The following is a 72,089-nucleotide window of genomic DNA, read 5'->3' as shown; positions in this document are numbered from 1 at the left end:
CCCATCAAGCAACATCAGTTGGCTGGGGACAGTAACAAAGCAAGGGAGAGATATGTGCGGACATTTCGACACGAGTTGGCTGTAACATCAGATGTCATGATTGTTGAGGAGTGACCTCCAAAGAATCCTCGGTACGAGAGTGAGTCACTTACTTTCACAGAGGATGATGTTGGACACGTGAGGTATCCTCATAATGATCCGCTCATCATTATAATCCAGATTGCAAACATGAAAGTAAAGAGGTGCCTAGTTGATACGGGAAGCTCCATGGATATTATCAATAAGTCATCTTTTGAAAAGATGAAGTTGTCTGTCAATGACTTGAAGCCATGCTCTAAAGTTATTTATGGGTTCACTGGAGAAGGTTTGTCACTGTCCGGAACAATCAAGTTACCAGTCACAGTAGGAGACGCTCCTAGGCACGAGACAGTCATGACAAAAAATTTGATAGTAGATTGCTCGTCGGCATATAATGTGTTGATTAGTTGACCACTACTCGTGGCTCTACATGCAGCGGTGTCTATATGGCACCTTTCTATGAAATTCCTGACCAGTGCAGGCATAGGATGTGTCCAAGGAAACTAGAGAGAAGCCAGGGAGTGCTAAAATGCTTTAGTGGTAAGGCACGAAGGGGAGTCAACAAGAATAACATGATTGTGTGTGGAGATAAAGAAGTAGTAGATGAGATGGATATCGACCAATACGACATTGTGAATTTTACAGACCAAGGTAAAGTTTAAAAGTTATCGACTAGGAAATGACTCCTAGTGTTGTTGAGCAGCAAACCCCATCCGGTGATGAAGTCACCAAATACAGCGTTGCCCAAAGTGAGGGAACAGACATTGATCCTTGCTTTGTGGATTTTGATTGTGAAGAAGGACCTACAAAAGATTTAGAGGAGGTTCTGGTAGATGAGAATGAACTAACCAGAGTGGTCAAAGTTGGAAAGAATTTAAAAGTGGAAGAGAGAGCACAGCTGGTAGAATTTTTGCTAAGAAATCAAGATGTCTTCGTCTGGTCTCACAAAGGTATGGTGGGTATCTTACCAACTTTGATCAGCCACATGCTCAACGTGGATGAAAACTACCCAGCAATGCAACAGAAGAGAAGGTTGCTTGACAAGGAACGACGAAAGCTCTAAAAGAAGAAGTCGAGCGTCTGAAGGAAAATGGGTTTATCAGGGAGGCTTATTACACAGCCTGGGTTTCTAACCCAGTGTTAGTACCCAAGTCCAAAGGGAAGTGGAGAACCTATGTGGACTTCACCGATTTGAATAAAGCATGTCCCAAGGACTGTTTTCCTCTTCCCAGGATAGACCAGTTTGTTGACGCAACTTCTAGTCATGAAATTTTGTCCTTCAAGTATGCTTACTCTGGGTATAATAAATTAAGTATGCACCATCCCGACGAGGAGCACACTATCTTTTGGAAAGATATAGGATTATACTGTTATAAGGTTATGCAATTCAGCTTGAAGAATACAGGTGCCATGTAATGACCCACTAATCTAGACTAATTGGACCATTATCGAAACTATACATAAAACTTACATTTTTACAAAATACCATAATTTATTGAGTAACTTGAAAAATAAGAGTTATTTACAAAGAAACAGAATACTAAGAAGGATTATGGGATCCCATTATTTTTAAAACAAAACATGATTTAAAATAAAAGACATTACATAATAATGCGGAAAATACACATAAAAACCATAAAACATAAAAGGAGACTATATCCTCGAATCGAATAACGCTCGGCCCCTTGACTCCATTCATCATCGATACACATTCTCCAAGCGTCACGAATCTTTCCGCCTCTAAACTTATTTTCCTGCACATAAACAGAAAGGAGTGAGCCTAATGCCCAGCAAGGAAAAATCTAACACAAAATCATATAAATTCATAAGAAAACATAAAGACTAACATAACACATATAACATACACTTATTATAATGGCCATTATTACTTGGGGTCCCATAGACTAAACAAGCTTATGCCCATGAGATTAGTGGGGTCCTACCAGCTAAATAGGCATATGCCCACAACCTTTTTGGGGTCTTGTTAGTCAAATAGTGCATAAGCCCAAGCCTACAACAAACACATGCATAACAAATTCATAACACATTCATAACATATCATAACATAACACATATGATAACATAAACATAAACATATAGATTCTAGCCTATTTTCCTTACCAAAGTTACCGAGATTATGGACTGAGTTGGGATTGTTGGAACACTCCTAAAACCATAAGAAAGAGTAAGTCTAAAGAAAGGAGGTGAAATAAAAGAGATGGAAAGACTAAACCATAGAAAACATACTTACCGACTTATATGCTTAAAAGCTTGGATTCCCTAACCAAAATAAGAACAAGGTTAGGGGACTGAGTAGAAGGTTTTGAGAAAGGAAATAACATAAAAATACAGAAAAGAACTAGAGTTTTGGGTTTACCTCAAAGATTGCAAGATCAATCTAACATCCACCGAAATACTATAGCACTCACTTCCCAAAGTGTTTGATAAGCTTATGATGTTTAAGCTTATAGTTTTTCCCCAAACCAAGTGTTTACACTCTCACACTCACTTAACACTAGCAGCCTCTGAACTTAGAGCAAATGGTGAATAATGGCTGGGTACTAGGTCCTATTTATAGAGTTTGGGAATGAAAATATCTTGATTTTACTTGAATAAAAATAATGGCTTTTTAAGTGAAAATCATTTGAATAATCGTTCAGCAGAGGCTGAAGACTCGTTCAAAAGATGTTGGACTGTTGAAGGAGTTTGAATGGCTGAAGGGAAAAGAATTCAAAAGTATTTGAATTCATGCTGGTGGAGGCGATATATCGCCCCCTATAGGCGATATATCGCCTGGACCTTTGTTCCCGAGGCGACCGTGCATCGATTCGTGTTTTCCGTATCTACGTGCTGCGGCATATCGCCCCTTATAGTTGCGATATATCGGCATACGCTGAATATTTAAACACGAATTTACACATTTTTAGCTAAGTTTGAATGGATTAAACAGCCTTGACTAAGCCCTCAACGTACTCAAGGCTGCTGACTGACCCTATAACATTCAAATTTCACCCTTATTTAATTTAATCCTCAAAAATACTTAATCCTTAATTACCATTCATAACATGTGCTTAAAATCCTATTGGTTGATGTCTAAACATTATAATATAATAATATAATCCTTAATATCAGTCACATTAATCAAACCTTAGGTTATACTTAATATTCTTAAACTATAGGTTAAACTTAGAAAATCTATAAGTACTACTATGAGTGTCCAACTAACTCCCGGTCTGAACCAAAAATCCAAAGTAACAATGATAACACTAAACATACTATAATACTACTAAACAATTAGCTAAGTAAAGTTCTTGGACTCTACACAGAACACAAATATGGGTTTTTCTCAAGAACAACACACTTTCTCTCTCTATAATACAGATTCACTCTCGATTTTGCCCAAAAAATCCCTTACGATTCTCCCAAGTCCCTATTTATAGACCTGGGTTCTCAACTGATATCCCCTTTTGATAGGGATATTCTATTATTTACCTAATATTTATATTACAAAATAAACATTCAAAATATAACTGATCCCTAATTTCGAGTGAGGATTGAGTGATTCCCGGATGCTTGGACCAATTCTCACTGAAGTAGTTTCGGGCAGTTTGACGTAGCTCCTCAATTGTAGAGTCCAAGAACTTTACTTAGCTAAGATAGATAATAGTATGATAGTATTTATGGCATTATCTTTGTTACTGTGGATTTTTGGTTCAGACCGGGAATTATTTGGACACTCATAGTAGTACTTATAGATTTTCTAAGTTTAATCTATAGTTTAAGAATATTAAGTACAACCTAAGGTTTGATTAAAGTGACTGATATTAAGGATTATATTTATTATATTATAAGGTTTAGACATCAACCAATAGGATTTTAAACACATGTTATGAATGGTGATTAAGGATTAAGTATTTTTGGGGATTAAATCAAATAAGGAGTAAAGTTTGAATGTTATAGGGTCAGTCAGCAGCTTTAAGTACGTTGAGGGCTTAGTCAAGGCTGTTTACTCCATTCAAACTTAGCTAAAAATGTGTAATTTCGTGTTTAAATATTCAGCGAGTGCCGATATATCGCAGCTATAGGGGGCGATATGTCGCAGCACGTAGATACGGAAAACACGAAACGATGCACGGTCGCCTCGGGCATACTGGCCTAGGCGATATATCGCCTACAGGGGGCGATATATCGCCTCCTTCAGCATATGTTCAATTGTTTTTGAATTCTTTTCCTTTCAGCCATTCAAACTTCTTCATAAGTCCAGCATCTTTTGAACGAGTCTTCAGCCTCTGCTGAACGATTATTCAAATGATTTTCACCTAAAAAGCCATTATTTTTATTCAAGTAAAATCAAGATCTTTTCATCTCCAAACTCTATAAATAGGACCTAGTACCCAGCCATTATTCACCATTTTCTCTAAGTTCAGAAGCTGCTAGTGTTAAGTGAGTGTGAGAGTGTAAACACCTGGTTTGGGGAAAAACTATAAGCTTAAACATCATAAGCTTATCAAACACTTTGGAAAGTGAGTTCTATAGTATTTCGGTGGAGGTTAGATTGATCTTGCAAATCTTTGAGGTAACCAAAACTCTAGTTCCATTCTGTATTATGTTTCCTTTCTCTTAGTCTTCTACTCAATTTCCTAACCTCATTCTTATTTTGGTTAGGGAATCCAAGTTCTTAAAAGCACTTAAGTTGTGGTAAGCATATTTTCTTTTAATGGTTTAGTCTTCCTATTCTCTTTCATTTCATCTCTTTCCTTCTTTCAACTCACTCTTGTTCATTATGGTTTTAGGAGTGTTCCAAAAGTCCCAACTCAGTCCATTATATCCCGGTAACTTTGGTAAGGAAAATAGGCTAGAATCTATATGTTTATGTTTATGTTATCTTATGTGTTATGTTATGATATGTTATGAATGTGTTATGAATTTGTTATGCATGTGTTTGTTGTAGGCTTGGGCTTATGCCCTATTTGACTAACAAGACCCCAAAAAGATTGTGGGCATATGCCTATTTAGCTGGTAGGACCCCACTAATCTCATGGGCATAAGCTTGTTTAGTCTATGGGACCCCAAGTAATAATGGCCATTATAATAAGTGAATTATGTGTTATGATATGTCTTTACGTTATTATGAAATTATGTTTATGTTTATGACTATGTGTTAGATTTTTCCTTGCTGGGCATTAGGCTCATTCCTTTCTGTTTATGTGCAGGAAATAAGCTTTAGAGGCGGAAAGATTCGTGACGCTTAGAGGATGTGTATCGATGGTGAATGGAGTCAAGGGGCCGAGCGTTATTCGATTCGAGGATGTAGTCTTATTTATGTTTTTATGGTTTTAAATGTATTTTCCGCATTTTCTATGTAACTCTTTTTAGTTTTTAAGTTATTTTTGTTTTAAAGACAATGGGTACCCATATCCTACTTATTTTATGAAAGTAAACTTTGTTTCTACAAGTTTCTGATAAATTATGGTATTTTCGCAAAAATGTAAGTTTTATGTATAGTTTCGTTAATGGTCCAAAAAGTCTAGAGTAGTGGGTCGTTACAGTACGCTGAATATATCGGCATACGCTGAATATTTAAACACGAATTTACACATTTTTAGCTGAGTTTGAATGGATTAAACAGCCTTGACTAAGCCCTCAACGTACTCAAGGCTGCTGACTGACCCTATAACATTCAAATTTTACCCTTATTTAATTTAATCCTCAAAAATACATAATCCTTAATTACCATTCATAACATGTGCTTAAAATCCTATTGGTTGATGTCTAAACCTTATAATATAATAATATAATCCTTAATATCAGTCACATTAATCAAACCTTAGGTTATACTTAATATTCTTAAACTATAGGTTAAACTTAGAAAATCTATAAGTACTACTATGAGTGTCCAAATAACTCCCGGTCTGAACCAAAAATCCAAAGTAACAATGATAACACTAAACATACTATAATACTACTAAACAATTAGCTAAGTAAAGTTCTTGGACTCTACAATTCTCCCCTACTAAAAATAATTTCGTCCTCGAAATTTACTTACCAAATAACTCCGGATACCGGCTCTGCATGTCCTCTTCCAACTCCCACGTTGCCTCGCGTTCAGAACTATTGCTCCATAGGACTTTAACTATAGGAAAGCTCTTGGACCGTAACTGCTTCATCCCCCTATCTAGGATGCTAACCGGTCGTTCCTCGTAACTTAAGTCTTTCTGGAGTGCTATGGTGTCGTACTTGAGGACGTGAGATGGGTCTGACACATACTTGCGTAACATCGAGATGTGGAAGACGTTGTGACTATCGGCTAGTGCTGGCGGTAGGGCTAGTCTATACGCAACTGGTCCCACTTTGTCCAATATCTCAAAAGGACCTAAGAATCGGGGACTGAGCTTGCCTTTCTTCCCGAACCGCTTGACACCCTTCATAGGAGATATCTTCAGGAAGACTTGATCTCCAACTTGGAACTCCACATCGCGTCGCTTAGTATTTGCATAGCTTTTCTGTCGGCTTTGAGCAGCAAGCATACGCTGTCTAATAAGCGTTACTGCTTCTTGAGCTTGCCTAACAGCTTCGGGCCCTAGAAGCTGCCTTTCTCCTACCTCGTCCCAGTGCAACGGTGATCGGCACCTTCTTCCATATAGCAACTCATAAGGTGCCATCTCGATCGTCGACTGGTAGCTGTTGTTGTACGAGAACTCGATCAGCGGTAAGTACTTGTTCCACGATCCTCCGAAATCAAGTAGACACGCGCGTAGCATATCCTCTAAAATCTGAATCGTACGCTCGGACTGCCCATCTGTCTGAGGATGGAAAGCTGTACTAAGACTTAACTTAGTACCCATGGCTTGCTGTAAGCTTCTCCAAAATCTTGACGTAAACACTGATCCTCTATCTGATACTATCGTCTTGGGGATTCCATGCAATCGTACAATCTCTTGGATGTAGATGTCTGCATATTGGTCTGCCGTATAAGAAGTCTTAACAGGTAGAAAATGAGCCGACTTGGTTAGTCTATCTATGACTATCCAAGCAGAATCATGCTGCTTATTTGTCTTTGGCAGACCCGTCACGAAGTCCATGGCTATATCGTCCCACTTCCACTCCGGTATGCTAAGCGGTTGCAATAATCCTGCAGGCCACTGATGCTCTGCTTTCACTTGCTGGCATACTAGACACTTAGATACATACTCCGCTATGTCCTTCTTCATCCCTGGCCACCAATAGACTGCCTTGATGTCATGAGTCATCTTGGTAGACCCTGGATGAACCGAGTATGGGGTGTTGTGCGCTTCTTCTAGGATCGTCTTCTTAATACTCTGATTGTCTGGCACGCATACCCGATCCTTATATCTCAATAAACCTTGACTGGATATTGAGAAATCTGTAGTCTTGCCTTCTCTGACTGCATCCATGTGCGTTGCTAGTGAATCATCATGTCTCTGACCATTCCGTATGTCTTCTAGCATATTCGATTGGATAGACAAGTTAGCCAGCTTGCCTACAACCACTTCTATTCCGGCACTGATAAGCTTCTGTTGCAGTGGCTTTTCTATTCCGGATAAGGCTGCTAAGGTCCCATAACTTTTTCAGCTAAGTGCATCGACAACTACGTTTGCCTTCCCCGGGTGGTATAGGATTTCTCAGTCGTAATCCTTTACTAATTCCAACCACCGGCGCTGCCTCATGTTAAGCTCCTTCTGAGTAAAGAAGTATTTTAAACTTTTGTGGTCCGTATAAATCTCGCACCGTTCTCCGTAAAGATAATGGCCAGATTTTTAACGCAAAGACCACCGCTGCCAACTCCATATCGTGAGTTGGATAGCGTTTTTCATACTCCTTTAACTGACGTGAGGCGTAGGCTATCACCTTGTCATTCTGCATCAGTACGCATCCCAATCCTAACTTTGATGCATCACAGTAGACAACGAACTTGTCGTTGGGTGTTGGGACACTAAGTACTGGTGTTGAGCAAAGCTTATCCTTAAGCAACTGGAAGCTTTCCTCACACTTATCATTCCAGTTAAACTTTTGTTGCTTCCGGGTCAGGTTGGTGAGTGGAGTGGCTATCTTAGAAAAACCCTCTACAAACTTTCTATAGTAACCTGCTAGCCCTAACAAGCTTCTTACTTCCGACGCGTTCTTTGGTCTAGGCCAATCCTTCACGGCCTCTACCTTCGATGGATCTACTGCAACTCCGTCTTTCGATATGATGTGCCCAAGGAACGCCACTTGTGAGAGCCAAAACTCGCATTTCTTGAACTTCGCGTAGAGTTGGTGCTCCTTCAATCGCGTCAAAGTCATCCTCAAGTGTTCCTCGTGCTCCACTTCATCCTTGGAGTAAATTAAAATGTCGTCGATAAACACAACGACGAATTTATCCAAGTAGTCCTTGAAGACCCTATTCATTAAGTCCATAAACGCGGCTGGTGCGTTAGTAAGACCAAAAGACATAACCAAGAACTCGTAATGTCCATAACGAGTCCTAAAGGCTGTCTTAGGGATATCTTCTCCCTTTACCTTGAGATGATGATACCCGGACCGTAGATCGATCTTAGAAAATACAGTTGCGCCTCGGAGTTGATCAAACAAATCATCAATCCGAGGTAGCGGGTATTTGTTCTTAATCGTTACTTTATTCAGCTCACGGTAGTCTATGCACATGCGCATGCTTCCGTCCTTCTTCTTCACGAATAGTACCGGAGCTCCCCATGGTGAATGGCTTGGCCTAATGAAACCCAAGTCTAGGAGTTCTTGTAGCTGCGTCTTTAACTCCTTGAGTTCCGTAGGTGCCATCCGGTATGGTGCCTTAGAGATAGGCTCGGTGCCCGGTACTAATTCTATCGTGAAGTCTATTTCTCTAGTTGGCGGCAATCCTGGCAAGTCATCGGGAAATACTTCTGGAAATTCTTGTATGACTCGAACATCTCCAACCTTAAGTGATGTCTCCTTCTCCACATTCGTGATGTTGGCTAAGAATGCTTGACATCCTTTCTCCATCATTCTCAAAGCTTTGAGAGATGATACTAACGGTGTGCGTAGTCCTGCAGCTTGTCCCATGAAGCACAGTTTCTGGCCGTCAGGAGTCTCGAACACCACCTTCTTGCGTCTGCAGTCGATCGTTGCGCCATGCCGTGCTAGCCAATCCATGCCTAGTATGACGTCGAAGTCTTTGATCACCAGCTCTATCAGGTCTCCTTCTAGTTCCTTGTCCTCAATCTTGATTGGTACGCCTCGTACAATTCGTGATGATAGAACTACTTTGCCCGAAGGCAACTCGGTTGCAAACCTAGTTCTAAATCTTTCACTAGGTTTGTCTAGTTTATCTATCATTCCTAACGAAATATACGAATGAGTGGCTCCCGAATCAAATAATACATGATATAATTTATTGAGGATGGAAACCTGACCTGTGACCACCTTGTTGCTAGCATCCGCCTCTCCTTGGGTTAAAGCAAAAACCCGAGCAGGAACCATCTTTTCGTCCTTCTTTCCTTCCGGCTTTTGCTGAGGACAATCTTTCTTGTGATGCCCCTCTTGACCACAATTGAAACACTCCTTGGTGTTGGCACGGCATTCTCCGGGGTGCTTCTTCTGACATTTGGCACAGGACGGGTATTCCACGTAGTTTGACTTATTTCCCCCATTATTTGGTCGTTCCCTTTTATTGTTGTCGGCTTGCTTGTTGTCAGGATGCCTTCTCTTCTGTCCGTTGCCGTTGTTGTTGAACTGACTGTTGCTGGACTGATTGTTGTTCCGACTGGCCTGAGGTTGGCTCTGCTGTCTAGGTTCCGGCTTGCTGGCTTCTTCTTTGCTCACGTTGGCCTGCAACCTTTCTACTTCAATTGCCGTCTCAAGAACGTTGGCATATGAAGTGTTTCCCGGGTTCGCTAGTTTAACCCCCATCTCGATCTTCGGGCGAAGTCCTCTAACAAACTTGTTCACCCTTAGATAGTCGGTTGGAACCAACTCTGCTGCGAACTTGGCTAAGCGATCGAACTGACGAGCATATTCCGCCACTGTTAAATTCCCTTGCTTCAGATTGGTGAACTCCTCAACTCTCGTAGCAAGCACTGCTGAATTGTAGTACTTCTTGTGGAAGAGCTCCACAAATCGGGTCCACGTCATAGTGGCAGCATCGTGGGATTGCTGGACCAAATCCCACCATATCCTGGCATCTTTCTTGAGTAAAGATGAGACGCAGGATATGCGGTCAGCATTATTGAGGTTCATGTGGGCTAGGATCGGCTCCACATTCCTTAGCCATTCTTCTGCTTCAAAGGGGTCCGTAGTCCCTTCGAAGTTCGCAGCGTGCTGCTTGCGGAACCTTTCGTACACTGGCTCCATGTGCTGTACAGGATAAGGAGCGTAGTTCGTCATAGGCCATCCCCCATACGGACCAACTTGTTGGGGTGCTGGGGCCATTGGCTGTGGCTGCGGCTGTGGCTGCGGCTGTGGCGGAGGCTGAGGCTGAGATTGAGCCTGTTGGCGTTGTTGCTGCAGAAGTTCCTCGACTTGCTGTCGTAGTCTGGCAATCTCTGCAGTGTTGTCAGCTGGCTGTGCCGGTGCGTTGCGGCGAGCAGTAACACGCACTCTCCTTCGGCGAACGGTAGGGACCGCATTGGTCGCTGGAACATCGCTGGAGGCGTTTCCGTTGGTGCGAGCAGATCTTCGGAGAGACATCGTAGCAGAGTTCTAACAGTTGAAAGAAACATGTTAGAACTTTTCCTAATAGGCTCTAAGGCAAAAACTTATTCTAAACAAACATATCTCGGACCTATTTATTATGACTTCTTATGAAAAATTATATAGGCCTTTATTTATTATTAGAGCGGGTTTCTATACTTAGAAAAACAAGTCATCTTTATTTTCTAAGTGTGTTTCTAATAATCCTATATGACTTAATTCTCAGGCTCGAAACTTATCTTTGTTCCAAAGTTAACCATATTGAGGGAGGGCTGGGATCAGTAAAATCGTTCCCACTACTAAGGCCCCCTAACTCTCAATAAGGAAACCAGGTTCATTGATTTGTATCCACCCTCACCGAACTCAGTCATTATTCATTTTATTTATTATTTATTATGATTGAGAAAAAAAAAGAATCAAACTTACACATGATATTCAAATAGCATGTTTATTCATTTGGAAAACAATTTCACTTATTACAATCATAACATAAAAGTAAATAAAACAAATAAAAACTACTAATCTAAAAATCGGGATCTTCTACATCCGATCCGTAATCTAACATATCATCATCTATTGCCTCATAGTCATCATTATCATGAGCATCAAAATGCCCTCTAGGAAGGTTTGTGAGAATCCTATTCTTTTGCTCATTGGTGAATTGAAATTCAAATTTTGCGGTGAACCTAACTAAAAGGAAATAGTATCTCATTGCTAATGGTGATTCATCCACATCATTCATTTCTTCCCATATTTCTTCTAAGGCTGCTATTACAGGATGGAAATCTTTAAACAACCTAATTACTAATACATATTGTTCCGTTGATCTTAGCATTATTTGTTTAGCCTCTTGAAGGCCACCTATTGCTTGGTGAAACAAAAGCAACCTTCGAGTAATCCTTTCTAGGGCTCCTACGGTGTTTCTTGGCTCCCTTATTCTTTTTAAGGCCTTAATGGCTCGGATATCTTGGTAGGTTAAAGCTCCATTCATTTTTAACTGAAACATAAACACTAAAGTTGTTAGCTATACACATAGACAAAGTAACTTGTAACTTGTAACTTAAACACTTACTTGGCGGTCCGATTCGGAGCTTTGAGCATGTGTATCGAGGAGAACTTCATGCGAAGGAACCGTTTTCTCTGATACCAACTGTAATGACCCACTAATCTAGACTAATTGGACCATTATCAAAACTATACATAAAACTTACATTTTTACAAAATACCATAATTTATTGAGTAACTTGAAAAATAAGAGTTATTTACAAAGAAACAGAATACTAAGAAGGATTATGGGATCCCATTATTTTTAAAACAAAACATGATTTAAAATAAAAGACATTACATAATAATGCGGAAAATACACATAAAAACCATAAAACATAAAAGGAGACTATATCCTCGAATCGAATAACGCTCGGCCCCTTGACTCCATTCATCATCGATACACATTCTCCAAGCGTCACGAATCTTTCCGCCTCTAAACTTATTTTCCTGCACATAAACAGAAAGGAGTGAGCCTAATGCCCAGCAAGGAAAAATCTAACACAAAATCATATAAATTCATAAGAAAACATAAAGACTAACATAACACATATAACATACACTTATTATAATGGCCATTATTACTTGGGGTCCCATAGACTAAACAAGCTTATGCCCATGAGATTAGTGGGGTCCTACTAGCTAAATAGGCATATGCCCACAACCTTTTTGGGGTCTTGTTAGTCAAATAGGGCATAAGCCCAAGCCTACAACAAACACATGCATAACAAATTCATAACACATTCATAACATATCATAACATAACACATATGATAACATAAACATAAACATATAGATTCTAGCCTATTTTCCTTACCAAAGTTACCGAGATTATGGACTGAGTTGGGATTGTTGGAACACTCCTAAAACCATAAGAAAGAGTAAGTCTAAAGAAAGGAGGTGAAATAAAAGAGATGGAAAGACTAAACCATAGAAAACATACTTACCGACTTATATGCTTAAAAGCTTGGATTCCCTAACCAAAATAAGAACAAGGTTAGGGGACTGAGTAGAAGGTTTTGAGAAAGGAAATAACATAAAAATACAGAAAAGAACTAGAGTTTTGGGTTTACCTCAAAGATTGCAAGATCAATCTAACATCCACCGAAATACTATAGCACTCACTTCCCAAAGTGTTTGATAAGCTTATGATGTTTAAGCTTATATTTTTTCCCCAAACCAAGTGTTTACACTCTCACACTCACTTAACACTAGCAGCCTCTGAACTTAGAGCAAATGGTGAATAATGGCTGGGTACTAGGTCCTATTTATAGAGTTTGGGAATGAAAATATCTTGATTTTACTTGAATAAAAATAATGGCTTTTTAAGTGAAAATCATTTGAATAATCGTTCAGCAGAGGCTGAAGACTCGTTCAAAAGATGCTGGACTGTTGAAGGAGTTTGAATGGCTGAAGGGAAAAGAATTCAAAAGTATTTGAATTCATGCTGGTGGAGGCGATATATCGCCCCCTATAGGCGATATATCGCCTGGACCTTTGTTCCCGAGGCGACCGTGCATCGATTCGTGTTTTCCGTATCTACGTGCTGCGACATATCGCCCCTTATAGTTGCGATATATCGGCATACGCTGAATATTTAAACACGAATTTACACATTTTTAGCTAAGTTTGAATGGATTAAACAGCCTTGACTAAGCCCTCAACGTACTCAAGGCTGCTGACTGACCCTATAACATTCAAATTTCACCCTTATTTAATTTAATCCTCAAAAATACTTAATCCTTAATTACCATTCATAACATGTGCTTAAAATCCTATTGGTTGATGTCTAAACCTTATAATATAATAATATAATCCTTAATATCAGTCACATTAATCAAACCTTAGGTTATACTTAATATTCTTAAACTATAGGTTAAACTTAGAAAATCTATAAGTACTACTATGAGTGTCCAAATAACTCCCGGTCTGAACCAAAAATCCAAAGTAACAATGATAACACTAAACATACTATAATACTACTAAACAATTAGCTAAGTAAAGTTCTTGGACTCTACATGCCACCTACCAGCGTTTAGTGAATGGCATGTTCCGTGACTTGATCGACAAAAATATGGAGGTATATGCTGATGACATGCTAGTCAAGTAAAAAGAAGTTGTGGGGGCATGTAGGAGATCTAGAGGAGTGCTTTACAATACTAAGAAAGCATCGCATGAAGTTGAACCCCCTTAAATGCTCGTTTGGAGTAAGTTCAGGGAAGTTTCTTGGAGTTATTGTTAACTCACGTGGGATAGAGGCCATTTCTGATAAGAATAAGGCACTTATAGATATGAAGTCCCCGACCAGAACTAAATATGTGTAGAGTTTGACTAGGCTGATTGCTACTCTATATAGGTTTATTTGTAAGTCAACGGACAAGTGTGTCCCATTTTTTAACTTACTAAGAGGAAGCAAGAAATTTGAATGTACGGAGGAATGTGAGCAAGCTTTCCAAGCCATAAAGAAACATTTGGCCCATCCTCCGGTTCTCTCAAAACCCGTAGATGGGGAAGACCTCTTCATTTAATTAGCAGTCACAGAGCATGTTGTTAGCGCTGCTCTAATATGAGAAGAAAACAAAGTGCAACATCTAGTCTACTACGTCAGCAAGCGGTAGATAGGAACGGAATTAAGATACTCGTTGATCAAAAAGTTGGCATACTATTTAGTGATTGCATCTCGACAAACTACAGCCATACTTTCAAGCCCATCCCATTAAAGTGTTCACCGACTAGCCCTTATGTCATGTTTTACAAAAGCCGAAAACTTCTGGTTGGTTACTTAAATGGACTGTTGAATTAGGCCAATTCCAAATCAAGTATCAACCCCGATCGACCATTAAAGGACTAGCTTTGGCCGACTTTATTGCTGAATGCACCAGAATTCCTGATGTTCCCAACCAGCCAGAAAATGTAGCTGGAAAGAGAAAAACTTTTCCTACCTGGAAGCTTTATGTGGATAGATCCTCGAATGAACATCATTCAAGAGCAGGGCTTATATTGATCATACCTGAGCAATATCGAATCCATTGCGCGTTACGGTTCAGAATCAATGCTTCCAATAATGAGGAGTATGAAGCCCTCCTAGCAGGATTACAACTGGCTAGAGATGTTCATGCCCGGTCAGTCAAAGTAAATAGTGATTCTCAGTTGGTGGTCTACAAAATTTTAGGGGAATATTAGGCAAGAGGTTTATAAAGCTAAGGACTTTCTAGTGCAGTTTTGATGAGTACACAATCAAGCTAGTGCCAGAGAGCAAAACTCCAACGCAGACGCCTTGGAAAAGTTGCCCAATGCAAAAGATGTTGACATATTGAATATAGTACCAGTCGAATACTTGGCAAAACCAAGTATCACCGAGCATGAAGCAACGCCCATCACAATAGCTAACACTTGGATGACACCCATGGCTGCATACCTCGAATAAGGCACCTTACTAGACAACCGCAATGATGAAAAAAAGTTAATGAGACAAATGTCATGATAGATGGGGTATTATATAGAACAGGGTACTCTATGCCATTACTTAGATACATGACACCTAACCAGTCGAGAAACTTGCTGGCTGAAGGGCATGAAGGATTTTGCGGAGATCACGCTGGGGGGGCAAAGTCTTTCTAAAAATATTTTTGCGACAAGAATTTTTCTGGCCTACAATGAACGAAGACTCCATGGAATATGTGAAAAGATGTGATAAATGTCAGAGATTATCTAAGATTCCCATAGCACCTCCAAATGTTTTGAAGCAAATTCAAAGTACCTATCCTTTTGCAGTATGGGGAATTGATTTGATAGGGAGACTACCCAACGGAAAAGGAAGAGTACAGTTCGCGGTAGTTGCTGTGGATTATTTCACTAAATGGATTGAAGTTGAACCACTAGCAACGATCACCTCGAAGAAAGTTTTAGATTTTGTAGTGAAAAATATCATATGTCGCTATGGTCTTCCAAAGAATATAGTATCTAACAATGGTACTCAATTTGATAGCGATTTTTTTATTGATTTTTGTGCTAAAGATGGCATCACAAAGATTTTCTCCTCGGTGGCTCACCCGCAGGCGAATGAACAAGTTGAAGCAATAAAAAAAATGTTGAAAGACACTCTAAAGAAGAGACTCGAATAAGCTAAAGGTTTCTGGGTAAAAGAATTACCAGAGGTCCTCTAGTCGTACAGAACCACTGCTCGGACAATGACTGGTCATACTCCTTTTTCATTAGTGTATGGTTATGAAGCTATGATATCAGTCGTGGTTGACCCCCCATCCCATCGGAGAAGCACATACGACCACGCAAAGAAAAATCAATTACAAGCTGAATCTTTGGATTTTATTGAAGAAAATTGAGAAAAGGTGAGCTTGAGAGTTGCTGCCCATCAACAAAAGTTGGCCCGCCATTTTAATTTCAGAATTAAAGAGTGAAAGTTCCAGGTCAGAGATTTGGTCCTCAGAAAGGTGTTTATCAAAGACCCAGCAGCTGGAGTGCTAGGACCAAATTTGGAAGGACCATATCTGTAGAGTCCAAGAACTTTACTTAGCTAGTTAGATAGTAGTATAATAGTAATAGTAGTATTATTGTTATGACTGTGGATTTTTGGTTCAGACCGGGATTTATTTGGACACTCATAGTAATTCTTGTAGATTTTCTAAGTTTAACCTATAGTTTAAGAATATTAATTTTAACCAAAGGTTTGATTAATATGACTGATATTGAGGGTAATATTTATTATATTATATGGTTTAGATAAGACCCAATAAGATTATAGCACATGTCATGTGTATGTTTAATGATGATTAAGTATTTTGAGGAATAAATTTATTAAGGTTAAAATTTGAATATCCTAGGGTCAATCAGCAGCTTTGAAAACGTTAGAGGGCTTAGTCAAGGCTGTTTACTCAATTCAAATTAAGCAAAAAATGTGTAATTTCGTGTTTAAATATTCAGCGTATGCCGATATATCGCACCTATAGGGGGCGATATATCGCAGCACGGAAAAAAAAAAAAAACGTCACATGATTGCCTCGGGCATACTGGCCCATGTGATATATCGCCTAAAGGGGGCGATATATCGCCTCCTTTAGGTCATTTTGAAACATTTTGAAAATGTTCTCCATTCAAATCTTCAACCTCTTTATAAGTCCAGCATCTTTCTGAATGAGTCTTCAACCTCTGCTGAACGATTATTCAAATATTTTTCACTTAAAAAGCCATTACTTTTATTCAAGTTAAATGAAGATCTTTTCATTCCTAAACTCTATAAATAGGACCTATAACCCAGCCATTTATTCATCTATTACTCTAAGTTTAGAGGCTGCAAGTTGCTAGGTTATTATATTGAGAGTGTAAACACTTGGGTTGGGAATTATAAGCTTACCAAACACTTGGGAAGTAACGTTTATAGCATATCGATTCAAGGTTTAGATTGGCTATAGAAGCATTCAAGGTATTCCACACTCTAGTTCATTTGGTATTATATTCTTTAAGTTCTTATAGTCTTCTACTCAGCATTCTAACCTTATTCTTTATTCTTGGTTAGGAAACCTAAGGTCTTGAACATAAGTTTTTGGTAAGTATATTCTCAATGGTATAGTTCTTCCATTATTTTCATCTCATTCTCTTTAGTATACTCACTCTCCCATTTATGGTTTTTAGGAGTGTTCCAAAGTCCCAAAATCTGTTCTCATATCCCGGTAATTTGGTAAGGAAAATAGGATAGGATTTATGTGTTATATGATTTTATATGTTATCTTATTATTATGTGTTATGTAATATGCTATGTTAAGTATGTTTGTAGACTTGGGCATATGACCTGTACAACTAACAAGCCCCAAATAGATTATGGGCATATGACTTGCTTAGCTAGCAAGCCCCACTAATCTAATGGGCATATGACTTGTTTAGTTTATGGGACCCCAAGTAATAATGGGCATTATAGTATGTATGTGACATAAGTGTTATGATATATTTTATGTTACATTATGAATTTTATGTATATGGTTATATGTTAGATTTTCCTTGCTGGGCATTAGGCTCACTCCTTTTTGTTTATATGTACAGGAAAATAGCTTTAGTGGCGGGAAAGGTTCTTGGAAGCTTGGGGAATGTGTATTGAGGCAGAATGGATTCAAAGAGCCGAGAGTTTCGATTCGAGGATGAAGTCTTTACTTATGGTTTTATGTGTATTTTTCCGCACTTATTTATGTAAACTTTTTTAATTACAATTATGTTATGTTTTTATTTTAAAACAATGGGATCCCATATCCTACTTTGAGTGTTATGTAAGATTAACATTTGTTTTTACAAGTTTTTAATAAAGTTATGATCATTTCACTTGTAAGTGTTATTAAGGATTAGTGTCTATGTATAGTTTTTGTTAATGGTCCAAAGTCTAGAGTAGTTGGGTCTTTACAGTTGGTATCAGAGCAACGGTTCCTTCGCATGAAGTTCTCCTCGATACACACACTAAAAAGCTCCGAATCTGACCGCCAAGTAAGTATTTAAGTTATAGTTACTTTGTTTATGTGTATACCTAACGATTTTTAGTATTTATGTTTTCAGTTAAGTATGAATGGAGCATTAACTTATGAGGATATCCGAGCCATTAAGGCTTTAAAGAGTATAAGAGAACCAAGAAACACCATAGGAACACTAGAAAGAATCACTCGGAGACTGCTCTTGTTCCACCGAGAGATAGGTCACCTCCAAGAGTCTAAGCAAATCATGATGAGAGCAACGGAGCAGTATGTTTTAATAATTAGACTATTTAGAGATTTCTACCTCGTAATTGAAGCCTTAGAGGAAATATGGGAAACAATGGATGATGAGGATGAACTACCAGCAACAATGCGATATTACTTTCTTCTAAATAGGTTCACTTCAAAATCCGAATTTCAGTTTACCAATGAGAAAAAACATAGGATTTTCACAAACCTTCCTAGAGGACATTTTGATGCACATGACAATGAGGATTATGAAGAACTGGATGATGATATGTTAGATGAAGGGTCGGATGTAGAAGATCCTGATTTTTAGAATAGTAGTTTTTCATTGTTTGTTTTATTTATTTCTTTGTTTTATGGTTGTAATAAGTAAAAAACTTTTTTTTTCCAAATGAATATCATGTTATTTCATAATCATGTATGAGTTCGATTTTTTTTTAATTTTTGCAATCATAATAAATAATAAGTAAAATAAATAATGACTAAGTTCGGTGAGGGTGGATACAAATCAATGAACCAAGTTTCTATATTGAGAGTTAGGGGGCCATAGTAGTGGGAACGATTTTACTGATCCCAGCCCTCCCTCAATATGGTTAACTTTGGAACAAAGATGAGTTTCGAGCCTGAGAATTAAGTCATATAGGATAATTAGAAACAGACTTAGAAAATAAAGATGGCTTGTTTTTCTAAGTATAGAAACCCACTCTAAATAATAAATAAAGACTTATATAATTTTTCATAAGAATTTATAATAAATAGGTACGAGATATGTTTGTTTTAGAATAAGTTTTTACCTTATAGCCTATTAGGTAAAGTTCTAACATGCTTCTTTCAACTGTTAGAACTCTGCTACGATGTCGCTCCGAAGATCTGCATGCACCAACAGAAATGCCTCCAACGCTGTTCCAGCGAACAATGACGCCCCTCCAGTTCGCAGAAGGGGAGTGCGTGCTACTGCTAGCCGCAACGCGCCAGTACCGCCAACTGACAACACTGCGGAGATTGCCAGACTGCGACAACAAGTCGAGGAACTTTTGCAGCAAAAACGCCAACAGGCTCAGACTCAGACACAGCGTCAGCCTCCACCGCAGCCACAGCAAATGGCCTCAGCACCCGAACAAGTTGGTCCATATGGGGGATGGCCAATGGCGAATTACGTGCCGTATCTAGTACAGCACATGGAGCCAGTGTATGAGAGGTTCCGCAAACAGCACGCTCCAAACTTCGAAGGGACTACAGACCCCTTTGAGGCAGAAGAGTGGCTAAGGAATGTGGAACCAATTCTGACGCACATGAATCTCAATAATGCGGACCGCATATCCCGCGTCTCTTCATTACTCAAGAAGGATACCAGGATATGGTGGGACTTGGTCCAGCAATCGCATGATGTTTCCACCATGACATGGACTTGATTTGTGGAGCTGTTCCACAAGAAGTACGACAATTCGGCTGTACTCGCTTCAAGAGTTGAGGAGTTTGCCAACTTAAAGCAAGGAAATTTATCGGTGGCAGAGTATGCTCGCCAGTTCAATCGCTTAGCTAAGTTCGCATGTGAGATGGTTCCAACCGATTTTCTGAGGGTGAACAAATTTGTTAGAGGACTTTGACCAAAGATCAAGATGGGGGTTAAGTTAGCAAACCCGAGAAATACTACGTATGCCGACATTCTTGAAATGACAATAGAAGTAGAAAGGTTGCAGGCCAATGTAAGTAAAGAGGAAGCCAGTAAGCCTGAACCTAGACAGCAGAATCAACCTCAGATCAATCGGAACAACAACCATAATGGCAACAATCAGTTCAGCAACAACGGTAACAGCCAGAAAAGACGGCATCTGGATAACAAGCAATTCGACAGCGATAAGAGGGCACGGACGAATAATGGGGGAAATAGGGTGGGTTACATGGAATACCCGCCATGTGCTAAGTGTCAGAAAAAACATCCTGGAGAATGCTGCGCAAACACCAAGGAATATTTTAACTGTGGTCAGGAAGGACACCGGAAAAGAGATTGTCCCCAGCGCAAGCCAGAAGGGAAGAAGGACAACAAGATGGTTCCTGCTAGTGTTTTTTCCTTAACCCAAGGAGAGGCTGATGCCAGCAATAAGGTGGTCAGAGGTCAGGTTTCTATCCTCAATAACTTATGCTCTGTATTATTTGATTCGGGAGCCACTCATTCGTATATCTCGTTAGGAATGATAGAAAAACTAGACAAACCTTGTGAAAGATTTAGAACTAGGTTTGTAACCGAGTTGCCTTCGGGAAAAGTAGTTCTATCATCACAGATAGTACGATGCGTACCGATCAAGATTGAGGACATAGAACTAGAAGGAGACCTGATAGAACTGGAGATCAAGGACTTCGACGTGATACTAGGCATGGACTGGCTAGCATGGCATGGCGCAACCATCGACGCAAACGCAAGAAAGTGACGTTCGATACTCCTAACGGCCAGAGACTATGCTTCATGGGACAAGCTTCAAGACTACGCACCCCACTAGTATCATCTCTCAAAGCTCAGAGAATGATGGAGAAAGGATGTCAAGCATTCTTAGCCAGCATCACAAATGTGGAAAGGGAGACACCACTTAAGGTTGGAGATGTCCGCATTATAGGAGAATTTCCAGAGGTATTTCCCGATAACTTGCCAGGATTACCGCTAACTCGGGAAATAGACTTCACGATAGAATTAGTATCGGGCACCGAGCCTGTCTCTAAGGCACCATACCGGATGGCACCTACAGAACTCAAGGAGTTAAAGACGCAGCTACAAGAACTCCTAGACTTGGGTTTTATCAGGCCAAGCCATTCGCCATGGGGAGCTCCAGTACTATTCGTGAAGAAGAAGGACGGAAGTATGCAGATGTGTATAGACTATCGCGAGCTGAACAAGGTAACGATTAAGAACAAATACCCGCTACCTCGGATCGACGACTTGTTTGATCCACTCCGAGGCGCGACTGTATTTTCAAAGATCAATTTACGGTTCGGGTATCATCAGCTCAAGGTAAAGGGAGAAGATATTCCTAAGACAGCCTTTAGGACTCGTTGTGGACATTACGAGTTCTTGGTTATGTCCTTTGGTCTTACTAACGCACCAGCCGCATTTATGGACTTAATGAATAGGTTCTTCAAGGATTACTTAGATAAATTCATTGTTGTGTTCATCGACGATATCTTAGTATACTCCATGGATTAAGTAGAGCACGAGGAACATTTGAGGTTGATTTTGACGCAATTGAAGGAGCATCAACTCTACGCAAAGTTCAAGAAATGCGAGTTTTGGCTTTCGCAAGTGGCGTTCCTCGGGCACATTATATCGAAAGATGGGGTTGCAGTAGACCCATCAAAGGTAGAGGCCGTGAAGGATTTGCCCAGACCAAAGAACGCATCTAAAGTAAGAAGCTTTCTAGGGTTAGCAAGTTATTATAGGAAGTTTGTAGAGGGCTTTTCAAAGATAGCCACTCTGCTCACCAACCTGACCCAGAAACAACAAAGATTTAACTGGAATGATAAGTGTGAAGAAAGCTTCTAGTTGCTTAAGGATAAGCTTTGCTCAGCACCAGTACTTTGTGTACCAACACCCAACGATAAGTTCGTAGTCTACTGCGATGCATCAAAGCAAGGATTGGGTTGCGTGGTGATGCAAAATGACAAGGTGATAGCCCACGCCTCACGGCAGTTGAAGGAGTACGAGCAGCGCTATCCAACTCACGATATGGAGTTGGCAGCGGTGGTCTTTGCATTAAAAATCTGGCGCCATTATCTTTACGGAGAACGATGTGATATTTATACGGACCACAAGAGTTTAAAATACTTCTTTACTCAGAAAGAACTCAACATGAGGCAGCGCATGTGGTTAGAATTAGTGAAGGATTACGACTGTGAAATCCTATACCACCTGGGGAAGGCGAACGTAGTTGCCGATGCGCTTAGTAGGAAAAGTTATGGAAATTTGGCAGCTCTAGCTAGAATAGAAAAGCCGCTACAGCAGGAGCTTATCAGTGCCGGAATAAAGGTAGTTGTAGGCAAGCTAGCTAACTTGTCTATCCAATCGAATCTGCTAGAGGATATACGGATTGGTCAGGTACATGACGATACACTAGCAGCACATATTGATGCAGTCAGAGAAGGCAAAGCTATAGATTTCTCAATAATTAGCCAAGGTTTATTGAGATATAAGGATCGGGTATGCGTGCCAAATGATCAAAGTATTAAGAAGATGATTCTAGAAGAAGCGCACAGTACCCCATACTCAGTTCACCCAGAATCAACCAAGATGACTCATGATGTTAAGGCAGATATTGGTGGCCAGGGATGAAGAAGGACATAGCAGAGTTTGTATCTAAGTGTCTTATATGCCAGCAAGTGAAGCAGAGCATCAGCGGCCTGCAGGTTTATTGCAACCGCTTAGCGTACCAGAATGGAAGTTGGACGATATAGCTATGGACTTCATGACGGGTTTGCCAAGGACGAATAAGCAGCATGATTCTGCTTGGATAGTAATAGATAGACTAACCAAGTCGGCTCATTTCTTTCATGTTAAGACTTCATGCACGGCAGACCAATATGCAAACATCTATATCCAAGAGATAATACGATTGCATGGAATCCCCAAGACAATAGTGTCAGATAGAGGGTCGGTGTTTACATCGAGATTTTGGGGAAGTTTATAGCAAGCTATGGGTACTAAGTTAAGTCTTAGTACAGCTTTTCATCCTCAGACAGATGGGTAGTCCGAGCGTACGATTCAGATTTTAGAGGATATGCTACGCGCGTGTGTACTTGATTTTGGAGGATCATGGAATAAGTACTTACCGTTGATAGAGTTCTCCTACAACAACATCTACCAGTCAACGAACAGGATGGTACCTTATGAGTTGCTATATGGAAGAAGGTGCCGATCACCGTTGCACTGGGACGAGGTAGGAGAAAGGCAGATACTAGATCCTGAAGCTATTAGACAAGCTCAAGAATCAGTAGCGCTTATTAGACATCGTATGCTTACTGCTCAAAGCTGTCAAAAAAGCTATGCGGATGCCAAGCGACGCGATGTGGAATTCCAAGTCAGAGATCAAGTCTTCTTGAAGATATCTCCTATGAAAGGTGTAAAGCGGTTTGGGAAGAAAGGCAAACTTAGTCCCCGATTCATAGGTCCTTTTGAGATATTGGACAAAGTGGGAGCAGTTACGTATAGACTAGCCCTACCGCCAGCACTAGCAGATAGTCACAACATGTTCCACATCTCGATGCTACGCAAATATGTGCCAGACCAGTGAGACTTAAGTATGATACGATACGATACGATAACACTCTAGAAGATATCTCACGTCCTCAAGTACGATACGATAGCACTCTAGAAAGACTTAAGTTACGAGGAACGACCAGTGAGCATCCTGGATAGGGGGATGAAGCAGTTACGGTCCAAGAGCTTTCCTATAGTAAAAGTCCTATGGATTAATAGTTCTGAACGAGAGGCAATATGGGAGTTGGAGGAGGACATGCAAGGCGGGTATCCGGAGTTATTTGGTAAGTAAATTTCGAGGACAAAATTCTTTTTAGTAGGGGAGAATTGTAGAGTCCAAGAACATTACTTAGCTAGTTAGATAGTAGTATTATTGTTATTAAGGATTAGTGTCTATGTATAGTTTTTGTTAATGGTCCAAAGTCTAGAGTAGTTGGGTCTTTACAATATCAGATTGAGCACGTCATACCACCCGACACTTATAAAATTTCTCTGTTGAATTGTGAGATGATCAAAAACTACAGGACTGACGACCACTAGAGGAAATATTATTTATAAATATTGCTTACAAAATGGTAGCTTGGATTCTAGTGTTTTACTTGTTATTTAAGTATGGTTATGAGCTGCTTATTTGCTGACCGGTTATTTATTTTTGAACAATTTTTGTTTGTTTGAGAATTGTTATTAGACACGTTTTGTCCATTTATAATTTACGAATAATGAAAGAGATCATGTGCAGCGCGATCAGACCTTGCTACAAATTATGCATATGTGTTGATTATTCTTTACTCGAACAGTGTTCAACTGACTGGTATTCACCTGGCCAGGCAGACTGACAGTGTTTAACTAGTCAGGTATTCTAGCAGTGTTCAACTGCTCAGATATTTTCTTTATATTCAATGTGTTTTATGAGTAACAATTGCTCGAAAAGATTCGATCAAGTAGCAAGTGACCAAGGACCTTTAACCTTCGATCACTTGGGGGCTCATAGGGTATACTGGTATATAGTTCAACATAGGCAATGAGAGCACGAGTTAATATATTTGTTTTTAGGCTGACTTGTAAATTTTTGAAGTCAAAAAGGGCCATTAAGCTAACTTGTTTAACAAAGCCTAAGTAACTTGGAATTTTTCAAGTTTCAAAGTTTGAAGCAGATATTCGTGTGAAAATACATGTTATGCTAATAAAATGTTGGAGCAATAAGAGTGTGAGAAAGTTTACTTAGGAAGGACTTATGAAATGTCTATAATTTTCAAGTAGAAAACTAAGTACTCATGCGAAAATATAAGGCATAAATCAAAGAGACTTTACTATTCACAAAAGACATAGAATGTTTTAAGAAAAGTAAAGAGTAAATGTCAAATAGCTCGGCCGTACGAGCAAACTATCAAAGTTGATAAGCGGTGGTTGTCTCAACAAAAGTATAAAGAAAACAAGTAAACTATTGGCTGGAACATCCTCTGGTCGAAATGATAGAGCAAGAGAAGCAGGCATAGTGCCAGCTGGGAGATTTGCCTCCTCGATGACCTTGGCTTCACATTTGGCAAGCTCTTTGGTCCTTGCCTCTTCAAAGTGAAAGTTGTGGTTAAGAGGCTTCTTTAACTTCCATATCTGATAGAACCAGTTGAAGCAGATTTCTTCGTAACGATAAGATTATTTTCTTTGTCTTGTTTCAGCTCCTCATTCTCTTGAGTTTTCTCAACCAGCTGATCGGTCAACCTCTTGTTGGCCTGAATTTTCTTGTTGTTCTCATCAGCGAACTCTTTGAGAGATCTGTCCCAGTCAGTAACTGCTTTCTCTGCCTGCTCAGTCTTTTCTTGGAGATCTTTCTCAGACTTAGTCAGAATATCAATCTTTGTCTGGGCTTCCACCAATTGATCATTCAAGACCTTGACCAGCTCCTCATAGTCAACTGCTCGATGCTGAGCATGACTAATAGTGATGAGTCCCTAGAATATATAATCAGAAAAGTATTCAAAATAAGAACAATTGATAAGAAAGTGAGTGCTTTTTATGATAAGATGCTTACAGTCATTATTTCAGCGAGGCCTTTGTGAAGGACAACTTCAACGATTTGTCGGGGTAGAGTCTCATAGGTCTGTGTTGTCATTGTGTGGTGAAGAGTGTGGTCCGGTAACTCTTTTCCATACTCATCAGCAATGCAAAAGGGTTCACTTAAGCTGGTTGACCAGATAGTTTGTAGGCTGGCAGAAGGTGAAATAGATGGAGGAGTCAAGCGTGGGATAGTGACTAACTGGTCAGACGGTCTCCCCTGGTTGGGCGGTGTAGTCCTCACAACCTTGCTTGGAGGATTTAAGCTACTACCTTCACCAGTCTTCCTCTTTTGGGCAGAGGGAGTGTTTAACTGCTTGATAATGTCTGGATCTGCATAAAAGTAAAGCAAAAACCTGGTTAGTGGAAACGAGAAATAAACATAAGTAAATAAAAATTCTACAGAATTTCATCACAATCATTCTCAAAAAGTAACTATGGGTACTATTAGTAGAAAAACCTAAGTTCAGAATTTCATCAAAAATATTGTCCTTGTCTTCTGACAATGACCTATCTTCTCTGAGGAGCTCAATACTTTTGCCATTTCCAAGTCTGGTAGGGAACGGGGGTCGGTGAGGATTTTCAAGAAAAGGTTCTCTAATGATAAGATCACCTGGTCGGCGTGGCAGAGGAGATGGTTCAGGAGAGAACTGGTCGGTAACTACTTCAGTATCTACATTTGACTGGTCAGTTGTGTTTGCTTCATCAGTAGTGCTGCCCACAGTAATGTCTTGGTTGTTCTATAACAACCCCTCCAATTGAAGATTCTCCAAGGTTACCAACCGCTCAACATCCTTCTCCTCAATGGGCATCTTAGCAAGATCCTCTGCCCGAGAATGCATTTCCTTGGTTAGGAGAGGTTGATAAAAAGGGCCCGCATGCGTAAAAGCAAGGCCGTTTGCTTTAATGTCTGGAGTAAGAAAGTATTCCATATAATAATTTCCAGGATTTGATTTATGGGCAATACTGTGAAGTTACTTAACCTATTTCTGCCTATGAAAAAGGTAGAGAAACTTGTATTCTTGTTGCTTGGATTGGTCCGAAAATCGAACAAATAGTGTACCTCATGAAGGGTAGGTGAGCTCCAACCCTTGAAGTGGTAGAGAATGTATAGAGAAGATAGGGCTTGTATCCCGTTTGGAGCAATCTGGAAGGGAGAAACGTTAAAGTAATCCGCTATTGATCAAAAGAAAGAATGCAAAGTGATAGTTGCTCCTGCATAAATGTGATACCTAGACCAGGCACAATAGGCTCCACAAGGATTATTGGCTCTCTGGTTTGGGTGCAGACACACAACATTCACTCCTCCAAGGCCCAAAGTCTGAATGTGTCTATCGAGCATTTTGGAGTTCAGCTTAGAAGCCTTTGCTACGAACCATGAAGGCACGCGATCTTCTTCTTTCCTCGGTTTGAGTGTAGCAGATTGTTGGATTTCTGTGGCAAACGTCTGGGTAGCCTTTCTCTTGGGTTTACCAGTTTTTTTAACTTGGCAAGGAGGTTTTGAAGAGGCTTCAGTGTCTGTTTCTTCTAATAAATTTTCTCCCACAAAAGGCACTCATTCCACTATCTTTTGTGTTGTTCTATGAGCTAAATGGGGATATTGACCCCGAGGGAGACGATTGGACCTTTTCACCCTGATTGGTTAGAGTTGACGTTGCCTTTAAGGAACTACTCTTCGTGAAGGAAGTATAAAGCTGATCGAGGAAGAATTTTCTTTAGACGAAAAAGACAGTCTTTGAGAGTTCATTTGCTTTATACTTCATCAAAAAGGGGAATTTCAAAATTTTCATGAAAACTCCAAGAGTTCATACAAACCCATGAACCCGAATGTATGTTTGAAGATGGGAAATTTTTCTCTAAAATTTATTGAAATTTGAAGTAAAATTTGCTAACCCAAAGCCTAAACTACATTAAAATAGCCACAAAAGTAATATCCTTCAAAAGATTCATAACAAAAATTCCAAATAGAGCATTCCCAAAAGAGGGTTTCGCCCACCACACGTTTTAGCAAAATGTGTGCAAAAATTGAAAGCTTCAAAATTCTTAAAGGTCAATATTAAGAAGAGAAAACTCACCCAAATGGATGGAAGAGACTTTGATTTCTTGAGAGTTGCCTTTGAGTTACTTGAAGAAAATGGGGCACTCTTGGAAGCCTTGAGGGAGAATCGGCCACAACAAGGGGATGCGTTTTTGTGATATATTTTTTGGCTTGAGAAGGCTAGGCATGTGTGGGTTTATTTATAGGGAAAGAGGGAAACCCTCAATTACCCTTCAACTCCTAGTATATCCTCTCTCCCATTATCTCATTATCCCACCATTTGGGAAACTGATAACTACCTTTTTCATGGACTGAGAAGTTCAATCGTAGGTCTATTTGAAAAAGGCGAGAGAATGAAAAAGGTCATATTTGGAATTTTGAGACAAGAAAATTATTAAATTTTCTTGTGGGTCATCATGTCGAGGTAATTGTTGTGGTATTCGCTCAATCTCTAATTAGTTACTTAATTTTTGGGATTTAACTAGTCGGATTTTTATTATGCTTTTGGACGACCAGAATAACTACCACTCTGTGAAATAGTTTATCATATGAGAAAATCATATAATAAACTTGGGGGGCAAATGTTATCCCCAAAATTTCACTTCAATGACGTGGCAATCAAAAGTGACACGTGGCAATGCATGGTCATCAAGTGGCATAATAATGGCCAATGAACGTATTGGCCAAGGGAAGTGTAAGGATTAGAAGATGACCTACAAAGTCTTCATTTCACTGGTCGGAAGAACATTGGCCAAAAGATGGTTTTATCTAGTCAGGAGGTGATTTACTTGACCATGTATGAATTTATCTGGATAGGGAGTGCCTTACCCGACCAACAACATCAAAAGGGAGGGTTACTCGACCAGCAACATCAGAACGGAGGTTCACCTGACCAGCTACATTAAAAGGAAGATTTAGCCTATCGGGTATGTCAGAGTCTCAAGAGTTAGCTTCCCAGTGACTTTTTTACAAATCTCAGTAACAACTACAACTTGAATTTCCTATAACTACCGCGCGAATCTATCAGATATCCCGAAGTAATAGCCATATTGTTGTAATCTGAATTTGTTTATTATTTTATTAATTAAAATTGGTTAGAACAACCAAGGACTCCGTCAAAACGAGAGACATTTCATGTACGATCCATGAGCTTATAATTAAAGAGCTCATGGCATCATTGGAGGGGACTTTTTGAACTTTTACTGGGAGAATTCTTGGGACATTTTCTCAGAGAACTTACAGAGAGTAACATTGTATTTTTTGACTTATTCTTAAGAAACTCAGTTGGCTCAGGTTTATCTGATCTTAAGTATAAGTTCATATATCACAACTCAAAGTGGATTAGGCTATTACCAATAAACTAGGGCTGAATCACTATAAAATTGGTCGTGTAGTTTATTTCCTGTTCAAGGCTATTAGGATTATTGTTGTTTTTGCGTCTACTCACAGTTGGCCAAAATCGTGGTCAACGATAAGCATGATGAGTTGATGTATTTTATTGTAAAAAATGTAACATGATTTAGTTTGTATAATTTTGATTGTGTATTCTTCCAAAGCTTTGTTTTGAGGTTTGTGTTCTTCAAATGATTTAATAATTGGTGCATGCTAATTGTATTTTTTTAATGCAAGAAATTATAGAAACATGCTAGGTTAATAAGTTTGGTTTATATGTAATGTTAATTTGTCAATGTTTTTTAAAAGATGCACAATTTATGTCTTAAAATTCATATTTTAGAAGTAATATAACTAAAATGTGAATTTTCACACTTTAATAATGTATTTTCTTCAATAATATACATGCAGATTTTTATTGTTTAAAGATTGAGAAAAACTGTTTGTAAAAGATTTTTAGAAATTGGTTTATTAAAAAATGTGAGTAATATTAGTCCTTCTACCAACCTTTAAGTAATTATAAAATAATGAATTTTGTGACATGGAAATTTTATTTTTCTTTAAAGGGTTGATTTATGTAACATTTTCTTTAGTACTATTTATTTAATTCTGCCAAATTAGAAATAATACTTTTATGAAAATAATTTATTTTTCCAAATTATTATTTTATGGGAAATTATAATATTGTCACATTTCATGGACATTAAATAATAAATGAAATTATTATTTGGTACAATTATAGCTAAATGATATATTAATAAAATAACTTTTGTAATAAGATTTGTAAGTGGAATTTTATGATTTTAAATAAGTAATATGGTAATAATCAAGTTGGTAAATTATGTATGCTTGCTGAATTTTATGAAATTGACAAGAAGTAAAAGAATAATATTTACCAACTTTGAAGCGAGTTTTAAGAACCCTCCTACGTATGCATGTTACCTGCAAACTTATTTTTACATTCAATTATACATCATTTAATCAAAAGCTTGATTCTTGTTATGAAAACATTGAGGATTAACTAGTACAATTGATATTATTCTTTTATGATTTTAGGTGAATTTGTTGTATGTTTAAGTTGTGGTACAACTTGTGCCACGTGTGCATGGCCCATGCACACGAGGGGTATATTTGAAAGGTGTGTTTAATTTTATTTGATATTAAGACAAGTATTTGATTGGCTTTCTATACTCTTTGTGAAAGTCATCTAACATTTTGTAAGCTTGGACTGAGGTAAGGAAGTTAGCTAGATTTCTATTTTGTTTATGAATGGACTCTAGTTATGAAATATGTATGAATTTTTTTGTGTTTGCTTAACGTAGTGCTGCAACATTATTAAAGGCAGACATGCCTAAAGTCTTCACAATAGGGGTGCTAGGTAAAACATGGATAACAAGGGTGCCATGTAAGTGACCAAAAGGAGAGTCACACGTGACCTTGGACAATATGGGGTGCCATGATCTTATGTTGTATGCGTATGCTTATATGACATGGAAAATAGGGGTACCATGATCATATGTTGTATGTTAATGCTTATGTTTTATATAATCTCATGTTTATGTTTATGTTTATGTTTATGATCTTATGATAAACGATTATGCTTATGTCACAAATAATCTTATGTTGTGATTATGACTTACGTTGTTATGGTTATGTTTTCACATGAAGTGACATGGACAATAGGGGTGCCATGACCATATGATGTATTTTAATGCTTATGTTATATATTTATGAATATGATCTTGTGATTTATGTTAAGGTTATGTTGCATATAAACTTATGTTTATTACTATGATTTTATGATGCACGATTATGCTTATGTTACAAATATTCTTATGTGTATGATTATGCTTTATGATGATAATGTTTGATATAAGAATAGTATGTAAAGAATTTTGCTTATGCTTTTATGGTTTTACTTTTCTTCTTTGTTGGTACTTCCTTACCGAGCTTTTAGCTCAAACTCTTACTTTTCCCCCTTTCAGGTAGATGTTAGGTTCTATTTGGCATGCATGGTGATGTGGGGCATTCCGGGGTCTAAATATGTATGTTTTGGGGTGCAGATGAACGGAAAACAATCTAAAAATACCAATGAACGTTTTTAGAGATTGTTATGCTAATTATATTCTCAGTGGGACCTTACTATTTTATTTTAAGGTTGCATGAAAGAGTTTATATTTTACTTTCAACAAATGAGCCCATAATGCATGTTTTCATAAGGCCCCATTGAACCGTTTGAACAATTGTGGTATTTTTCTAAATAAGTAACGATTAGTAGTCGTTTGCAAAAGTTAGTAGAAAAGGATGTTTTACATAAATCATGTTCCCAGCCATTCATTATATTGAATTTCCAAAAGAAAAGTCAATAGCCTCATTATACTAAGAAACCTTAACGAGTTAATCAAAAGATCCAATCATGACTTCTAAGGATTTAGACTAATCTACAAATGATCATCTATTATGATAAGAATTAAATCTTTATCGCAAAGAGTAAGTTTATATTACCAAATGGGTTGAATTCAACCGTAGCCAATCCCAATTTTAAATTTCTTGGTTCGGCAGTGAAAGACAGATAAAGGTTATCAATTTGTTTCCATTCTTCACAATCTGAAGGTTCCCTAAGCACACCATCATCTTTGGGCCTCTTAGAATAATGCCACCGCATGCCTTCTACTAAATCTCTAGAATTGTAGAGCCTCTTCAATCTTGGGGTGATCGAGAAGTACCGAACAACTTTATGAGGAATCTTTTTCTCTTTACCACTGTTATTCTGTCATCTACTTTCCACATAAATAGGAAAATCACATGTTCAAAGAGATGATCGGTGTAAACATGGAGGTATATGTTGATGACATGCTGGTTAAGACGAAGAAGGCAGAAGAATACATCGGGGGACCTACAAGAGTGCTTCAACGTCTTAAACAAATATAAGATGAAGTTGAATCCCCTTAAGTGTTCCTTCGGAGTTGGATCAGGGAAATTCTTGGGATTTATAGTGAACTCATGAGGTGTGGATGCCAATAATCTACCCAGGAAAAAAATCCCTAGTACGTGGTGAAAATACAAGGCTAAAGGTCACTTAGTCACACTATCAGGCCCAGACCTATAAGTCTTGTGAGATCGGGAGATTTTCCCAAGGGATGCATCACTTAGTGGGCCATGAAGTGTGGCCTTTGTGGATGCCCAATATCCCATACCCATAAAAGAACCAAGCCCCGCGAAACGCCCCCGGGTACCCAAACTCACGCCCCAGCAGCATCGGCCTCGCGTCCGAGCGAGGCCCCTGATGCGCACGTCTTGCGTCCGAGCGAGCCCCCGCCTCGCGACCGAGTGAGGCCCCTGGTGCACTCGCCTCGCATCCGAGCGAGGCCCCTGATGCGCACACCTCGCGTCCGAGCGAGCCCCCGCCTCGCATCCGAGCGATGCCCCTGACGCGCGCACGCCTCGCGTCCGAGCGAGGCCCCTGCTGCACACGTCTTGCGTCCGAGCGAGCCCCCCGCCTCGCGTCCGAGCGAGGCCCCTGGTGCGTTCGCCTCGCGTCCGAGCAAGGCCCCTGGTGCGCCTGCATCGCGAGGCCCCTGACGCGCGCGCCTCGCATCCGAGCGAGGCCCCTGACGCGCGCGCGCCTCACGTCCTCACGAGGCCCCTGGTGCGCCCGCCTCACGAGGCCCCTGACGCGCGCGCCTTGCGTCTGAGTGAGCCCCGCCTCGCGTCCGAACGAGGCCCTTGGTGCGCCCGCCTCGCGTCCGAGCGAGCCCCTTGATACGCGCGCGCCGCCTCGCGTCCGAGCGAGGGCCATGATGCGCGCGCCCCCTTCGCCCCCCGAGCGAACCGCACCATCTCATGGCCACGCATGAGGAAGGAAGCCTCGTGACGCATGGCCTTGCCATGTAGGGCCTCGCGTGGCCTCATAAGAGGATAGGAGCCTCGTGAGCAGCTAGGGAGCCGAGTCACCAAGGGGGTCGCAAGGAGGGCGTCTCGCCACGCATCCTTAGACGTCCACCAAGGCCACATGCCTATCAACCGGACTCATGAGTGACCTCGGGAGGCTTAAGGAATCTCATGCCAAGGATCCAAGATCTCCACCTCACGCTGGGACCATAACACATGCCCAAGGTCCCATTCCTTACACCTTGAGACCCCTATGCTTAGAGGCTCCAGTACGAGTCGAATGGGACACATTTGTACGACCTAGTACTGAGTACGGATACCAGTGCCAGTGGGACTGCTGGGACCAGAGTCATGGTCCATACGTCTACGGCCATAGGTCAGAGCCGACACTGCTACCTCCTGCGCCACTACGCCTGCCACCACTCATCAAACATGGGTACAGACAAGTAGTGGAGGCATTCTCCAGACACCTGCTCCAGTGCTGGATGTACAACCCCAACCTCTGAAGCCACTATCCTGCCAGAGTACTTATGTACCACTTGGTCTCCTGGACCACCATGTTTCCCAGGCCATCAGAGCCTACTATAAAAAGGACCCTTCTCCCACATGGGAGGGGGTTGGAAAATTCATTGTAAGAAAAGGTTGTTGAGAAATATACCAAGGCTTGCTCTATCATTTATCTGTGTTTACCTTTCCTTAAAGTTTATTCACAGTTCTTATATAGACATCACCTGACTTACCTTTGAGTTTTCCGATCTAATTTCGTTGACGAGATTTCACCGTCAACAGTTTGGCGCTGTCTGTGGGAAGAACAAGCATCAAGCCAGTGTTCTTCCATCACTTCCAAAAAAGAAAGATGCTAAGACGTTCAAAACGCCTACGGCAAATACAAGAGGTTGAGGCTCACCGAGACGAAGTAGAGCGAAGGGCCTCCAAGAAAGACTCCCCTCCGCCCGGGCATGGAGGTGGGCCGGAAGAACCTCTTCCCCTAGGGGAGGAGAGGGAAGCATCGTCCCCAGCTATCCAGCCCGACGGAGGTCATTCAGAGCCACTAGTGTATCCACTTAACCGGCCCTGGTTAACCCTGCGCTCAGGCCACCAGGACCCCGGTCCCTCGACGCACTGGCCATGCAAGGGTCCCGGGGTACGCTCGGTAAGTGCCAGCTCAAGGACGCACTTCTACAAGGATGAGATTCACGAGTTGCATAAAAAGACTCGAAGGCTGGAAACCATGATAGAGAACATGCAGGAGGTTTTAGACGACCTACTGCAAGGGAAGTCAAACACACCCCTCCCTAAGCGTAAAGGGAAGGGGCATGAAAAAGGGGAAAGCACTGTCCCTGTAGACGATGGGAGGACCCAAATTTCCACCAGTAAAACCCCCCAGGCAAAGTACCAGGGGGACCTAGGCCAACGAAATGTCCCCAGGAGCAAAGGCGGAGGGAAGGGGATGGTCGTAAGAATGAGGCCGAGGTCCCCTCAAAAGAAGCACCCCCTGGCCTAAGAAAAGAGCCCCGTGGAGAGAGGTCAGAAGTAAGAGATGTACCCCCCGTGGATCCCCCGAGGGACACAACCAAGGCAAGGGACCAGCCCGAGAACCCGCAAAACTCCTTATGCAAAAAGAGGAGGGGACTAGACACCAAAATGCGAAGCCCTCGATGCAAGATCACCACTACACTTGGGGGGCACATGGATGACGAAGAAATCGACCGTGATTCACCCTTCACAAGGGAGATTCAGGCTGAGCAAATGCCCACTGGCTTTAGAGAGCCACGCATGACCCCGTACGAGGGAACTACAGACCCAAAATATCACTTAGACTCCTTCAATAACTTGATGAGGTTAAGAGGGGTCAACAATAGGGCAAAGTGTCATTGCTTCGTCGTTACGCTTAAAGGAGTGGCGTACAAGTGGTTCAAGAGGTTAAGGCCAGGAACAATCAAATCATGGGAGCAACTCTCTAATGAATTCCTTCAGCAGCACCATGCAGCCTGTGACTACGTCATGCCGACTACCAACCTCGCTAACATAAAACAAGGCGAAAATGAAAGTTTGAGGGACTACATCCATAGGTTCAATATAGAAGCAACAAAGGTGGGAGATTTAAACAAAGCGGAGCTCAAGATGGCTATTACAGCCGGAGTTCGTCCAGGAAGCAAGTTATGGAGTAACATGCTCAAAAGGGAAGTTCCAGATTTGGACGACTTCGAGAGAGAGCACAGAGTTACATACGTGTGGAAGAGGGCCATAAGAACTTCCAGGTCGAAGAAAGCGAACCTTCCTCCAGTGGCCATACTCCCAATATGTCTGGGGATTCCATATAGAAGGGGGGCATCGTGCTAGAGGGGTCGCTGGCCAAGTTGGAGATCGAACGAAGACCCTCTAGCCGTTAAAGTCCCCACCTGAGGGGAAACCACCTCAAAAGCAAACGCCTTCAAAAAGGGTCTCTAAAGTAGACACCTCCAAAAAGGGTCTCCAACGTAGACACCTCCAAAAAGGGTCCCCAAAGTAGACGCCTCCAAAAAGGGTCTCCAAAGTAGACGCCTCCAAAAAGGGTCTCCAAAGTAGACGCTATCAAAAAGGGTCTCAAAGTAGACGCTTCCAAAAAGGGTCTCAAAGAAGACGCTTGCAAAAAGGGTCTCAAAGAAGACGCTTGCAAAAAGGGTCTCAAAGAAGACGCTTGCAAAAACAGTACTATGCCTAATGACGAGAAGGATGCTTCTCGCAAGATATAACAAGCGCGCGCAAAAATATATAAAAGGATAACTAGAACCCAAGGGGTCAACATATCCTTATAGATACGATCAAGGTGCACCAAAGAGAGATCTACCGAACCCCCTTTCACGTGGGTTCCAAAGGACCTTGAACGTGATAAATATAATAAAAAAATAAAAAAAAAGAGAGAGAAAAAGAAGGAGAATAAGAGAGTGACAAAAAGGATGAGAAGAGTCTACAAGGACGCCTAAAGACCTCCCTGTAGACTGGGGGGCAAGTGTGGATGCCAAAAATCCACCCAGGAAAAAAATCCCTAGTACGTGGTGAAAATACAAGGCTAAAGGTCACTTAGTCACACTATCAGGCCTATAAGTCTTGTGAGACCGGGAGATTTTCCCAAGGGAAGCATCACTTAGTGGGCCATGAAGTGTGGCCTTTGTGGATGCCCAATATCCCATGCCCATAAAAGAACCAAGCCCTGCGAAACGCCCCCGGGTACCCAAACTCACGCCCCTGTAGCATCGGCCTCGCGTGGCCTCGCGTCCGAGCGAGGCCCCTGATGCGCACGTCTTGCGTCCGAGCGAGCCCCCGCCTCGCGATCGAGTGAGGCCCCTGGTGCGCTCGCCTCGCATCCGAGCGAGGCCCCTGATGCGCACACCTCGCGTCCGAGTGAGCCCCCGCCTTGCATCCGAGCGAGGCCCCTGACGCGCGCACGCCTCGCGTCCGAGCGAGGCCCCTGTTGCACACGTCTTGCGTCCGAGCGAGCCCCCCGCCTCGCGTCCGAGCGAGCCCCCCACCTCGCGTCCGAGCGAGGCCCCTGGTGCGTTCGCCTCGCGTCCGAGCAAGACCCCTGGTGCGCCTGCCTCGCGAGGCCCCTGACGTGCGCGCCTCGCATCCGAGCGAGGCCCCTGACGCGCGCGCCTCACGTCCGAGCGAGGCCCCTGGTGCGCTCGCCTCACATCCGAGCGAGGCCCCTGGTGCGCCCGCCTCACGAGGCCCCTGACACGCGTGCCTTGCGTCTGAGTGAGCCCCCGCCTCGCGTCCGAGCGAGGCCCTTGGTGCGCCCGCCTCACGTCCGAGCGAGCCCCTTGATACGCGCGCGCCGCCTCACGTCCGAGCGAGGGCCATGATGCGCGCGCCCCCTTCGCCCCCCGAGCGAACCGCACCATCGCATGGCCACGCATGTGGAAGGAAGCCTCGTGACGCATGGCCTTGCCATGTAGGGCCTCGCGTGGCCTCATAAGAGGAGAGGAGCCTCGTGAGCAGCTAGGGAGCCGAGTCACCAAGGAGGTCGCAAGGAGGGCGTCTCGCCACGCATCCTTAGACGTCCACCAAGGCCACATGCCTATCAACCGGACTCATGAGTGACCTCAGGAGGCTTAAGGAATCTCATGCCAAGGATCCAAGATCTCCACCTCACGCTGGGACCATAACACATGCCCAAGGTCCCATTCCTTACACCTTGAGACCCCTATGCTTAGAGGCTCCAGTACGAGTCGAATGGGACACATTTGTACGACCTAGTACTGAGTACGGATACCAGTGCCAGTGGGACTGCTGGGACCAGAGTCATGGTCCGTACGTCTACGGCCATAGGTCAGAGCCGACACTGCTACCTCCTGCGCCACTACGCCTGCCACCACTCATCAGACATGGGTACAGACAAGTAGTGGAGGCATTCTCCTGACACCTACTCCAGTGCTGGATGTACAACCCCAACCTCTGAAGCCACTATCCTGCCAGAGTACTTATGTACCACTTGGTCTCCTGGACCACCATGTATCCCAGGCCATCAGAGCCTACTATAAAAAGGACCCTTCTCCCACATGGGAGGGGGTTGGAAAATTCATTGTAAGAAAAGGTTGTTGAGAAATATACCAAGGCTTGCTCTATCATTTATCTGTGTTTACCTTTCCTTAAAGTTTATTCACAGTTCTTATATAAACATCACCTGACTTACCTTTGAGTTTTCCGATCTAATTTCGTTGACGAGATTTCACCGTCAACATGAGGTATCAAAGCTAATCCTAATAAAATAAAGGCCCTAGTTAAGATGAAGTCTCAAACAAAGATAAAAGATGTTCAAAGCTTAACCAGGAGGATTGCCACTTTAAGTAGATTTATCTCCAAATCTACGGACAAGTGGATTCCATTTTTTAATCTTCTTAGGGGTAATAAGAAATTTGAGTGGACGAAAAAGTGCGAGCAGGCTTTCCAGGCCCTAAATTCTCATATGTCGCAACCACCGATTTTATCCAAGCTGTTTGAAAAGGAAACTTTGTTCATCTATTTGGCAGTCACAGAATATGATGCTAGTGCTGTCCTGGTAAGAGAGGAGGAACATATGAAAAAAGCTGTGTATTATATAAGCAAGAGGCTAATAAGGGCAGAACTACGATATACGCCCATAGAGAAACTAGCCTATTGCTTGATCTTAGCCTCCAGAAAGTTGCGACAATAATTCCAAGCTCTTTTCATCGCAGTACCCACCGACCAGCCACTACTACAAGTCCTGCAGAAACCGGAAGTCACTGGTCGATTATTGAAATGGGTTGTTGAACTTGGACAGTTCGATATTTCTTACTTACCACGAGTTGTTGTGAAGGGACAAGATCTAACAGATTTTGTCGCAGAACTTACTGGGCTCCAAGACATTGAGCCGACAGAAGAGCCTAAACCTCAAAGCCAAACTCCCTCTTGGAAGTTTTTTGTAGATGGCTCTTCTAACGAGCACATGCTGGAGCAGGTGTGATTTTAGTCACGCCTGAAGGACATCGATTCCACTGCGCAATCAGATTCGACCTCACAACGTCCAATAACGAAGCCGAGTATGAAGCTTTGCTCACAGGATTAAGATTAGCCAAGGATATGAACATAAAGTCGCTTGAAATCTATAGTGACTTCTAGTTAGTGGTTAATAAAATTACTGGAGAATATCAAGCTCACGGCCTGAAGATGGTTGCTTATTTAAACAAAGCAAAAGATTTGTTGGCACAATTTGAAAAATATACTCTCTAGCAGGTAATCAAAGCAAGAGCCCTCCAGAGGCAATCGGCTCGGTTCATCCTGGTCGACAAAATTTTATACAGAAGGGGTTACTCAATGCCACTCTTAAGGTGTGTTACAAAGGAAAAAGTCAAAGAATTAATGCGAGAAGTCCATGAAGGTTTCTGCGAGGATCATGCTGGGGGGCAGATTTTATCAAAAAGATCCTAAGGCAGGGATACTTCTGGCCAATGGTGAATGAAGACTATGTGGATTCTGTTCAAAAGTGCGACAAGTGCCAAAGATTCTCCAAGATACCTTGAGCAGCCCCTAATGAGCTAAAACAGATGCAAAGCCCTTGGCCATTCGCAGTATGGGGGATAGATTTGATCAGGTCTTTGTCCACGGGAAAAGGCAACATCAAGTATGCCATGGTTGCTGTTGATTACTTCACAGAGTAGGCCGAAGTTGAGCCACTTACAACAATAACGACCAAGATGGTTCTGAATTTTGTGGTCAAGAACATTGTGTGTCGCTATGGGATGCCAAGAAAAATTGTCTCAGATAATGTCACACAGTTTGACAGCGATCTATTCTCATATTTTTGCAATAAGCACGGGATTATAAAGAGTTTTTCTTCAGTAGCTCATCCACAGGAAAATGGATAGGTTGAGGCTGTCAACAAGACACTGAAGGATACAATGAAGAAAAGGCTCGAAGAAGCAAAGGGAGCATGGCTAAAACAGTTACCTGAAGTCCTTTGGTCATATAGAACATCCCACCGAACACCAACAGTACATACTCTATTTTCCTTGGCCTATGGGTATGAAGCTATGTTGCCTGTTGAATTACATCCACCATCGCATCGAAGGTTGGCATACAATAAAGATGTTAATAGTCAGTTATTGATGTAATCTCTGGATTTGGTCGATGAAAGGCACGAGCAATCTCAACTCCAAGTAACAGCTTACCAGCAAAAGGTCGCTCGGTATTTCAACTCTAAAGTACACGAAAGAAAGTTTAATGTGGGAGATCTGGTACTTAGAATATTTTTCCTCAACACCTGTGATTAAGTTGCTGGAGTGCTTGGACCTAACTAGGAAGGGCCATACCAAAACTAAGAAGTCATTCAACCAGGCACCTATAAACTTGCTCGCCTGAATGGAAATCTCATTCCTTGTTATTGAAATGGAGAACACCTGCGCAAGTATTATCAATAAACAGTTCTTTTTAATGAATTGGCTTGTATTAATTTCATTTTTTTACAAGTTTATGAACAAGGGTTAGTCAGCTATATGACTAATCGCTTATAAGTGTAAGATCAAATTTTTGATCACTCGTACAGACACGATTGTCCAATTATTAAGAGAAATAAAAGGAACTGTGCGTAGCCAGTTATTCTTGCAAATTATTGTATTTATTACAAGTATTTGCCCATTATGTGTGTTGTTTTACTCTATTATCATTTTTATAAGTATTTATTACGAGTAGTAATGTTCAAACAGGTCTTGGTCAAGGCAAGTGACCGAGGACCTTAAACTCCTCAATCACTTGGGGGGCATATAAGGTCCTAAGTAAGCAAAGCATATCAACAAGTATATGTAAACACACGAGCAAAATAAGGGAAAGCATGCTACGGTACTTAGAGTATTTTTCAAAATTTTATTTAAATTTTGTTAAATCAAAACAAAGTGCTATGATAAGTTTCTGTTGCTGCTTGGATGTAATTGTCGATTAAAAGGAAAAGCAATAAAATAAATTTTCTTGGCATCACGAACCGTAGTTCGTGTGTCTTAAGTTACAAATTAAAATTAAAAAAAAAAATTATTATTATGAAGCAGCAGAAGGATCCTGCTGAAGCTCTTGTGGCTGCTAGTCGATTGTGGCCCCAGAATCTCAATGCCTATTGCCAAAGATATCTTAGGGGATCCCTGAGCCTTCTCATCCTCTTCTAGGTGAGCAATACACTTTTCCAGCTTAGCCTTCCTTATATGGTCTGACAGATAGGTAAAGTCTGCCTTGGGGTTGCTTTTCCAAAACATATAGAAGCATTGGAACGCCGTTCCCTCTTACTTCTCTAGGTTGCGGGCGTTGGTCTCCTCGAGGTCGGCAGTTTCTTTACGGCTGATCTCCAACTCCGTTTGAAGTTTGTTGGCTTCTCGATAGTTTATTAGCGAGGCCTCCTTATACCTCTCCTTGGAGGCAGTGATTCCAGCAACTGACTCCTCCTTCTTCTTCAGTTCCTCCTCGAGATTGGCGATCTTAACCTCAACTACTCGCAACTCCTCAGCATGCTTGGCCTCGACCACCTTGTGCTGCTCGGTGAGCCTTTCCTCGACCGCCTTGATCTCTTTAGCATGCTTGGCGACCATCTCCTCCGAGAGGCGCCAACCGGTACTCACGGTCAGAATTCCCCGCGGTCAAAAATTTTAGGTGTATATGTCTGGTGAAGACGATACCCAAGAAAGGTTATTTAGGCTTAAACAATATCTTGAGTTATCATCAGCTTCTCATTCTTCAAGGACTATCACCGATAATCCACTCTTTCAATGTCTTGCTCCACAAGTTATTCCGGTTAAAGTGCCATTACCGTCTAACAATGAATCTAATTCTGACCATTCAGTTCGATCCTATAGAACAATGGCCCAGCAAAGGACATTGAAAGAGTTAGCAACGCCCGATCTGGACCAACAACCGCTTTGCATCCAGTATCCACCATTGGATGTAGGCTTTGAGCTGAAGTCGAGCCTCATCCACTTATTGAAGGAGTTTCATATTGTATGTTCTAGTATGAAACCTGCTTCAGTGACTGAAGAACAAATTAGGCTGCGAGCTTTTCCTTTCTCCCTGAAGGATGCAGCTAAAGAGTGGTTGTACTATCTTCAACCTGGTACTGTTGAAACATGGAATGGTATGAAGACTATGTTCCTAGAACAATATTTTCCAACATCTAAAGTTGGAAGCATCAGGAAAGAGATCTGTGGTATAAGGCAATATATAGGAGAGTCTTTGTATGGATATTGAGAGAGATTTAAGCGGTTGTGTGCTAGTTACCCTCATCATCAGATAAGTGAACAACTCCTCATCCAGTACTTTTATGAAGGATTAAAATCATTGGATAGGAGTATGATTGATGCAGCCAGTAGGGGTGCACTAGTTGATAAGACCCCTGCTGCAGCCAGAAGCTTGATTTCTAATATGGCTGCTAATTCACAATAGTTTGGCATTCGCCAAGATCCTACTCCGCCACCCAAATTATCTAATGAAGTGAGCACCTCTAATGCTAATCATCTTGGTCAACAATTGGCTCAATTAACTGCAGTGGTACAACAACTTGCTTTAGGCCAACAGGTGCAGCCATGTGGAATCTATCAGGTTGTGGGGCATGCTATTGATACTTGCCCTACTTTATTTGAGGGAGAAACTGAGGGTGTTAATGCTGTAGGAAATTTCCCTGGTCAATTACGTCAGATGTACTATGAACCTTTTCCACAAACTTATAATCCTGACTGGCGTGATCATCCAAATCTTCGTTATGGGAATCAGCAACAAGTTGCTCCACAGTCTACACCTGCGAGACCACCTGGTTTCACTTTTCAACAACGGTCTCAACAGAATTTTGTACCCAAACCATCGCAAGCACCACAAGCTGCTCCACCACCAAGTGCCAAACCTTCCACTGAAGATTTAATCAATGCAATTGCTACAAATATGCTACAAATATGCTTCAGTTCAGCTGGCAAATTGCACTAATGTTTATCCTTTAGGGTTAGTTGAAGATGTGTTGGTAAAGGTTGATGGACTTGTCTTTCCAGCAGATTTCTATATACTTGAAATGGGGGATGCATCAATACCCAATCCGACACCAGTTTTATTTGGGAGGCCATTCTTGATGACAACAAATACAAAGCTGGATGTTAGAGCAGGAACACTGACAATGGAATTTGATGGTGAAGTTATCAAATTCAATGTGTTTGATTCTCCTGGTAAGATCAAAGGGAAGGAGACTTCATTGAAATACCCAACATAAAGATCTTGAGAGTGGCATTCAGTCAAGCTAACAACTTTAAACAAAGCGTACTTGAGGGAGTTTTCTTTTCCTAATCTTTCGTTTTATTTTCATTGAGGACAATGTATTGTTTAAGTGTGGGGAAAGGAAAAACAACTGTTTTATTTTTATTTATTTTATTTTCTATTTTGTTATGTTGTTGTTAATTTTCTGTTATTTTCGTTCTATTTAGTGTCTGTCTTTAATTTTAGTTCAGTTGTGTTGGCCTTGTTGAAAGCATTGGTTGATGATGAAACTTTGAATTGTGCTTAAAGTGATGTTAGAAAATGAGGACTTTTGTATGATTTGTGTGCTTGAACCCTATGTGAATTGCTATTTTGATTTATGTTGTTTTTCACTCTATGCACGATTGAATTCACCACTTAAATGTATTGGAAAAGATTTATGCTTGTTGAAAAAAAAATTGAAGTCCCAACCACTCTAGAAATCGTTGATCAATTGTTTGAGGCGAAGTCATAAGTACACATGATTAGGAAGATGATTAACGCAGTTCTTTGGATCGTTTGAGCTGTTCAAGCCAACCTATTATATGATAATCCCTAGTTTCCCATGTGTTGAGCCATGATGACTGTTACTTTTCTTCTATGAACCAAAATTTTTGACCCTATACCTCATTAAAAAAATATTTCTTTTTTGTAACCCATTGCACCATGGTTATATATATGACTTTTTATTTTGTGGGATGGTTTGTAAAAAAAAGGGAAATACTTGTGGGTTATTTATTTGGTTGTAATTTGTGTATGATCTCTATTTCTCTCACTGAAATATTATTAAAAAAAAAGAAGGAAAAAAAACAAAAGAAAAAAAATGATGATTTGCAATGAAAAAAAAATGCATTTATACAAATTTTGCAGAAGTATAAGCGTGGGGGAAATAGTGAGATCATTATAGAAAGAAGAGTAAGAAAAAATAGGTATTTCTTGAATTGTATGGGAAAATTTGGGGCAAGTTCAAAGAATGGAATTGATGTATGCTATGGTGTGATTTGAGCTTAAATGTATCTTTCTCAACTACCTTTAACCTTAGCCTTACATTACAAGCATATAAAGACCTTTTGATTTTTTTTATCAGTGTGTGTTTATATTAGTGCAGAATGATTGGCTAATGTCTATGGAATGGATATTTTTCATTGAAAAACATTTTGGTATATAGGGACTGATTTAAAAGAAAATGATTTGGCAAGTATGGATTAAATTTGATGCATTTGAGTTGGTGTTGTGCTTAAGTGCTTAGTAAATTATTTTTGAAAATCAAATGGTGAATTACATATGGAGTTGAAATTCTAAAGAGCATGAAAATCTGATTTGTTTTGGCATTACTTATTTGTGTGATTCTCAAAGACATTCAAGCTTTTGACAAGACTTTGTTTAGTGAGTCAAGATTAGTTTGTATTATTTTCATTTTTAGTTTTGTTATATTTGTGTTTTGCTAAGGGACTAGCAAAATTCAAGTGTGGGGGAATTTGATAAGGTCATTTTTATATTAATATTTGTTAAGTTTTTTCATGCTTAGATGGTGTTATGATAGCATTTTTAGTAGTTTTAACTTAGTTTCGTGACTTTAAACATATTTTCTACATTGCATTTTATGATGATAAATCTGACATTTTGATGGAAAGTGTAGTTTTTGAATCATAGGTTGTAAAAGACTCACTAGATAAGGTTAAAATGAGGTTTTTGAAGCATTCTAGGCTTTCGAGATTGAAATGTTGAAGTAGCAGAAGTGTACAATCCTTCTAAGGTCGAGAAATGAAGAAATTGAAGATAGGTCGCGGCCTATAAAATTCAGGCCGCGACCCTTTAGTTGGAATTGACATTTCATATTTTCTGTTCCAGACAGGTCGCTGCCTACTGTGAAGAAAAGTGAGTTGGGTCGCTGCCTGTGTGACCAATTTCTGCACATATTTTGTTTTGGGTTGTGCCACGCATTTTTCAGGTCGCGACCTGCGACGCTGTTCTTAGATTTTTATTTACATTTTAAATTTAATTTAAAGGAGACTATAAAAGATTTATTAGGGTTAATTTGGGAGGTTTTTATTACGGTTTAGGAGAGAAAAAGACTCAGAAAGGGCTGGAGAGAAGAATACAAGACTACAACACTATTGTTCATCAATCTAGTTTCTTTTCTTCCCTTAATCTCTTTAATCTTAATTATAATTATGTTTGTGATTATGATTACTATTATGGAGTAGGTTAAGGGTTGATTCAAAACCCAAGACATGAATTCTTTATTGTTGATAATGAGTATTATTCTTTAATTTCTCTCCATATTAAATTGTTTCTATTTGTCCAATTGAATGTTATGAATTTTTTGATTTCTTGTTAGGTGACAAACTAATTAAGGTTTTTTATTATTCAATTGTCATCTTAGAATTACTACTCACCTAATAGTTTAGAATTCTAAGTGTATGTGATAAATTGCAATTCATAGTGATGTATAAAGAGTTGTTGATTGTGATGAAAAATAGAACCTAGGTTAAATGAATTATATACTTCATTAATTTATTGCCTAGATTAACTTGTCTTCATAGGACTTAATGCTTTATCTAAGTTAAATAGATTGTATGCTTCATAGATTTATTGCTTAGCTAAAAGAGTTAATTATTGAGCGCTTCGCCTTGATTACTTATAATAGGGAGAATGGGATAATTGTCTGCTTTAGCGTTATCTGCGAGGTTAATAGTTTAATTGAGAAATTTGAATAATATTTATTATTAGTGATTAGGAATGATTGTTGAGGGTGGAGATTAACCCTTAACTGTTTCTTAATATCGTAATATCAATTTTTATTTGCTTTTTAGTTTATGTAATTTAATTTTGAGTTCAAAATCTAAATCCCCATTTTAAGTTTTAGTGTTAATTATTGAATAATAAAGTGAACGATAGTCCTCGCGGGTTTGACCTGTGCTTGCTATTATACTAAAATAATTGGAAGTATTGAAAGAAAAATCATTGTTAAATTTGTTGTGGTATACGACAGCCATCACTACAACTACTGGTCGTTACATTATCTATTGTACTACTGCTACATTCACTTTCTGCTATGAAGAAGTCTAAATTTAAACTAATCGCATATTTAAAGTTGTCTTCCCCGTCAAATAAATGACAATGAATAGGCATACTATCTAAGAGTGAGAAGTTAGTACCATTCTCATCCGAGGACTCAAGTATGGGCTCGGTGTGTGCAGGAAGTTTCTGCTTACCTTTCCCCTGTTGGGCAGGGACAGTAGCTACTCGCGGAGTGTTGGAAGGTTCCTTGATGGTCACTCCTGCAGCCTTTCTCCTCGGGGGTTGTGAGACATCCTGGTGCTACCTGGGAATTTCTCCCCCAACAGCACTTCCCATTGTCGATTCCCTCACATCCTGGTGAGGTGCAAGAAGGCTGACCAGCCTTAGGTGGTTCTCCGTGACCAGATTTTTGACACTCTTTTCAATGTCTGTCATGCTGGCCAGGGCTGCTGCCCTTATCTCCATTTCTGGAGTGGGGTCTGGTCGATGCCATGGACCTGAACGACACCAAAGTTCTAAAGAATTAATAGAAAAGCTAAATGAAACCAAACGACAGGTAAGTAGATGATTTACCTCCTTCAGTGAAGACCAGGTTGTTGGCTATAACGCCTTAAACTCCAGGGATCGTTATGGTGTGCCTTGTAAATAGTGCTAAACTCGCTAATCGAGTCATTTGGCCAAAATCATGTAACTAAGTATGATTAGCGGTTTAGTGACTAAAATTTTTGGTTAAGATATAACGTTTCATTAGAACGTCTATTATATACATTGGGGTCCCAAAAAATATAATTTAGAGGTCTATTACAAGAAAATATTTACAACCAACCGATCTAAGCGGAAAAACAGGATTTATCCCTAGTTCCTCTTCAAACCTCGGCTGTGGTGGTCGAGCAGCTGCATATGTACACATCGTCACCTAAGCTCTCCAACTTAAGGATGGTCCAGCTTTCTTTTGCCTTTACCTGCACCACATAGCACCCGTGAGCCGAAGCCCAGCAAGAAAACTCAATATGCTCATGCACAATCATATCATGATATCAAATCATATCTGGCATGCCTAGCAAACATAGCTTTATTCAAGCATACAAATAAATTCAAACAATGCTAGGGAATCGAGGATAAGAAATCCTGCCCTCCTGATTGGATGGCTATCAAGTATCATTTTTTTTTTCATCATAACATAACCATATGATCTACATACTAACTTTATGCTTCTCTATATACACAACCAACAAAGAAACAGCATGGTACCAAAACTAGCCAGCATGATACAAAATCAGAACTAGAGAACTAACCTACCACCCCTGAAGAGCTAGTCTCAGTCCCGAACTCTGACCACCTCGGAATGAACACTCGAACAGGAGTCGAGCTGTCCATCCCCTTTTCCTAATCCTCTCTTAGCACAAGGCAATTCTTCACAATATTCCCAACCATACCACATGCGAAACATGCCTTTGCTCGGCATTCTCCCGGATGACGCTTCTTGCACCGAGTGCAGATTGGATAAATTTTCTTCCAGCTTTCATTCTTACTTTCTCCAATAAGTGGAGATCCCACTATCTGAGCTTCGTGCTCTCTGGCACTCTTCTTCTCATTTATTATGCTCTCAACAGCAAGAGCCTTCTCCACCATCTGAGCATAGGTAGAAATTTCATACATTGGGGCAACTCTAATGCCCCGGGCTATTCCAGGATTCAATCCCTCAACAAACCTTTCTTTTCGAGCCACATCTGTGGGTACCATATCTAAAGCAAACTTGACCAACCCATCAAATCTGTTAACATACTCGATTACTGATGCCTTACCCTGAACGAGATTTAGAAACTCATTCATCTTAGCTGTCTTAGCTACATCACAATAATACTTTTCATTAAACAACTGCCTAAACTCTTTCCAATCCATCACAGCTATATCTCGTGTCTGGGATATCACTTCCCACCACGTCCGGGCATCATCCCGCAATACAAATGTCGAACAAGCCACCTTATCGTGACCTTCCAGCCCCATACTATCAAGAATGGAACTGATCATGCCCATCCATTGCTCAGCTATAAATGGATCTAGGCCTCCCTCGAAAACTGGAGGGTAATACTCCTGGAATCTTCCATAGAGAAATTCCCATCTGTTCTCAACCCTAGGCTGAGCCAAAGCTAGTGCCACTCTTGGCACAACAAAGGAAGAGGTGCTTCCCAACAGATTCTGCTGTTGCTTCAAACTCCTAATCTCTTCCTCATGCCTCTGCAATCTTGATTGCAAATCTGTGACTATCTACTGAAAATTCATAGGAGCAGATGAAGAACTAACACCCTGGCTGTAGCTCCCATCCTCATTATAACCACCACCAGGCCTCATTATCTGCCTTGGATATAAACCTGCTGATTGAATCTGCAGTCAATAACTTGACCCATTAATCATGATGAACATATCAAGAGCTTTCCCCACGGGAACAATCTTACCACACCACAATCATTAACCACCTGCAGTGCTAAAAAAAACATGCCCATGGTATTCATACATCAATCATAATCTCTGCTCTTCCAACATTCATACCATGCCTCCAACTCCAGCATGCAAATATTATAATTATATATTCATGGAGCAGGTAATCATATAATCACATTCATATATATATTCACGGAGCATATAATCATATAGTCAAGAGCCAGGCTCTATTAGAATCTCATGCTCCCTAACACAATGTGCAGGTAAAGCATTTACATTCTATCTAAGCAGTTATGCACATAACTACAGAAATAGTTACCATTCCCTGAGTGAAGCTATCTTCAGTGACGAGTGTACATGTCCAGCTTGTCTTCAGGAACCATAAACCTTGGCAAGCTCTGATACCAAGATTTAATGCCCTAAACTCCAGGGACCGTTGCGGTGTACCTTGTAAACAGTGCTAAACTAACTAATTGAGTCATTTGGCCAAAATCGTGTAACTAAGTATGATTAGCGGTATAGGGATTAAAACTTTTGGTTAAGATATAACATTTCATTAGAACGTCTATTATATACATTGGGATCCCAAAAAATATAATTTAGAGGTCTATTACAAGAAAATATTTACAACCAACCGATCTAAGCAGCAAAATAAGGTTTAACCCTAGTTCCTCTCAAAACCTCGGCCATGGTGGTCGAGCAGCTACATATGTACACATCGTCACCTAAGCTTTCCAACTCAAGGATGGTCCAGCTTTCTGTTGCCTTTACCTGTACCACATAACACCCGTGAGCCGAAGCCCAGCAAGAAAACTCAATATGCTCATGCGCAATCATATCATGATATCAAATCATATCTAGCATGCCTAGCAAACATAGATTTATTCAAGCATACAAATAAATTCAAACAATGCTGGGGAATCGAGGATAAGAAATCTTGCCCTCCTGATTGGATGGCTATCAATTCGATCCTAATCACATGAGTGATTTAACACTAGAGGTTCTGGTAAACCATACTGAGTGATCAACAAGCAAGTCACTACGGGCTCAACACCCAAAGCCATGCACATGATGATCAGAATGATCATACAGAGCTTATAGCTTTGAACAGATGAGTTAATATCACTTTGAGGTTCTGTTAACCATACTGAGTGACTGACAAGCAAGTCACTATGGGGCTTGGTGCCCATAGCCGTGTAACGAAACCATTACCTGGGCTTCCCTGCAATGGCTCTAATCAGATGAGTAACTGATGGGTAGTCACTAACTTAAACAGATGAGTGACTGATGGGTAGTCACTAACTTAAACAGATGAGTGACTGACGGGCAGTCACTAACTTATACAGATGAGTGACTGATGGGTAGTCACTAACTTAAACAGATGAGTGACTGATGGGTAAGTCACTAACTTAAACAGATGAGTGACTGATGGGTAAGTCACAAAAGCGCTTTTAGTTTTCATCGAACTTGAGGTCTGTCCGGCATTAATGCTCTTGTTGAGTCATCTGATGCAGAATGTTGATTAGATCTAATCTTTTATCGACCCTGCGTTCAGGACGCTTATGCCGTTATTGGCTCCCAGGTCGGTAACACACGACCAATGCCAAATCTGAGTGATCAGGGCCATGCACAAGTAAGCAATGCTACCCAACATATATCATATGTCTAATATCCAAATACAGGGCATTCTGCATTCTTACTTAACAATTACTAACACAATTAAGATCATGCATACACACAGAGGCTCAAGCTCTGAACAATCTCATATTTAAACATCCAACATGCATCAAGAATAACCATGCATGTCACATATGAGGTGCAGTTTTCTTACCTTTGGTCCAAGCATAGGTTACCAATAAACGAGCCACAAGCACGATCCCAATTCCAAGCCTCTAATGATAACCTAGTCACAACCATAAACGATGATCCATTAAGTTCAAGTTCTAAAACCAATCCTGGAACCAAAACCTAACCTCTGAGACATCAAATCCCACTAAACCGGGTAGTAGGAATGATCCCGAGGCCTAAGATTTGAGTTCCCAAACATCCCCATGATCCAAAACAAACAAAACCCAAGTCTCAAATCTATCAAAAACTCATCAAAACACAAAATCCAATTCAAGCTTAAAAATTTTAAAAACTTAAAACTTGAATTACCTCCAATTGAGTCGTTTCCAACTAAATCCTCCGGCTAAAAAGCTTCTAATCTTCCAATCTTCCCTAGGATCGCTATGCCTTGATCCTCGCTTGAATCCGAGTCCTAGAACTCAAGTTACCTTCGAAAGTGCGATCGGGAGACGGAAATGGAACTTAGAGGGAAAGAGAACGTAGAGAACGTTCTTTTTATTTCTTAAAAGGTTACTTCAAGCTTAAGTAGCCTCAACCAAATCCTAATGCTCGGGGTCCCGAAAACACTCCCGGGGGAAAAATAGTCAAAACCTCCAAAATTTCTCCCTGATCTCAATAACTCCCAATTTATCACCAAATATTTATTCCCATTACCCAATAACCCGGTAATGCTCTAAATACCCCTTGACTCACTCCAAGTCAAGAACAAATCCCGTTGTGACTTTCCCACCAGTATACCTCCTAGGATCGTCTTGTGTTGAGTAACCCTGGCATAAACAAACAACAATAAAGCACCACACACATACCACATATATGCCAAATATGCCCGAAATGTCCAAAATATAAAAATCACCCAATTACTCAAGAATGAGTTCACATGCATATTTAATACACCTAAACATGCATATTATCATTTAATAACACAATAAATCAATTATGGCCATCCCGACCTCCTAATCAAGGTCCTAAACCTTATTAGGAAATTTGGGGCATTACATTGGCAACCAGGTCTACTGTTATGAAGTACTTCTGGAAGTACTTTCCCACATTGGACATGTGGGTAGTGTCACATAGGAAGGTGCGAGCCGATTCTTGATTGTAGAAATGGAAGAATACCGTGTTGTTGTGGTTGGCGTTAGACTTAAGATCAAACAAGTAGTTGATCTCATGTGGCGTAGGTACATGCCACTTCTTGTGGTTGTAGAGAATATAGAGGGCAGAGAGTACTCTATATCCATTTAGGTGATTTGAAAAGGAGCAACCTCAAAATAATTGGGCACCCCCTGGAAGAAAGGATGCAGAGGCAAGGTTGCCCCTACCTCAATGTGATACCTCGACCAGGCGCTGAAAGCGCCCCCAGGTAGGTTTGCCCATTGGTCGATGGAAGGCTTGATGAGGGTTATCCTAGGAAGGTCGTACTTCTTGAGATAATTGCCTACCATCCTAGCTGTAATAATGCTATGAGGCGTTACATACCATTCGACCTCTGGCCTAAGGACATCGCGAGGTCGGGCTTTGGTTTGTAATTCAGGCGAGGAAGTGTTTGCAGGTTGAGGGTTGGTTGGATGATCTTCAGCCTGAGGGGCAGGTTGATTAGTAGAAGGATGAGTTATTTTCTTTTTCTTTTTTGTGCAATAGATTTTACTCGAACCATATTGGTTAGGCTTGTCGAAGGTCTGTTTGTGGGGTTGTGTTAAGAAAAAGGAATTTCCGAGAATGGCAGCGATGACTGTTCTTGATCTTCGAACAATAGTGCGAGCAAATCATAGTCGATCAGCCTCTCACCTCCCCATGGGTTGTGCATGAAAATTTGTGAACAGAGAAGGGGAGATGAGAATCTACAACCAATAGACTAAAGAAGTGGAAATGTTGGGATAACGTTGCTCGTGTATAAAAGTTAAGCCTTCATACGACCAGCAGCATTATAACGTAAACACTAAATAGCATGCGAATAGCTTGGAAAATAGATTAAAAAGCAGAAGTGGAAAGTTTTTCAAGGAAAACTTTTCGACTCTGAGAGAGGACGGGAAAAACCCAGTTTTTTTCGAGTGCTTAAAAATTGAATTTTTACTTCGATTTTGCGCCCTAATTAGTAATCCTAACTCCCAAACCAATTCTTAACCCTCATTTAGTGTTTTATCCCTATCCTATCATGTTATTACCTACAAGCCCGATTACCCCAAATCATTTTTTTTTTCAAGAACATTCAGAAACTCAAATACCAACAAGTCAGAAAACTCAAGGGATAACTATTGTATGGCATCTCAGAAACAAAGAAGCTCAAGAAACTTACTTGGATAAAAATTGATATAAATTCACGAACATTGATTCAAGTGGCTGGACAGATACTCCACGGATCACCGAAGTCGTTTGAGTTGTCTGGGTTCTTCGTGCTTCGTTTTTCAGTGTTCTTGAGGAAAAAAAGGAGAGTAAGAAGTAAAAAGTGAAATTGAACGATTATTTATATTGATCGAGGCACGATTAATAAGGTAATGATGGGGGATGACTTTTCAAGCCATGGAAAAATATGTTAACCATCAAATTGCTTTTTGGGAAACTGCAATGACATGATTGATTACCTTTTTCAAAAAGGCATTGACGGCTCTGACAGGTCACGTGGAAGGTCGATCGTTTAAGTTTACTTTATGCTGGTCACAGAAAAATAAACTCAGGGGACAAATGTTTACCCAAAAACAGACTACCTGATGACGTGGCAGGCTTGATCTACACATGGGATGCACGTGACAATTTTAAGTGAGCATATCCTGCTCGGCCATCAACCAGGAGATCATTGGCTTATCAAGTATCATAATTATGGGCGACCACCCTGGTCGAATATACTCAATTATTTCCTTCAAATATGCAATCTTGTAATTATGTATTAATTGTAATTTTCATTATTATTTAGATACGCATGTATTAAGTGTGATTAAGGCCCATTGGCCCATGTAGACCTCCTTGAGCCTATAAATAAGAACTAAAGGGCTCAAGAGAAGGGACTTTTGAATTTCGAACATTTGGCTTGAGAACGCTTGAGCTGAGAGGTTCTAAGAGAGAAAAAGAGTGTTGTTATCCATCACAATTGTATTTATCTGAGATTTAGTGAAACTTGTGAACCCTAGTTCATTGATCACTGTTCTTGGAATACTACATCAATAAGAACACTAAGTGGACGTAGGTTATTACCATTCTATTGGGGTCGAACCACTATAAATTGTTTGTGTCATTTATCTTTTCATCTAGATTTCTTCTCATTTTCATCTTATTTTATACCGTTTATCTGACTTCGTGTCGTTGACCAATTTGAGGGTCAACAACAAGGTTCTAGGACCTGTCTCTCTCAAGAACCAGGATTGAACATGATCAAATAGTTTGGCGACAAGGTCCTAGGATGTGTCTCTCTTTTGGATCGTATGGGTCGTTAGGCTCCTCAAGAACCAAGATTGAGCATGATCCTTTAATTTGGCGACAAGGTTCTAGGACCTATCTCTCTTTTGGATCGTATGGGTCAATAGGCTCCTCAAGAACCAAGATCGAACATGATCCATTAATTTGGCGACAAGGTCTTAGGACCTGTCTCTCTTTTGGATCATATGGGTCGATAGAATCCTCAAGAACCAAGATCAAACATGATCCATTAATTTGGCCACCAGACCTGTCTGTCGATAGGTTCCTCAAGAACCAGGATCGAACATGATCAAATAATTTAGGTGACAAGGTCCTAGAACTTGTCCCTTGTTGATCGTGTGGGTTGATAGGTTCCTCAAGAACCAGGATCGAACATGATCAAATAGTTTGGTGACAAGGTCCTCGAAACAGTCTCTTGTTCAAATCTTATGGGTCAATAGGTCCCTCAAGGACCAGAATCGAACATGATCTGATAACTTGACGACAATGTCCTAGGACCTGCCTTTCTTTTGGATCGTATGGGTCGATAGGTCCCTCAAGGACCAGAATCAAACATGATCCGATGGGGTTGACAGGTCTAAAGGACAAGTCCCTTATTGAAAGAAATTTATAGAATTATGTGAAACTTAAGAAATTAAATTCATTCATTCATTGAAGCACAATGGTTGTTACATAGATAATTTGAAAATACTACATTTGTAAATTAAAGCTTGTGTTGTTGCTGAACAGCTTCATTGATAGTACCAACGAAGGTGTTCGTCATTCCATTAGTTTTTTATTAGTTCTCCATTCAGTCGAGCTATCTTGTATGTCCCTGGTGGGTTGTACTGCTATGCAGACCGCCATGCATGCACTAGATAAGGAACATACGAGCTTCGTAACCGAGAAAGGGTTGTATTACTACAATGTCATGCCTTTCGGGCTCAAAAATGTTGGGGCCACATACCAAAGGCTTGTGAATAGGATGTTTGCCGAGAAAATTGGAAATAACATGGAATTTTATGTTGACGATATGTTAGTTAAATCGAAACATAACGATAACAATGTCAATGATCTCACAGAATGTTTTACTATACTTCGAAAGTACAACATGAAACATATCCCCCAAAAGTGCTCGTTCAGAGTGTCTTCGGGAAAGTTCCTGGGGTTTATAGTAAATGCACGAGGGATAGAGGTTAATCTGGACAAGATTAAGGCGTTCATAGATATGCCCTCACCTCGAAAGCACAAGGATGTCCAGAGCTTAACTGGACGAATGGCGACATTGAGTAGGTTTATTTCGAAACCTATAGATTGTTGTCTTCCTTTCTTCAACCTTTTGAGAGGGGGAAGAATTTGAGTGGTCAGAGGAGTGCGAGCTCGCATTTCAGAACCTTAAGAAGCACATCACCAAACAACCAATCTTGTCGAAACCTGTCACGAGAGAGGTTTTGTATTTATACCTTGCCACAACCGAACATGCCATTAGTGCGGTGCTCGTCTGAGAAGAGAAAAAAGTACAAAAGCCCGTGTACTATGTCAGCAAAAGATTACTGGGGGCAGAATCGAGATACTCGTTAATGGAAAAACTGGCTCTTAGCCTGATACATTCATCTTGAAAGCTCCGACCCTACTTCTAAGCACATCCTATTCATGTGCTAACTGAGCAGCTACTAAGACAAGTTTTGTCCAAACTAGAGGCATCCGGAAGATTGTTAAAGTGGGATGTCAAACTCGGACAATTCGAGATCACATACCACCCGAGAACGACCATCAAGGGATAGGCCCTGGCGGATTTCATTGTGGAGTGTACTGGAATGTCAAATGATGAAGTTGTAACCCTAGCCCACAAGTTGTGGAAACTTTATGTCGATGGATCCTCCAATGAAAACAGATCGGAGGTAAGCATTATACTGATTACCCCAGTAGGAAATTGATTCCACTCCACTTTAAGGTTCAACTTCGAAGTGTCGAATAACGAGACTAAATACTAAGCATTACTAGGAGGACTTCAAATATCCAAGGAACTCAAAGCAAAGGCTATACACTACTATAGCAACTCACAACTGGTAGTCAACCAAGTTTTGGGAGAATATCAAGCTTCGGGCATAAGAATGGTCGCGTACCTAGAGAAATAAAAAACTACGCTCGGACAGTTTGAATTCTACGCTATAGAGCAAGTCCCCCGAGAACAAAATTCAAATGCAGACGCGTTGGCTAGGCTCACTACAACCAGCAAGCCCGATACATTGAACGTTGTCCCGGTAGAGTTTCTATCAACTTCAAGTATAAGCGAGCCTTATGAAGAGGACGTATACATGATCGACTCACAACCTACTTGGATGACCCCAATAATCGATTACCTCGAAATCGAAAGTCTCCTAGTAGAACGGAACAAGGCTCGAAAGGTGATGTATCAGATCCCGATGTACACTATTGTGGAAGGAAGGTTGTATCGAAGAGGGTATTCAATGCCATTACTCCGATGTGTAACTCCACTCGAGGCGAAGAAAATTTTGGAAGAAATTCATAAAGGATTTTGTGGGGATCACACTGGGGGGCATAGTCTATCCAAAAAGGTGACAAGACAGGGATATTTCTGGCCCACAATCAAGGCAGACGCGTTCGAGTATGTCAAACGATGTGATAAATGCCAACGATTTTTGGAAGAGGCAGTTCAAAAGTTTCCTTCTCATGGGATTCGAACTGATACTTTTGAGGGGGCAAAATGTTACACCCAAATTTCGAGAATAGAAATTTCAATCTCGAAAGTTAGGCTCGTAAAGTGTAAGCTCGGAATAAGAAGGTTCGTCACAATCAGCTTTAATAAAAATATCAAGAACAGCCTTGTTGTGCAGTAAGTGTGACAACATCAGAATTGGTGAGCTTGGAAACTATGTGTCTTAAAAGTGTTCCGAGAATATATGTCAAGCTCGAAGCTACAATGACAGTGGTTCAACACTTGTATAAATTCCCAGATTCCTCTCCTGCCATCAGACAAGACAATTCGAGCTCGGGCATTGTGAGCTCGAAAAGGATGATCTGAACCATGTTACTTGTTAAAAGTCGAGGCGAACCGAGGTAGCAAGCTCGTGATGGTTGATCGATCTTGAAGGCGTGTGAATTGAATGTTCAAGGTCGCAAGCTAAGTGTGAACATCTTTATTGTTATAAAATCCCTATATTTGAGGGATTGGTTTTAATTTGTTGTTAAATCCCAAATATCATGGCATTTATACGCGTACGTAGTAACTATATGCATTTATTTAATTAATTTGTATAATAACTCCCCGAAATATGAGGGGAGATATTCGATAAACCACTCTATAAATAGTGTGGAGCAATTCATTTATAAGGACTGAAATTTGTATTAGGAAGACTCTGTAAAATTGCTTCCAGAAAGCTTTGAGAGAATTCCATAAAGTGAATAACACCGACTCGTGGACTAGGCAGATTTAACTGCTGAACCACATAAAAGTCGTGTCTATTATTATTTTTTTACTCTGGTATTGTGTTTAATTGCTCTACATTTCTAAGTTGATGAAGAATGGCGTCAACACAAGTCATATATTTAAAATGAAGAAAATATATTAGAATGAGAAATTTAAACGACACAAAATGTACAATTTCAGTAAAAAAAAATTCTAGGTACAAATTACCATCTTATGAAACCACGAATGAAACTTTTTCTTTTGTAACAACTTATGATCAGCACTCGAATTCCTTTGGTGCATCTGAAGATGGTGTTCTCTGTTAAATAACAAATTGTTAAGGTCGGTGCTAATGTTCTTTTTCCCCACGTTTCACACAAGCTTTTCCCACCAACCTCTTTCCACCCCTCTATTAATGTGCCAATTTTACCCTCCAAAATTATGGGTGATATGTCGTTCCTAATGTGTTAACGTGTTTCCACTGGTGCTGTTTTAAATTCACAAAATGAGTGGGGTCATTATTAATAGCACTACTAAGGGCGACAATTTTTTTCTGCTAATAATGTTGCCCCTAAAACTCATTTTTCTTGTATTGGCTTATTGTCTAGCAATGGGCAACATGTCGCCTATTCATTTGTGGCATTATGTTGCTTGTTTGCATGGAACCGTCAACATGATGCAGCATAACCTGCGACATGTCGCCTACCCACTAATCATCATGTTCAGAATTTACCTTAAACAACTCCAATCGCTCCCAATTTTTTTGGACATACTTAGATTTCTCGTTGTACCACTTTGGACACAAAACTATAAATTTCACACCTCCATTATATGAAATTGTTAAGGGATTTACTCCACCTTGTGTAATACCCCTTAACCAGTCATAACATAGATGTCTACATTCTTAGAGCTAATGTTTGTATGTTTAGTACCAATAAACTTTATTTAAGCTAGTTTCAGTCAATCAAATAAACCCTCATAATGCAACTATGTTTGTGGCCACATTAGAAAACCATTAATAAAATGAGTGGAATACAACTTAAAGGGAACATTTTCAATGGTAGTTATAGTTCAGGGGTATTTTCACCATGCAAAAATGTTCAAGGGGAAAGATTCTACAAAGGCCATAATTTGGGGAGGGGGGAGGGAATTAATCTATTTTTCTAAGTTGTTACAATTGAAGCACTTAAATTCATGTTTTTTTTATTTTGTTTATTACGGTAAAAATACCTTATATAGGAAATTTAGTACTCTCTATATACTTGGCATTAAACTTTTCTGTTTATTGTTTATGTGGCAATAATTAAAATAATTTTTTAATGTTTAAAAACTAATTTTATGAAAAATATTTCAAATTTCTAAAAATTAAAATAAATAAGTAAAAACATAATAAACCTACTTTCCTGTAGAAAAATTAAAAAAAAATTGATATTTTGTTTCTCTTTCTTTCTTCCTCGTGCTCTTCTTTCTTCTTCTTCTTCTTCATGCTTTATAAACCCAAGCCATGGAGCTTTTTTTTCTTCTTCACGGAGGTGGGAAAATCTAAGGTCGACAGTGGTTGGGTTGGAGGCAAACAGTGGATGGAGACATCAGGGTTAAATGGTCAGCGCCAGAGCAAAAAGTTTCTTGGTTGTTGAACCATGGGGTCATGGTCGTGAACGACGGATCTGGCAAATCTAGGATTGTGGGGCTAGATCACCGGAGAAGACGTTGAATCTGAGCAGGATCTGGTCGTGGTTGCATTTGGGTTAAAGAAGCCAACAGAGCTAAGCTAAGGATGTCTTTTTAAAAAAAAAAATTTGTTTTAACATATTTTATTTTGAATCTAAGATTTAGTTATATTCGTAATTTGTGTTTTGACAGTTTGTTGAATTTTCAATCACAAATCAGAGATTGGATTATTGGGTGTGGTTTAAGTGTATGATTTAGACTTTGATTTGAAGGAAAAGTTTGATTGTTGTTTTGATTGGATTTTGGTTTCAGATGGTAAATATGTTGAATGAATTTCTTGCTATTGATTGTTGATTGATTTAGTTTATAAATTTGTGGTTCTTTTATTTGTGTATAAATTTGTGTTTGTGTTGATATGAATTTTGATGAGGATGATGACTATGTGTTTACTTTAGGTTTTTTGGTTAAGTTTAAGTTTAAGTTAATTTTAAATTATATTTATTTTTAAAATGTTTTTTAAATAGTTTATTCTGGTTTTAAATTAGATTTTTTTTAAATTTATTTAATTACTGTCGCATCTACAATTAATGAAAAAATAAATACTAGATACTTATGGAGTACCAAATTATTAATGTAAGGTGTTTTTACAGTAAAAAAACACTTACTTATTTAAGTGCTTCAATAGTAACTATTTAGCCGTCAATTTCCTTTATCTATCTATAAATATATATCATTAATTTTTCATTTCTTTATTTGAGTCCCAATTTCTGTATTTAGTAGATTGGACTTTTGTAAACAAATTGAGTTCATTTTTTTAGTCTTCATTTGAATAAAAAAAACAACACTTTACTTATTTATTATATGTATGGCTATATATAGATATATATAAAAAAATTCAAAAGTCTAATGGGGTGATTTCCCTCACTCATTTAGTGTATCATCACCACTAGATTGAGCAATGATATTTAAGCTTTTTATTTAGTATATTTGTCATCGCTAAATGATCTAACTATGAACAAACTAACTCATTGTTGTTATAATCTCTTTCTTAAAAGTTGGTTTACTAGCTTAATTAATAATTTATATTAATAACTCTAGATACAAAGAAATACAAATCCAAACAACTTATATTACATTAATTATAGCACAATATAGTACTCTTAGATCAGTGACTGTTTGCAAACACTTTAATAGCAACATAAGAAAAAGAGAGCCAGGCACCACCAAAGAGACAAGAAACACCACTTCAATGTACGAGGGATCATACTATATAATATAAACAATATATATATATATAATATTTATAGTATCAAAGGCTAAGAACTCCTCCTTTAGGCCTTCCTTTGGAGGGATTTGAAACCCAAGATCACTCACGGTTAAATGCCTGTGGTTATAATTTTGATCGGGAAATTTCAAGGTATATGCTCTATAATATAGTATTTTTTTTAAATGTCAATATAAGTTACTATACCAAATATACGACAGTTTCAATTTTTTGGAAAAAAATACCCTTAGCATTCAAACACTCTCTCTCTCTCAGTCTGAATTCTCTCTCTCTCTCAAACATTTCCCATTCTCTCACACTCTCACTCTCATTCTAATTTTGTAGATCTCGAAAAAATAACAAAATTAAAAAAAAAATCTAAAACAAACATTTGAGTGAAAAAATATGAATCTCGAAAGTTGTCGTGAAATTTTAGTACAAAACATCAAAATTGCATCAATTTTGCATCTAAAAAGCATCATTTTTGACAAAAATCAAGTTTTCATGATTGAATCGCAAAAGCATGGAAAAACCATCGATGTTGCATCGAAACACCATCGATTTTGCATCGAAAATCATCATTTTGGCAAAAAATCAAATTTTCATTATTGCATCGAAACAACATCGATTCTTCATCGAAATTGCATTGAAAAAGCATCGGTTTGGCCAAAAATCAAGTTTTCATTATTGCATTGCAAAAGTATCGAAACACCATCGATTTCTCATCGAAAATTGATCATTTTCAATGGTGTTTCTTTGTTCTTGCGATGCAGTCATGAAAACTTGATATATTTTTTTTCCAAAACGATGCTTTTTAGATGCAAAATCAATGATATTTTGATGCTCTTGCGATGCAATCATGAAACTTAATTTTTGGCCAAAACGATGCTTTTTCGATGCAAAATCGATGCAATTTCAGTGCAAAATCGATGGTGTTTCGATGCTTTTGCGATGCAATCATGAAAACTTGTTTTTTGGCCAAAACGATATTTTTTCAATGCAAAATCGACGCAATTTCAATGTAATTTCGATGCTCTGCGCTGAAATGTTTATTTCTTTTCACTCAAATATCTGTTTCAGAAGTTTTTTTAGAACTACAACATTAGAATGATAGAGAGAATGAAAGAATGAGAGACATTAGAAAGAGAGAGAGAGTTCGGGCTAAGAGAGATAGGGAGTGTTTGAATGTCAGGGGTATGTTTGTCCAAAATATGGTAGCGGCACATTAGTGGAAGAAATCTTTAAGTTGGCATATTAAAAAAATTCACTATGTTGCAATTTCCATTTTGATATCATGCAGACATATGGTATTTTCCTTTTTCTTTCTTACCCTTTGTTGTTAGGTTATTGTAAACAAAAGAGAGAAGAGATGTACATAGTACAATAATAATGGAGAATAGAGTGAGAGATGGTAGTGAAGAGATCGGTTGTATAGAGTTAGGGATATATTGCATGGCTTATTGATTATACCTCCCGAAGAAGTAGAAGCAGCGTCTAATAACCTCAAGTTTATGGTTGCGTTCATTTAATTTCATTAAATTAATTTTATATTTAAATCAAACAACCCACAATTGCATTGCGATCTGTGACGTTACTTAATAGCTTTACTTAATTAATATTAGTACGTCTTCTACCCATGCATGCTGCTGTTCTCATCAATCCAACGCTATGTTGTGTCTTCAGTGTTGACACTCTTTTCCACTTAATTTCAACTCAGTTAGAGTTTCAACCACCTCACAATTATGGCTATATAAATTATATAAGTGTTTGGCAGGTTCAGAAAGAAATAGCAATAAATTATATGTGTTTTGCTAAAAACAATAGTACTGGAAAAAAAACACTTGACTTATCAAATCTAATCAATTACGCTGTACGTAATGTCCTGCTAAATCACAAATAAGGAAAAATTTATTAATTTAAATAAGAAGAAAAGGGTAAATTTTCAGTAACTAAAACAAAAAATTAAAGTAGAAAGTTTTTTTTAATTAAGTACTAATAATGAATAAAAATCTACAAAATTCAACCTCAAAAGTATTTTATAAACCCAGGTCTTGGATGAAGGGGGTGGCAAAATTTCTTGTTGAAATATTTGCAATGTACATTCTAAATTTTTACAAATTATTGTATTTACATATCAAATTAAAAAAAATTGTCATCAAAATTCATCTTATTAATATTTTGGTACGAATGCTAGTACCCCTTTGTTAAAAAAAAATCTTAGGACATATGTGATAATACCTAATTGACTCCCTTCTTGAAATTAAATTAAAATCTTACAAGTTTATTATAAAAGTTCTAAACAATTACCAAAAATAGAAAAAAAATCTTCATCAGTTAAAATAAATCAAATACTATTTAATTTTATTATTTTTCAAATTTTGATTTATTAAAGGGACTATACCATTTACTTTTTTTTTTTGTTTAAGCTAAATCACTAAAGAAAATAGGTCTACAATGATGATTTTTGTCGTCGTTGTAGGTTTACAACGACAACATGTCGTCGCCAAAACGGTGTCGCTGTAGGTCTGTATGTGTTGACTTACAGTAACGGCAAAACACAATCATCGCAGTATGGTTTTACTACAGCCACAACATGTCTTTCGTCGTTTTGGAGTGTTTGGGATTATATACCTGCAGTGACGACATGTCGTTGTTGTAGGGTCACGAAATCTCAGATTTTCGTATTCAGCGAGCACCCTATTGCGACGATATATCGTCGCTGTAGGTGTATAATTTTTTTAAGAAAACTTAATTAATTATATTAATTAAAATTTATTTAATAAAATATTAAATATTAATTAAATAATATAAACCAATTTATTATTAATAAAATAATATTTAATATTAATATGATATCAAGATAAAAAAAAATTTGTTACAAACATAAGTAGTATACTCTCCAAAATGTAAAAAAAAAAAATAACACAAAATATTAATAAATTTAAAAGAATAATATAACCAAACTAAATGTCATCTAAATTAATTCCAAAGTTGTCATCATCATCGGGCTGCAGTGGTGGAAATTGACTCGAGCCTAGAAAATTCGCCATCATGGACTATGTCATATTCATGACCAAGTTCACAGACTGAAATTGTGGTGCTTCGATGTTCGGATTTGTAGCTTGCATAAATTGTTGCATTTGCTGGAAGTTGTTGTTCTGGGTCATAATGGCTTGATTGAAGTGTTGACCTTGGACTGGAAAACCTTAGCTGGTACCATTGTAGGGCTGACTATGGTGGATGTAAATGGTGATGCCTCTATTTGTGAAGACACTACTACAAAATACACTTTACGTGACACCTTTTTAGGACACGCACCTAAATGTAAGTCCTAAAAAATATCTCTTGAGGTTTTAAGACTCTCATTGAAAGTTCTAAAAATATATGTGAGTCCTAAAAAACCTGAATAAAAAATTTAAGAGGGGTGATATTTAAGGACTCACTTTGGGTGTCCTAAAAGAATGTTAAGGACTCTCAAAGTGAGCCCTAAAGACTTTTAACTAAAATTTGATAAATACACTATAACATTTTCGAAATTGGGGATTTTTACTTAGGGTTCCATAGAAATTTTTCAGCACACAAAGAATAGGAGAGAATAGAGTCTCGACTGATGGGGTTTGAAACTAGGAGGCGACGGCGGCAGGGCAGTGATTAGGTGTTCTTGTAGACTCTTCCGTTCCCTTTTATTATTCTCTTATTCTTCTTCTTCTTCTTTTTTTTTTTTTTTATATTTATCATGTTCGAGGTCCTTTGGAACCCACGCGAAAGGGGGTTCGGTAGGTCTCTCTATGGTGCGCCTTAGTTGCACCTATAAAGATATATTGACCCCTTGGGTTCTAGTTATCCTTTTATATATCTTCGCGCACGCTTATTATATCTTGCGAGAAGTGTCCTTCTCGTCATTAGGCATAGTACTATTTTTGCAAGCGTCTTCTTTGAGCCCCTTTTTGCAAGCGTCTTCTTTGAGACCCTTTTCGGAAGCATCTACTTTGAGACCCTTTTGGATAGCGTCTACTTTTGAGACCCTTTTTGCAAGCGTCTACTTTGGAGACCCTTTTTGGTGGCGTCTACTTTGGAGACCCTTTTTGGAGGCGTCTACTTTGGAGACCCTTTTTTGGAGGTGTCTACTTTGGAGACCCTTTTTGGTGGCGTCTACTTTGGAGACCCTTTTTGGAGGCGTCTACTTTGGAGACCCTTTTTTGGAGGTGTCTACTTTGGAGACCCCTTTTGGTGGCGTCTACTTTGGAGACCCTTTTTGGAGGCGTCTACTTTGGAGACCCTTTTTGGAGGCGTCTACTTTGGAGACCCTTTTTGGAGGCGTCTACTTTGGAGACCCTTTTTGGAGGCGTCTACTTTTGAGGTGATTTCCCCTCGGGTGGGGACTTTCATGGCTAGAGGGTCTTCGTTCGATCTCAAACATGGTCCGCGACCCCTCTAGCACGAGGCCCCCTTCTATATGAAATCTCCAGACGTATTGGTAGTATGGCCACTGGAGGAAGGTTCGCTTTCTTCGACATGGAAGTTCTTATGGCCCTCTTCCACACGTATGTACTTTTGTGCTCTCTCTCTCAAAGTCATCCAAATTCGAAACTTCTCTTTTGAGCATGCTCCCCCATAACTTGCTTCCTGGACGAACTCCGGCTGTAATAACCATCTTGAGCTCCGCTTTGGTTAAATCTCACACCTTTGTTGCCTCCATATTGAACCTATGGACGTAGTCCTTCAGACTTTTATTCTCGCCTTGTTTTATGTTATCGAGGTTGGTAGTTGGCATGACGTAATCACAGGCTGCATGGTGCTACTGAAGAAATTCATCAGAGAATTGTTGCCATGACTCGATTAATCCTGGCCCTAACCTCTTGAACCACTTGTACGCCACTCCTTTAAGCGTAACAACAAAGCAATGACACTTTGCCATGTTGTTGACCCCTCTTAACCTCATCAAGTTATTGAAGGAGTCTATGTGATATTTTGGGTCTGTCGTACCCTCGTACGGAGTCATGCGAGGCTCTCTGAAGCCAGTGGGCACTTGCTCAGCCTGAATCTCCCTTGTGAAGGGTGAGTCATGGTCGAATTCTTCGTCATCCATGTGCCCCCCAAGCACAATGGTGATCTTGCCCCGAGGGCTTCGCATTTTGGTGTCTAGTCCCCTCCTCTTTTTGCATAAGGAGTCTTGTGGGTTCTTGGGTTGATCCCTTGCCTTGGTCGTGTTCCTTGGGGGAACCGCAGGGGGTGCATGTCTTACTTCTGACCTCTTCCCATGGAGCTCTTTTCTTAGGCCAGGGGGTGCTTCTTTTGAGGGGACTTCGGCCTCGTTCTTACGACCATCATCTTCTCTCTGCCTATGCTCCTGGGGACATTTCGTCGGCCTAGGTCCCCCATGGTACTTTGCATGGGGGGTTTTACTGGTGGAAAGTTGGGTTCCCCCATCGTTTATGGGGACAGTGTTTTCCCCTTTTTCATACTCCTTCCCTTTACGCTTTGGGAGGGGTATGCTTGACTTCCCTCGCAGTAGGTCGTTTAAAACCTCCTGCATGTTCTCTATCATGGTTTCCAGCTTTCTAGTCTTTTTATGCAACTCGTGAATCTCATCCTTGTAGAAGCGCGTCCTTGAGCTGGAGCTTACCAAGCGTACCCCGGGACCCTTGCCTGGCCAGTGCGTCGAGGGACCGGGGTCCTGGTGGCCTGAGCGTGGGGTCAACGGGGGCCGGTTAAATGGATACATTAGTGGCTCTGAATGACCTCCGTTGGGCTGGATAGCTGGGGGCGATGCTTCCCTCTCCTCCCCTGGGGGAAGAGGTTCTTCTGGCCCACCTCCGTGCTCGGGCGGAGGGGGGTCTTTCTTGGAGGCCCTCCGCTATACTTCGTCTCGGTGAACCTCAACCTCTTGTATTTGCCGTAGGCGTTTTGAACGTCTTAGCATCTTTCTTTGTTGGAAGTGATGGAAGAACACTGGCTTGATGCTTGTCCTTCCCACAGACGGCGCCAAACTGTTGACGGTGAAATCTCATCAACGAAATTAGATCGGAAAACTCAAAGGTAAGTCAGGTGATGTTTATATAAGAACTAAGAATAAACTTTAAAGAAAAGTAAACACAGATAAACAATGGAGCATGCCTTGGTATATTTCTCAATAGCCTCTGCATACAATGAATTTTCCAACCCCTCATTCTGAGGGGTCAAGCCCCTTTTATAGCTGGGCTCTAATGGCCCCTTATACATGGTGGTCCCTTGGGACAAAATAGTACATAAGTACTATGTCAGGGGAGTGGCTTCAGAGGTTGTGGTCGTACATCCAGTACAAGAGCAGATGTCAGGAGGATGTCTCCACTACTTGTCTGTACCCATGTCTGATGAGTGGTGGCAGGCATAGTGGCGCAGGTGATAGTGGTGTCGACTCTAACCTTTGGCCGTAGACGTGCGGGCCATAACTCTTATCCCAGCAGTCCCACTGGTACTGGTGTCCGTACTCAATACTAGGTCATACAAGTATGTCCCATTCGACTCGTACTGGAGCCTCTAAGCATAGGGGTCTCAAGGTGTAAGGAATGGGACCTTCGGTGCATGGCTCTACTCACGTGGCCACTAGGTGATGTAGCTCTCATTCCTTCGCGAGGCCCCCTTGGAAGGCTTACTGATGGCGCAGCTCTGTTGGCTGTTCAAGAGGCCGAGTGTGATGCGGATGTGACCCCCATGAGGCCATGGGCGAGGCCACCATGAGGCCTAGATGGCGAGGCCACCACAGGGCCTAGATGGCGAGGCCACTCCGTGGGCGTGGGCGAGGCCACCACGGGGCCTAGATGGCGAGGCCACTCCGTGGGCATGGACGAGGCCACCACGGGGCCTAGATGGCGAGGCCACTCCGTGGGCGTGGGCGTGGGCGAGGCCACCACGGGGCCTAGATGGCGAGGCCACTCCGTGGGCATGGGCGAGGCCACCACAGGGCCTAGATGGCGAGGCCACTTCGTGGGCATGGACGAGGCCACCACGGGGCCTAGATGGCGAGGCCACTCCGTGGGCATGGACGAGGCCACCACAGGGCCTAGATGGCGAGGCCATTCCATGGGCATGGGCGAGGCCACCACGGGGCCTAGATGGCGAGGCCACTTGGTGCGCACAGGCGTGGCCGAGCGAGGCCGCCAGGTGCGCACGGGCGTGGCCGAGCGAGGCCGTCAGGGGTGCGCGGGCGTGGCCGAGCGAGGCTGTCAGGTGTGCGAGGGCGTGGCCGGGCGAGGCCGTCAGGTGCGCACGGGCGTGGCCGGGCGAGGCCGCCAGATGCGCGCAGGCGTGGCCGGGCGAGGCCACCTGGTGCGCGCGGGGCGTGGCCGAGCGAGGCCAATAGTGTCCGTGCCTGACTGGCCAAGCGAGGCCATGGCTTCTATGTCGTGTAAATGGGGGCTTCATGGCGTTGATCTCATATTTTCCCTTGGTGAGATTTTGAGCCCTTCTCATGAGACAATCTCCTGTATTCAAAAAAGGCCTACAGGCACGAGTCCAATTGCATGATTAAGTGGCATTTATCCCTTTGTAGACTAGAGATTTCTTATTTGGTGGATTTTTGGCATCCACAAAAACCATAAGTTGTAAAGGAACTAACCTCACTACGAGAGGGAGCACTCTTTTTAGGGAGAAATGTCCTGAAATAAAAGATAGAAAATGAGAATGTTGAGTGAAAAATAATAGGGGAAAAAATAGACTAAAGGTGCCATTACTAATTCAACCAGCTCCGGAATTCCATTCCCTTTTGGCTCCATGTTTTTTTATTTAGCAAATCAGTAGTAACACTCTTAAAAACGTGTAATATTTTACTATGATATTTAGTACTTATTCTTGTAGTGATCAGGCGCTGGCCACTGTGATAAATCACAATTGGACGTCAATTTTAGCTAATGTTGACATTTGTCAAAAGAGCTTTTGATGATATGATAAGTACAATAATAATGGAACTTACGCATAATTGGTTGTAATAAAAAAATTTATAAACCCTGTTTTCCGCACAATCAAGTTAGATAATAGTGAGTGCTCTTAGATAAAGACCACACATATATCATAAGCAATGATGATTGTCTCATCATATTTTCTCCTTTAATAAATATGTGCAGCTTTCATATCACTACATATTAACATATGACTTGTAGTTGAATAATCATTTAACGGTAATCAAGTATGAACAACAGAATAATATCATTCATTATTCAGTGCAAGATTATGAAAAGAATTTCGCTTAATTGGTTTTTACTACACCAAAATGTTTCGCTTCAATTTCTTCGTATATATAATCTGATGCTTCAATTTCTTCGTATATATAATCATCAGAATAACACCCTGTTAATATAATTGTCTCCACAAGCTTTGATTCAGATCCATGGAGGGTCATAAATAACATAATGATCATAGAAGTTGCAATAATCTCACGAGTAAAGGAATCAAACGACTACATAGTGAACTTAAATTTAAAGGGAAAAAAAACAAGAGCTTAAATTATTTTTATTTAGAATTTTATCGAACACACTCTGCCCATTTTGGTTTTCTTTCTAACATTTCATCAAACAATTTTAGGGTCAATTTCTGCAATTGCATATGGTTTTCTTAAGATTCAAACAATACATTAAAACAAACACTATAAACAATTCCATAGAAGATAGGTTCTAGAGCAGTGAGGAGGACGAGGATTGAATGATCATCACACACAAATATATATATATATATGAAATTGATTGAAGAGACATACCTCATAGATTTGAATACAGAGGGGCAACGAGAACAGCCATGGACAGCGGCAACTGAAAATGGAGGCGGTGGCTCAAAACTCTCGAGATGTAGGCGACGCGTGGCTGGTGGACTTCGGCCGTCGCAGGTGGCTGAAGGTTCAGCGTCGACGGCGTCGTATGTGGCTAAAGGTTCGGCTGGAAGAATTCGCACATGGAGGAAGAGAGAAGTGGGAAAAAGGAAAGAAAGAGGGAAGGGGAAAAAGAGAGATGGGGGGAAATTATTTAGAGTGAAATTTTTGTTAAGGGTCAACAACTTATATAGCTACATATTTCATTGTCCCTTACAAAAATTTGAGTTTTCCAATAGCTACATATTTTAAATGTGGGCATTGCTCCGATCTGTTTTTATATAAAAACAATTATTTAAATATATATATTAATAAAAAAATTATAACTAATAAATTTATATATTAATTTTTTTTATAATATTTTTCCAATTAATAAAATAATTCTTTTTTAACTAATATAAATTTTATAAATATATTAAAGAATAATATAGTTAATTTTATAAATATGTTAAAGAATAATAAATTTAAATTTTGATATAAAAATTATTATAAATACAAAAGTTAATAATATGAAAAATTTAAAAACAAAAAAAATCTAGTTTTAAAAGTTTTTAATAAATACATAATTTTTATAAATATATATTTACATAATTTAGTTTATTTTTAAAATTATACTATTCATTAATTTTTTTACAATATTTTTCCAATTAATAAAACTCTTTTTTAACTAATACAAATTTTATAAATATGTTAAAGAATAATATAGTTGATAATATAGTTAATTTTATAAATATGTTAAAGAATAATAAATTTAAATTTTGATATAAAAATGATTATGAATACAAAAGTTAATAATATGAAAAATTTAGAAACAAAAAAAAATCTAGTTTTAAAAGTTTTTAATAAATATATAATTTTTATAAATATATATTTACATAATTTAGTTTATTATTAAAATTATACTATTCATTAATTATAATTTTTTATTTGAATTTTGGCGACATTTTATGACTGTCGGCATTGGACTTTTATTAACTGTCGGCGTTGGGGTTAATAGCGACAATGTTTAACTGTCGGCATTGGTCTTGAATTAACTATCGTCGTTGGGGTCACTAGCGACATATTTTAACTGTCGGCATTGGTCTCGAATTAATTGTCGGCGTTGGGGTCAATAGCGACACATTTTAACTGTCGGCATTGGAGTCAATAGCGACAGCCAAAAGCAACAGTGACAGTTACTAGTTGTCGGCGTTGGTCTCTATGCCTACAGTTTTTAACTGTCGGTGTAGAGTCTCGTTAAGCAATTATGACAGTCAACAGAGTTTTAACTGTCGTGATTGGGTGTCAGGAAAGCTCAGTTTTGTAGTAGTGTAAACGGATACAATGCAAACCTTGTGTTTGTGAAAAATACCTCAATGAACCATGTGTGTGTTGTTGCTTCTACTTTTCAAAATCATGAAACACATATATGTTGTACACTTTGGATACATGGCTTCTATAGCAGGTTTCTTCTATTCGTTTTGTTTCGAGTGTTACTGTGATATATTCTAACGAGTACTTCAGTACATTTTTTAATTTGTAGGAGAGATAATTGTAAAAAGCATCAATTTGAAGTGTTATTACTTTTGCTTATTGTCAATGATGGCAATGTATGTATTTATTAGTTAATGGCTTGAATTAGTTAAATCTCATATTGAAATGATAATATAGCACAGCCGTGGTGGCTTATGCCTTTTTTCACCAACAAAATCTTATATGTTATCTTGTAATAATATTATTTATTTACACATAATGTTGATGTGATACTCTGCGTTTGAAATTCAGTTCATGTCTCTTTCGGAAAACTTATTTGAATGCCTTAGTTAAAATGATATACTTGCTTAGTTTACGATCACTTGCAAGTTTCCATATACTATATACATATATTAAGTCTATATGTATTCTCTCTAACATATTTAATTTACTTAGTTTGAGATTAGAAAATTTATGTTCTTTGTATAAAGTTTCATTTTTATTATTGTATATAGGGAAGAAGAATCTATATAAGGTACAAAATTTAAAACAAGTTGAAGGAAAAATGAAGTGCATGCAATATAATATCAACTTTGTGGCTCACTAATGTGTTTATGATTTTTGAGTGATAGTCTTTATAATGTGTTTATACTTTATAAATGCTTTAGTGATTCTTTTAAAGTATTGGATTGGTAGCTAATTGCAAGATTTATGTTGTATTTGGTTTTTTTTTTTTTAATTTTCAATCTTTTATAATTTTTAATAGAATTTGTATAACTTTAGTGGAGTTTGAATATCTTACATATTCATCCGTAGTGAAGTAGGTTTTGGGAATTCTGTGTTCTGTGGTGATAACGGAAGGCTGAAAACTTGCATGTCTTAGTGAAGTAGGTTCTAAGAATTATGTGTACTGCGGTGATATATGGATGAAAACCTGTATGTTGTTTGAATTGTTGGTGTTGCACTACAAGAAAAATTGGCTTTAGGGGTGACAATATCAGGGTCGACACTATGTCGCCCCTAATATAGGAAATATTAGGGGCGACAGGTTGGCAGTCGCCCCTAATATTCTAACACGTCGCCCGAGATATATATCATTTTTGGCAGCTACTCTAAATATTAGGGGCGACATGTGTCGCCCCTGATATTCTGACAAAACATCCCTGATAAGAATAATTTTGACACATATTCTAATATTATGGGAGACACGTGTCGCCCCTAATATTTCCATTTTTGACACATATTCTAATATTAGGGGCGACATGTGTCACCCCTAATGTTCTGAAACATTGCCCCTGATAAGATTAATTTTGATACATGTTCTAATATTAGGGCCGACACATATCGCCCCTAATATTTCCATTTTTGACACATGTTCTAATATTAGGGGCGACGTGTGTTGCCCCTAATGTTCTGACACATCGCCCCTAATAAGAATAATTTTGACACATGTTCTAATATTAGGGGCTTCACTCATTTCACTCTGAAATTTTTCAGCCGCCCCTCTTCCCTCCCTTTCCATACCCTCTCCAACCCCATCAGCCGAACCACCATCAGCCGCCCCATCATCATCCTTGTCTCCCAACCCTAGGCCGAACCACCATCATCCTTCTCCCAACCTCAAGTCGAACCACCATCAGTGAACCTCCAACCTGTCCGACACAACCCCAAGACCCAGGCCGAACCTCCAACCTTGCTCCCTCGTGGCTCAGACTCCCTCTCGGCTCTCTCTCCAGACGGTCGGCCACAACACAGGTAACCTCTCAGCTTTTATATATTTTTTTATATATATGTATAATATATAAATAAAACTAACCCATTCTATATATATATAACCTCT

General features: G+C 39.8%; 1 protein-coding gene across 6 annotated transcripts; it reads right to left on the bottom strand.

The window, feature by feature from the left end:
- Positions 1-25,058: 25,058 nt before the first annotated feature.
- Positions 25,059-68,982, bottom strand: LOC133818936 (uncharacterized). 6 transcript variants are annotated; one of them, XM_062252051.1, is made up of 5 exons: positions 68,690-68,982; positions 67,556-67,595; positions 46,789-46,878; positions 25,796-26,151; positions 25,059-25,715 (listed from the first exon to the last, which is right to left on the bottom strand). In XM_062252051.1, the coding sequence occupies exons 3-5, from the start codon at positions 46,814-46,816 to the stop codon at positions 25,365-25,367; spliced, it is 735 nt and encodes a 244-aa protein (XP_062108035.1). In that variant the 5' UTR covers positions 46,817-46,878; positions 67,556-67,595; positions 68,690-68,982; the 3' UTR covers positions 25,059-25,364. The 6 variants fall into 6 exon arrangements, with proteins under 6 accessions (XP_062108035.1, XP_062108037.1, XP_062108039.1 ...); XM_062252053.1 differs by lacking the exon at positions 67,556-67,595 and adding an exon at positions 47,212-49,129; XM_062252055.1 differs by lacking the exons at positions 67,556-67,595; positions 68,690-68,982 and adding exons at positions 47,212-49,129; positions 50,190-50,558.
- Between the last annotated feature and the right edge of the window lie 3,107 nt (positions 68,983-72,089).

Source organism: Humulus lupulus, chromosome 2 (assembly GCF_963169125.1).
Source record: "Humulus lupulus chromosome 2, drHumLupu1.1, whole genome shotgun sequence".
NCBI lineage: Eukaryota > Viridiplantae > Streptophyta > Magnoliopsida > Rosales > Cannabaceae > Humulus > Humulus lupulus.
Note: the sequence above shows the minus strand (reverse complement) of the source record. Positions and strands in the feature narration are given on the sequence as shown.

Coding starts and splice junctions, on each gene's coding strand:
- LOC133818936 (XM_062252049.1), bottom strand. CDS start 65,683: ATGTATCCATTTAACCGGCCCCCGTTGACCCCACGCTCAGGCCACCAG.